The 72089-nt window shown below is 40.0% G+C and overlaps 1 protein-coding gene across 1 annotated transcript; it reads left to right on the plus strand.

Moving 5' to 3' along the window:
- Nucleotides 1–6926: 6926 nt before the first annotated feature.
- On the plus strand, nt 6927–10495 carry LOC120536264 (dauer larva development regulatory growth factor daf-7-like). The gene is made up of 2 exons (XM_039764588.1): nt 6927–7228; nt 8937–10495. The coding sequence occupies exons 1-2, from the start codon at nt 6973–6975 to the stop codon at nt 9716–9718; spliced, it is 1038 nt and encodes a 345-aa protein (XP_039620522.1). The 5' UTR covers nt 6927–6972; the 3' UTR covers nt 9719–10495.
- The last annotated feature ends 61594 nt before the right edge of the window (nt 10496–72089 follow it).

Here is a 72089-nt window from a genome sequence, read left to right on the forward strand (position 1 = left end):
TAAGCATTTCTTCTCAGTGCTTTAAGCTGACTACTTGAATAGGCGATTCTCGGAGTGTAAAATCCATGTCAAATAGTAAAATAGTAAAAAGTGTCCAGGGAGCAATTCCACATAAAAGAAAGTGGTAGAAGTGGTAGAAGTGATCAGTGAAATAGAAAAAAATAGAGATAAAAAGGTAAAAAGATAAAGTCATATACGGAGCTGCTGGAAAGGCTGCTACTCGGATGCGGCGCCGGAAATAAAATAATGATAATAATAATACTGATTTTTAGTGAAGCAGTATTTAGTTGTATGAAATTAAATCAAATGTGAAAAACTGGCTGTGCACAAATGTGGGTCCCCTTGTAATTTTGCTGATTTGAATGCATGTCACTGCTCAATACTGATTATTTGCAACACCAAACTGGTTGGATGAGCTCGTTAAGGCTTGAACTTCATAAACAGGTGTGTCGAATGATGAGAAAATGTATTTAAGGTGGTCAATTGCAAGTTGTGCTTCCCTTAAACTCTCCTCTGAAGAGAGACAGCATGGGGTCCTCAAAGCAACTCTCAAAAGATCTGAAAACAAAGATTGTTCAGTATCATTGGTTTAGGGGAAGGCTACAAAAATCTATCTCAGAGGTTTAAACTGTCAGTTTCAACTGTAAGGAATATAATCGGGAAATGGAAGGCCACAGGCACAGTTGCTGTTAAACCCAGCAGGTCTGGCAGGCCCTGAAAAATACAGGAGCGGCATATGAGCAGGATTGTGAGAATGGTTACAGACAAACCACCAATCGCCTCCAAAGACCTGCAAGAACATCTCGCTGCAGATGGTGTATCTGTACATTGTTCTACAATTCAGTGGAATTTGCACAAAGAACATCTGTATAGCAGGGTGATGAGAAAGAAGCCCTTTCTGCACTCATGCCACAAACAGAGTCGCTTGTTGTATGCAAATGCTCATTTAGACAAGCCAGATTCATTTTGGAACAAAGTGGAATTATTTGGTCATAACAAAAATCTCTTTGCATGGGGGAGGAACAACACTGCATTCCAAGAAAAACACCTGCTACCTACTGTCAAATTTGGTGGAGGTTCCATCATGCTGTGGGGCTGTGTGGCTAGTTCAGGGACTGGGGCCCTTGTTAAAGTCGAGAGTCAAATGAATTCAACCCAATATCAACAAATTCTTCAGGATAATGTTCAACCATCACTCACAAAGTTGAAGTTACGCAGGGTTTGGATATTCCAACAAGACAATGACCCAAAACACAGTTCCAAATCTACAAAGGCATTCATGAAGAGGGAAAGTACAATTTTCTGGAATGGCCATCACAGTCCCCTGACTTGAATATCATCGAAAATCTGTGGGATGATTTGAAGCAGGCTGTCAAGCTTGGCACCCATCAAATTGAACTGAACCTGGAGAGATTGTGTATGGAAGAATTATCAAAAATACCTCCATCTAGAATCCAGACACTCATCAAAAGCTATAGGAGGCGTATATAGGCTGTTATATTTGCAAAAGGAGGCTCAACTAAGTATTGATGTAATATCTCTGTTGGGGTGCCTAAATGTATTCACCTGTCTAATTTTGTTATGATGCATATTGCATATTTTCTGTTAATCCAATAAATGTAATGTCACTGCTGAAATACTACTGTTTCCATAAGGCATGTTGTATATTAAAAGGAAGTTTCTACTTTGAAAGCTCAGCCAATGATAAGCAAAAATCCAAACAATTAAGAGGGGTTCCCATACTTTTTCATATGGCTTTATACGCAGGTCAGATCTCTATAAGCTTCACTTTTATACTGTGCTGTCACAGGTATGCTTGTCTGGGTACTCACAATGTTGATGTAGCATAGGATCGTAAATACATCACTGTGATTATTTGTACACAACTATCTTATGTCACCTACTTTTGTTATTGCAGGTTATCTGCGACAGAGGGTTATCGGTTTCTGCTTGATTTGAATGAGCCCGTACGTATCTAGTAACTCTACCAGAGAGGTGTGGAGGTTCGTTATCAGCCATTTAATGACTTTCACGAATGTTCATACTTCCTAAACGAATGAGGGAGCGTTGACGAAGTGTAAAGTGCAGCACTTTATCAGTCTCGAGCACGGGTAGCGCCGTTTCGTTCGAGGGTCTGCACCGTATGTGGGGTCCGTTCCTATAGGTGCCCGATGATGCCAGCTTTGGGCTCCGACCCCTCAGAACTACAAGATAGTTAGATAATGAAAAGATGAAATCTAGGGACACAGTATGTAAAGAAACAATAAAGTACTAGCAAAAGCGCAGTATTAGTCATAAACACTTTTACAATACAGCAAATTTAATGGAATAAAATGAAAGCTTTGGGTTTTAGTTACTTGATTTATATAAACAAAGCAATTACCTACACTTATGTGTTCGCTAAACAGCCGGAACTTCAGCTTCTCCACAACGACATCAAGAGTAACCTATGTTGAATCACATGCGCAATTATTTATACATTAATTTCATTTCTCTATTTATTGGCTCGTTGATGATTACCTCCTTAATTTTCCAAGGCTCAGAACACATGTTTTGACAACTCAAATGAGTATCAAGTGATTTTTTATTTAGATATTTTTATTACCAATAAATACGTCAGTGCAATGTCCTGTAAGAATATTTTTATTTACATTGTAAATAAAGAGAAGCTTTGCTATGTTATATTTAGCGCTGAAACGGAAGCTATTTTAATTCCGGTTATTTAAAAAAAGTTCCTAAACAACAGTATTGGGTGTTCCAGAATTGTAGGAAAGAAATAAAAATCGGGAGAGGTCTCCCATAGACTTTCTCGTAAGACAATTATTATATTTTTATGTTAAGTACATTAAAGGACCATCAACAACAAATAAAATCAAATTAATAATATATTGAACAATTATTATAAACGTAAAGTTAAATACATCGGACTCTACAGTTGCAGGTTGACGGAAATAGCCCAAAAGTTTATTGAAATCTATGTATTGTACCTAATACTTGGATACAAAATGTGGTTGATTTAAGTGAAAGCGTACTCAAGTTATCGTGTTTTTACACACACACACCCATACACACGCGCACACACATACAGACAGACACACAAAAAGACTGACACACACACAGACAGACACACAGGCAGACAGACACACAGACATAATTCCAGAAATTTTATTTTTGGACTCAGGTAGGTCTAAAACATCGAGATTAATCAAAATCTCGACATCGAATCTTTGTACGATTACGATATTTTCCCTGTACTTCGTATACGAGAAAGAAAAATAGACGTTTAGGTAGAAGACACGTTAAAGTAATGCATTTTGATTCTGTCCAGAATTGAACTGCCTGTACAGTTTAATAGTGCAAGAGGCATGCTGGCAACAATCTCAGGTGAACTCCTCTGCTGAAGCGATTTCGAAAAATCGTAACAAAAACTAATAGGACACACGGCATTCTTAAACCGGTCTAATCCAGTTCAGCAGGACTGGCTCTAACATGGGCACCACTTGGGTGAGTGCGCCTTAGCACATGCGAGGCAAAAATGCCTAATAACAAGAAACGTCAAAGCTTTCATCGACATTACAGCTGCTCGCCGCAATCCGCTATCCTGCAGTGCACACCCCTAACACACTGCAATCCTCACAATGATAAACGTGTAAAACCAACACCTTAAAAAGAAAAATGTGAGAGGGTAGGGTGCAAACAGAGCAGGCAGCTAATAGGCAAGTTTTAGGAGATCGTACATTTACACTTCCAATTTAACTGATACAAAAATGGCATTAATTGATGTGTGTTAGTGGTGGAGGGTCTGCGACTAATTAAGTTTCTTAAACACAGCATTTTTTTAAATCAAATATAGCAGATAGAGTAGTATCCAATAATTAGCAATTGAAAAAAATGTAATACAAATTGACCAATTACTGGAATAAAATCAGTATCGATATTACTCTTAAGGAGAAAAGGAACTAAAATATTTTCCCTGTCTATTAACATTAAAATACATTCGTTATTATACAAACAAGTAAGAACTTGGAAAGGGTCTGATTTTTTTGAATAACAGTAATAGGAAAGGTGACGGTAATCTTTAAAGATTTGAATCCCAGTGTGAAGATACACGGAAGCAAACGCGGCTTTTCGAATATCATGCGCTCTGTCCATTGTGTGTTGCACCTACAAGTCGGCGCCGTGAAAACTGCAGTCCTTGTCAGTCGCTGCTTTAATAGCGGCGAGCATTGGCCGTTCCATTTCGAGGGGTTCTTGTAGGATTTGAGGGGGTTATGATCTTAGCCCCCAATGTGACTGTCGCGCAGTGTTACACACTGTTACTGTTACAAATCTAAGTTCTGCGTTGGGGTTTCGCGCGAGTAGTAAGAGTACGTTAAATTAAACGTTTAACACTGACCAGGGGTGATTTGGGACACGAAGGGCAAGAAGATCGATGTATAGCTGAAACTGAAATATCAGAATCTGAACGCCAGAGATCAGGGGCTTAAGCCACTGTAGCCTCCCACTTCCCGACGCTACTGTCCATTTCAGAACACGCATGCGTACATCAGGTAGAACAGCTGCACCGTGTGGATCAGTTCTAACACAATTTAAGCGACAAGACGGTTCTTTACTCTAACAATATGTAGATACGTTCACTTCCGTCTTAAGTATGCTTACATAATTGCTTTCTCTTTCAATTAAATTCCAGAGAGGTGACTTTTATAGTCTAATGGTTAACTGGCCTAAAGCAGCAGGAGTGAACTGTTTGCACGCGCTGTACGGCGTCAGATTGACTTGTATTGGGCATCCGAGCGGCTGCCAGACGAGTAAACGTACAAAATACACAGAATATAAAAGTTCAAGCAATCAATCTGAAGGTGAAATTGAAGCAGTAAACTAATTCGTAGTCGACGCCGCACGGAACTTTTCTCAGTTTTAAGATGGACGAGTTCGCAAATTCTCCAATGCTTTTCTAACGGGGATTTTGACATTTCACAACTTCTTACAGCGCGATATGTTCGATGTATGCGAACAAAAGTTGAATACTGTAGTGTCGACAAATGTCTTTGTAGAATAAGTGTGCCACATCTCAACAAAATTGGTACTCGGGGCTCCGAGTTGTTTCAGGCGGACAGAGAGATAGCTGCTTCATACATTATGTGCGACCGCACCAAAAAATCATGAAAGAGAAGCAAAAGACAATGTTTTGCTTAAAATTGCTGATATTTGCAGCTTCAAAATAGCCAGGAAACAGCTGTCCCCACATCTGTCAGCTTAAGGATCAATGTACAGCTCACCCAACCATGAAGGAGACGAGACGCACTAATCAACACCAAAACAAACGAAGGAGTCCCCTGTTTGGTCTTTAATTTTATTTAGTGGAAATATGCGAACCAAAAACGCCTAATTAAATACTGTATTACCTGTTTGCTACGAAATGGCATAATCTTTTGGAAAATGAAGTGTTGTTACCAAATCGCGATATCGGTTAAAATTGACTTCCGGTAGATGCGAAGGTACACTCATTAGTAATTTGAACAAAAGGGAAACTGACTATAAATAAAATACATATATTGTTTTCTATGTCTGTGCCTGTACTTAATTTATTATTGACATATGGGATGTTCATATGCGTATGTCTGGTGGAGGGGGCCTTTTGCGTTTCGTTGGGGGTCTTTGTAATCATTTGCGAGGTACTGAAAAAATAAATAATGAAGTTCGGCTGTTTTATCTGACATCTGAGTAAACAGAGCAAGTACGTTCCGGTGCGTTTTTCCGTAATTGGGCCGATGGCTCTCGGTATAAGCCACAGTAGATTTACCATTCATTCTGGCTCATTTACTGTTTTTTTCGCAACAATTACGAACTCTTTGAAAGCACCTGGAGCCTCCTGACTAGCGGGTAGAAGAAACCCCGACATATTATATTCTGCTCGACTTCTCTTGATGTTTTGCAAGACCGTCGAAATTTTTGGGGTTCCCCATATTTCTAATCTTCTAAATCAGAAAACCCCATCTTGTATGCCGTTTTTGGGCCATATTTCTTGCCGGAGATTACACCCTTATGGCAAGCAGTAAACTAATAGGTGTGTACAGTAAAAATTATCAGAAGGATTTTAAGTTTTACATGCAGTGAGAAGTCAAGCAAAATGACGCCTTTTATTGGCTAACTAAAAAGACTACAATATGCAAGCTTTCGAGGCAACTCAGGCCCCTTCTTCAGGCAAGTTTTATCTTTGCTTTTTTCCCCCGCAACCCCGTGTTTATTACCAGGTAGATTACATTTATGAAATTGTAATTTTTTCATTGCATATAGCATGGTAAAGGGAAAAGGAAGTAAAGTGCCTCCGTGCGCTCTGTTATTGCCTCTGACTTGCATCACGTATTCCGCACACAGTTGACTCTATCGTATCTGATGGCGCTATCTGATTAGATTGAAGGCGCTCACAATTTGGATTGTAGAGGAAGCTGGAATCCTAGTTGTACCCACGCTTAAATGAATAAATTCTGCCAACACAAATCAGTGTACACAACCAGTTAATGGTGCTTGTATACATTACAAACCTGTCAATGTGTATACCGTATAGGGTAATGTTAAGTGTATAGCGCTATGTTGCCTTCGCACATTGTGAGGTGAAAACACGGCAAAGGTCCGGCACTTTCGGTAGACTGAAAATCTAGCATTTACAATCAGAGATAAGCATCAGGTAATTCTAGCTTTTAATCTCAATGTCAGGCTGATCTGTGTTTATGTACACGTGTCGAGTGACGTGTTAGTGGCTCAGGAGTTGCGCCATACCTCTGTCTCTTATCACTTTTCTTGCCGCTCCAGATAACGTTTATAGAGGCTTTAGAGAAAGCGGATGCTCGTTTTTTGCCCACTGGGTGTGGCCCCTCAACCCTATAAAGCAGCGGGCGTCCTTTCATCCATGAGATTCAGCTGATCCTCCCATCGGGTCCCATCCCACCTGTCCCAACCAAATCTCTCAACATGTGTCCTCAAATCAGGGCTCTGGCCATCTACACCTTGTGCTTTTGGGCGGTGGAAGCAAGGCCTCCGTCGGAGTGGACCCAGGACACAGTCGCAGTGCAGACTCTGAAGAGAAGCATCCTTGGGACCCTGGGACTAGAGAGACCACCTACACCCAGCAGGCCACTTGACGAGCTTCAGCGGCACCATCTTAACCGGCTTTACGAGCGCCAAGTGCGGGATGTGGGAATTCCGGCAGACACCAGGGTGCAAAAAGGTAAAGCGCGTCCGATTCTATCCTACCTCACCATAAACTACTAATTAGCATTCGATTTGAGATGGAGAAAGATTAAAATGATGAAAAATACAAAGGCACAAACATTTACTAAACATTTTATGCAATGTTTAATATTATTCTATGCTAAAATAACATGTTAAGGATTAATTAAATAGAAAGTTGTCCAGTGCTCACCATATGTATATGCCTTTTCTCTACACTCTTAAAAATAAAGGTGTCAAAGTGGTTCTTCACTGCAGTGCCATAGGGAAACCATGTTTGTTTCCCAAATTAACCTTTATTTATTTAGATCCATAACAGTTTCAATAAATAACCATGAATAGATCGTTAACAGGTTTCAGAAATATACCATTGGGTTCATGACTTTAAAAGGACTCTTGCTGTAGTAACAGAGGCTAAGTTCAGGTCTTCTTGATCTGCTAATATCCTATTTGACATTAAAGACTTTGTGTTTTGTCCACAAACTATGAACCTTTTCAAAGCTCATACACAGAGACCCCTTAACAATGTATGAAATGGTTCTTTGTCAAGCAAGAGTTCAATGACGAACCACACAACCCAGTAAATGCCACTGTATATCCTTTAGTTTTAAGATGCAGATATAATATGGTGTTTGGGTTATTAGATGGATAAAATATAAAAGTGTATCATTATTTATTACAAAAATGTTAATATGAATAACCATAAGAATACTTTGAGGTTTGATATGCATTATAGGACATGCCCCACACTCATTTTCAGTAATTAAAAGTTTTAAGTGTCTTGCCCAGGGATTGTTCCAGCCTTGTGCCCGATGTTTGCTGGGTAGGCCCCAGCTGCCCTGTGACTGAGCCCTGGATATGTGGGTTAGGAAAATGGATGGAATGGATTTGAATTACTATTGTTCCAAAGTACAATAAGGGTCTTAAATAAGAGATTCTGCGGTGGGTTGGCACCCTGCCCAGGATTGGTTCCTGCCTTGTGCCCTGTGTTGGCTGGGATTGGCTCCAGCAGACCCCCGTGACCCTATTCGGATTCAGCGGGTTCGAAAATGGATGGATGGATGGAATAAGAGATTTATTTATGACAGTGTATTATGTATAGTTTATTAACTAATAACAGTTCTGTGATCATTACATTTTATATTGTAATTGTCCATGTGAGTCTTAATTAAAACGATGACCATTTTCTAACATGTGTACATTGGGGGGGTCTCTGTGGCCAGTGAGGGCCCCCAAACTGCACAGAGAATGAAAGGGTCCCTGGAAAGGTTTACTGTCAAGGGTCTAAGAAAGGCTACTTAAGACTCTAGGTGAGGATGACTCTTCATTGTCATTGCTAATCATCTGTTGGAATGAAACAAAAATATAGAAAGCAGGAGTGATTTAAAAATGTTGGCATTTTATCAGTCTGTGTATGATAATAGTTTAAGTTCTTTAAAGTGTGGGAAGTTAAATCTAACCCAGTGTGGATTTGATTGTATTTTGATGGCAGCAAACCCCTCTTGGGAGTGTAATTGAAAGTGTGGAGGCCTGTCTTATCTGCCAGTCACGAGGCCAACAGGACAAAGGCGAGCCGTTCTTGACCTTGTTGGAGTTTAACTGACTAGGCTTATTGTCATGAGTTAGTATATTCATCTGTGTTTTAAGAATCCTATATTCTAGGTTTATAGCCACAGACTAATTTGAAATATTTTTACTATCTTTAGTTGCTCCAGTTAGAGTGGAAAACATCACCCGAAGCCCAAGTGACCAGAAGCCTTCTTGGAAATTTTTAACCATCTTCAAGAAGACTGAGCTCATGAAGAAGGCGTTGATCATCAAGGGGGCACAGCTGTCACTCGATGCACACTTGGGGTCTGGTCTGTCTTCTGCTGTCCTCACTAACATTTATTACGTAAATCAGTCCATTATGGAGAATGGGCAGCCTCTGGCACTCATCATCTCTACAGTCTTAGACTCAGGCACTTTGAAAGTGGATCTGCTGGACACTGTAAAAGAGTGGCTCGCTGGTTCAGAAGAGGAATTACGGTTGACGGTCGAATTTGTTTCAACTGTATTTCCTGAAATGCCTGTAGTTTCACTGATGGACGATCAGGTTACTCTTGAAATTGAAATGCTACACGGAAAGAGGCAGCGCACTAAGAGGTCTTCCTCATCCAAGGAAGAATGCTGGAAAAGTGAGAGAAACTGCTGCCGCAAATCTCTAACGGTATCATTCAAGGAAATCGGTTGGTCAGACTGGGTGGTGGCCCCCGAGACATACACCATGTACTACTGTGATGGATCCTGCCCTCAGAATTACAAACTGGCTGCCATGCACACTCAAATCAAGTCCAGGCTGAGCTTGATTTCCAACGGTGCCACACCATCCCCATGCTGTGTGCCAGCTGAGTATGAACCCATGGTGCTCATGCACTACAATAGCGATGGCAAGCTCACGCTCACACCTTTCAATGACCTCATTGTCACCAAGTGCCACTGCGCATAACCATCCGAGTAGACGTCTCTTTGTTTTATGGTGGATGACGTTCACGCAGTGCTTTGTGTCCCTAGTTAAAGGGCACTTCCAAGTATTTGATAAAGGGAATTTACAGAAGCCTGCCATTAATTCAGAGTTACAGGGAACTGTATTAGTCATTACCAGTTAAATTAGAGCAGCAGCAGGGTGCAAAATGAATTGATATTGAATTGGAAGTTAAACTTTAACATAGGTGAATTCTGAGAAGGTAGTTCATTAGGAGGTATTAGTTACACAGTAAGTGCTTTTTATTCATGTAATTCCTTTATGTATATCATGTGCATTATATTTATGTGTATAGGGGACAATGAAAGAGTTTGATCATGTTGGAAACCCAGAAGAACCTCTTCGTACAAAGATTATGAGAATCTGAAACAAAATGGTGTTGTTTAAGCACAGCCCAGGATGGCATTTAAGAGCTGTCTGGAAGGGATACATTTATTTATTTATTTGGCTGATGCCTTTAACCAAAGCACCTTACAACATCTATGGCACAAATGGTTACATTTCTTTTGGTTTTCCAGTTGGAGCGCAGACCTCTGGTCACACAGTGTCAGTAGTGAGATCTGAACCCACAACCTCAGGGTTTGAGGTTTAAAGCCTTAACAAGTCCCATACCCTACTGGCATGGCTTAGCCTGACAGATTTAGTTTTAAAAATCCAACAAAAGTTTCTCATTCTCCACAGACCTTTAGTTGAGATTCAAACCCAATGCTTTAGAAGTCTAACCAAAAAAGTGCCTCAGGAATGATTTCATCTTGAGAAATATATTTACTGTAGTGATAACATTTGTTCTGTTAACTCATTTATTCAAATGTATTTATTTATATAAAATATTTGTAATCTTACCCAAATGACAGTGTCTAGCATAATGTGGTGATGGACTGTATTTAATTTTTGGGTGTTTGTAATTTAAGATGTTGTTTTCTGTGGTGTGCGTATGAACTTCACTTTGTATATTGAGCTTTATTTGTGTGATTAAAAGCATTTTAAAGCAGACTTGTCATGTGAGTGTCATTTATGAAGAACCCAAACTAGTTTAAGTTGCATGTGCAAGAGAGCATAATGCCCTTCTGTGTGGTGCTGGAATGTGTCTCATACGGATAATTCTTTATTAGCCCCCCAAAGGGAAATCCACTTGGTAAAACAGCAACACAGAACATCACACAAAACAGTAAAGAAAATCCAATGTATGTCATTACAACACGCAATACTGTATAAGGAAATATTCCTGTGCCAAGAGATGATTGATGGCATCAGTGGAGATAGCATCTAAATTTGTCATCATCCTCTTTTCCACCTCTGTCTCCAGTTAGTCCATGGTCAGTCCTTTAATAGAGCTGGCCTTCCTGACCAGCTTATTGGTATCCCCTTAGCAGGCATTACCCCCTGCTCCCAGTAAGCCACAGTGTAGAACTGTGTCACAATGGTCTGGTAGAACATACCCAGTTGCTTTAACATTAGGCAAATTATGAAGAGACTAGGCCATGCAGCTCAACAGGTTCATCTGTCCTAAATGACCTGAGCATCTTTCAAACAATTGCCTGCTCTGGTGCTTTTTGTATTGTGTGATATAACCTGACATCATGTTAGCCTTCATAATGAATTCTGAACACTGTCGGGAAGTTACGAGTCCAGTCCTGCCTGTCATTGATTAGCACCACAGGCACTTAGCACTGGTGCATCACCTCCAGATCAGCTTCATTAATAAAAACTTAATTTTCCCTTGGAACACGTACATTACTCTCTATCTTCTAGGAGTATTATAGTTAATAAAGTGATTTTATAAGAAGTGAAAGTTGAAGATTACTTCCAATCTGCATGCTTTGAAAACTGCTCTTGAACCAAGTAGGTATGACCTCGAAACCCACGCATCTGGCATTCTGCTGAACACTGGCTCACTTTACACGCCTAGTGAATTTTTATTGTCTTAACTCTCAAGGACAAGCAGCTTTTTTTTTTCTTCAAATGGATATTATAAAGTGCTGAATAACACAGTCTTTATTACTGATGTCTCAGAGGTCCAGGGACCTTGGCTCAGCTGTGGCATGTGTAGAGGGTGCATATTCCCTTATGCAGGTTAGGTTATTTGAGGACCCAGTGTGGGCATGTTCCCAGGGCCGTCTTAACAGCATCATATGCCCCTGAGTGAAGTAGTTCACTGGTAGCAAAACAGAAACATACTGTACATAGGCATCAGAAACATCATGGGCTCCAGTGCTTCTGGGGCTCCCGGCCAGTGCCCATTGTGCTCATATGTTAAGACGGCCCTGCTGCCAAGACAAGCTTTTTTTTCTCTATGATCTTGTAATGTACATTCTGTGATCAGAATATGGAAGGACTGAACATCAATTCAACAACTAATGAGTAAGTTTTGCACCATTGGAGGCCTTCTGCATTGGCACTGAGATTGTATCCTTCTCCTCATAAAATCTCTTTAAGATATGGCTATTATTTAAAAGCTCAACAACCTTTATTTCTTATGCAACTTTTCAAAGTAAAGACACCCTTCAGGATTTCACATGTACTGTAAAGTACATCTGCTGATTTGTGTAATTCTAAATATGCCACCCAGACATCATATGTCCCTAACTTAAGTCCCAGTGGAGGCTAACGCCAAGTATAAACCTGATGACATTTGCTTTTTTTAATTTCTAATTTATACTTCTAGTGAGCAATCCTCCTGCTACAGGTAATCCACATAAAGGTAGAATCATTTGGATAATATTTATTGGAAGTGGAAAAAGTTACAGTACTTCTGCTGTACATCTGCATTGGCATTTAGTTAATCATTTAAATTCCTGTTGTACTCAGGGTTACTCATGGAAATGCTGGATAGATCAGTGATGATTGTTAGTCTGGCAAGATGATGAGACTTCAGAGGACTTATTTCAAGCCCATTTGCTAACAACATATTGTGTTTACATTTTTTTTATGAGGAACGGTGCCTAAGGGGGCACACCATGTGAATCTTGGACAGAAAAAGTCATCCTCATGTCTCTGTGCAAAACTAACATGAATTAACTATTATTTTTATGTTTAGAGTGTTTCAAGAAGAACTGTACATCCATTTCCCAACAGAGAAGGACACCATACTGTATGAAGTGATTTTGGAGTACAGTGGCACAAACGGCACAATCAGTGAACCCTGGAACAGAATGTGATTTGTCAGATGAATTGTCCTTCATTGAGTTCTCCACAAGTAGATAAGTGCACATGATACACATTTTCCTTTGTCATAGTGTGGTCATGGATTTTGAAGGTAAGATTAATGCTAATAACTGCTAAAATGTGCATCATAGGTGTCTGGATTGAAACATAATTATGGACAAGCTTTCTAATCATTGACTACAGTACACCAAATAATGAATTTTATCATTATAAAATGTATAATATTACCCAAAGCTGTGGAACAAGCTAGAATATGTACATAAGAGATGTCCTTTTAGTGTTGGCTTTTAAATCAGTCTGAAGACTCACAGCTTTAGTATGGCATACCCTGATTAGAGCTGCTGATTAACAGTACATATTGTATCTCTGTTTTAAAGTCAGTTGTACAAAATATAATAAAGACAATAATTATGTACTATTACTAACCCTCGTCTATTTTATTTCTTCTTAGTGGCTCACTATGAAACAGACACTGCTTTACTGCCACGCTGTTTTCCTGTCCATTTGAATGATGTCTGAGAGATGAAAGTATTCTGCTGTTAAATTACACTTATTGTATTACTTTACTGTAGAGTGCCCAGGAGGAGTTAGATGTCTAAGAGACTGAAAGCTTTGGGATCAAATGATGAAACTATTCTGCTGTTATGTTACACTTATTGTATTACTTTACTGTACACAATTATAATGCAAGTGAGTATTTTGACCATATCATCATTTTTAATGCGTATTTTCAAACTCCAAGCTGTATTAACTTGAATGCTTATTGGATTTAAGCACGTCAGGTGATGTGTATTTGTGTAATGAGGGAGGGTGTGGCCTAAGGAGATCAACACCCTATATCAAGGTGTGCAGAATTATTAGGCAGCTAGTTTTCCTCAGGCAAAATGGGCCAAAAAAGAGATTTAACTGACTCTGAAAAGTCAAAAATTGTAAAAAGTCTTTCAGAGGGATGCAGCACCTTTGGAATTGCTAAGATATTGGTGTGTGATCACAGAACCATCAAACATTTTGTTGCAAATAGTCAACAGGGTCGCAAGAAACGTGTTGAGAACAAAAGACGCAAAATTAGCTGCCAAAGATTTGAGAAGAATCAAACGTGAAGCTACCAGGAACCCATTATCCTCCAGTACTTTCATATTCCAGAGCTGCAACCTACCTGGAGTGCCCAGAAGTACAAGGTGTTCAGTGCTCAAAGACATGGCCAAGGTAAGGAGGGCTGAAACCCAACCACCACTGAACAAGAAACATAAGTTGAAACGTCAAAACTGGGCCAAGAAATATCTGAAGACAGATTTTTTTAAAGGTTTTATGGACCGATGAGATGAGAGTGACTCTTGATGGACCAGATGGATGGACCTGTGGATCAGTAATGGGCACAGAGCTCCACTCCAACGTGGAGGTGGGGTACTGGTATGAGCTGGTATTTTTAAAGATGAGCTAGTTGGACCTTTTGCATTGAAGATGAACTCAAAATCAACTCCCAAACCTACTGCCAGTTTTTCGAAGACACTTTCTTCAAACAGTGATACAGGAAAAAGACCATGATTTTTATGCAGGCCAATGCTCCATCACTTGCATCGAAGTTCTCCACTGCGTGGCCAGCCAGTAAAGGCCTTAAAGATGAAGGAATAATGACATGGCCCCCCTTTCTCATCTGATCTAAACCCTATCGAGAACTTGTGGGCACTTCTTAAATGCTAGATTTACGGGGGAGAAAAACAATACACCTCTCTGAAGAGTGTCTGGGAGGCTGAAGTCACTGCTCCACAAAAAGCTGATCGTCAACAGATCAAGAAACTGACAGACTCCGTGAATGGAAAGGCTTATGACTGTTATTGGAAAGAAGGGTGGCTATATTGGTCATTGATTGATTGATTTATTTTTTTTTGAAATGTCAGAGATGTTTATTTGTAAATTTTGAGGTGTTTGTTTATTATTCTCACTATAACAGATGAAAATAAACAAGTGAGGTGGGAAAATTTTCATTTTTCCTTTAGTTGCATAATAAATCTGCACACTAATAGTTGCCTAATAATTGTGCACACATATGTATTCCCCTGATGATGTTCACACTCACATTTCCGTTGTGAAACATTCAGGTTTCAGGTTTATTAACATTTTGGATTGACTGATAGCACTGTGTTTGTTCCATATTAAAATTAATCCTCAAAAATACAACTTGCCTAATAATTCTGCACTCCCTGTAGAGTGCCCAGGAGGAGGTGGGAAGCCAGCTGGCCAAGGTCTCCACAACTGTGTCTGACTTTCTTTGCTGTAACTGACCAAGGACCCCCTAGAAAATTTTTTCCCCTGAAATACTGCTGTTAACCCATGAGATTGTCTTTTGAGGAGAGTGCTGTATAGGAACAAACTGGATTGATTGGATCTGATGGAAATCCTGAAGAGCTATCTAGTATAGAATTCTGCCTCTAGCATTAAAGCCTGAGTTGATTGACATTTTCTAGGAAAAACAGAGCCACATCCCTTCTGCCAAATGCCGTATACTAGTAAATTATTTGTTCCTGTGTACATAAAGTAATCGGCCTGCATCAGTTGGCTCAGCATACATATTAAACGACATCATCTTGGCATCTGAACTTTATAATGTAAATATGTGCTTGACGTTAGGGTTCTTGGTGAGTAAGAGATGGTGAATAGGTGAGCTGGAAGATTAGGCCTGGCACTGGCATTTTATTGAGCTCCTGGTGACTTTGAGCCCAAATGTTTGTGGACATATCAGTTTCCCATACCCAATATGCCCACAACTGTGACTGGGCCCTCCATCCCTCCAAAACTCGTGAGCCTCTCATTAATCTCAGTGGCAGTCAATGATCTTATACCTCGACGGATTTACTTTTTCCCAGGAATACTGCAGCGTTATCGGATCTATTGATAAATGTTATGTTTCCTTGGTATCCTTTTTGTTGACCCCACAAGAAGCTGTAAAAAGTGAAATGATCCACACAGACATATGACTGTATTTTCCATTGAAGATGAAGCTCTGTGACTCAGTTATTTGTGTATAAAGTGCACAGTAAGCACAAGGCCTTTTTACCAAGTTCAAGGTCACGCAGAGTTATGAAGCCTTAATTCACCAAGAGCTGGTAAATCCATAAAAAGCAGAAGGTGATGCAACAGGAGGAACTTGGCAGACACATTTTGTATGTGCATTGATGGTTTGGAAAGTGACTTCCTGGAAGCAAGGTAGCATCCCACTGGCCTCAGGGGGCAATACAACAGTGATACTAGAGTGACGCCATGGAAATGCGATGCTTCAGTTCAGGGGTGGGAAAATAATATTCCCAGTCACTAGAAAGGAACAAATGAGGTCTTAAAGTGAGCCATCACAAAGAGGAGCACATTAAACTTTATGGAAAAGATTGGTTAACTAAGGTACTTTAGGATTTATTTTTGGGGAGGGATAGATGAGAAGATACTTTATGAAGTGTACAAGTTCAAAGCTCTTATGATGTTACATGTCATCCCCCATGGCTGTTCATTCCTTGAAATGTATATTAGATTGTCCTACGCTCCAAGCCCATGCATGCCCTCAACATCAGCACGCTCGAAAATACACAGGGGAACCTCACCTGACAACCTCCTTTCTTCCAAAACATTTTCGAAAAAAATGGTGTTTCACTTCAGACTAAATCCTTGCCCTTGACAAAAGAAGAAAGGAGTTTTGTTCCTGTGTTCATGCATTACTTCTGCATACATCTGCAGGTCATTTTGTTGAGCCATCAGCTGTGCATTGTGGTTGTTCTGGTCGTACATACTATGATGCTTACTTTGCTAATTATGATGACAAACCTAAATATTCACTGGAAACACAAAAGAAACTCGGAGCTGAATGACACATGTAGTCACAACCAGAATAAGGTAGCTGGTAGATAACAATGCGACTTTCCGTGTTCCAGTGGAAAAATCCTGCAATGTGAACAATAATGTATTTTGGTGTGCTTCTGTGTGTAAAATATAAAGTAAGCTAAATTTGAACTTTACAGCAAATAAAGTACTAACTATCGGTCTATCTATTTATTGAATAGTTCCTAATCTATCTATCTATCTATCTATCTATCTATCTATCTATCTATCTATCTATCTATCTATCTATCTATCTATCTATTACATAGTGTCTATCTATCTATCTATCTATCTATCTATCTATCTATCTATCTATCTATCTATCTATCTATCTATCTATCTATCTATCTATGTCTAATATCTGTGTCATATTTTTAAAAAACACATTGCACTTTTCTGTGGCAATGTGAAGTAGAATTGATTTTGCTAGTGTTTGACAGATACATAGCTGCAGAAAACAACACAGGTAAATAGAGAAGTGTGAATGACATTTTATGGAACAAGATCGCTTGTTTTCCACCCCCAAATTTTTTTAAAGGCCAAAAATACTATTTTTAGTGAATGTTGTGTTGTGCAATTTTGAATTTTTAGCATCAGTTTTGGAAAACCACATGTGAATCAAAACTTAGACCTCAAAATCAAAAACCATTTTGCTTATCACTAGGTACTTTATATTACTGGATATTATTGTCAAATCATCACAATTAGATAGGAGACCAGCTGCAATTATACAATAAATTAAAGAACAGCAAAGTCAATTAATAAAAGGTAAAATCTTATACTGGTGTAGCACCCTAGAAGATTATTTGAACGTTTGTTACCTCTTAGGATTAAATACATTGTTTGGTTCATGTATATATTTTTACATATAGACTAGCCACTGTACCTTTCAATGACAGCTAATAGAATAATTAAAATAAATATTTGCAATCTCTTGCCCTCTGTGTATGTTCAGCACCTTTCCTCTGTAGTTGGGTGTGTGAACGTTTCATAACTGGAGTGCATTCCTGTAAAGCCTACTTCTCAGATTCCTGACATTATTTCTGAGGTACTCTTCTTGCCCCTTGTTCAGTTTTATACTTGCCACCTTTGAAGGTGTCTCTCTCAGCAGGCCTCATACGCCTTTACTCCTCCTCATGAGTCTCACACACACTTCGTTTAACATTGTGTCACCAAAGTCAAACAGACCAATCACACTGAAGCCAGCATGACCAGTCAGACTGTTCTGATGGACTGGACATGCAGACCTCAGTGGTTTATTATATAGTAGATAAATTATTTTTATGATTTGTATTTGTATCAGCTCCAAACAAACTGATTTATTGTTAAAAATAGTAAAAATGTTTACTATACTGAAGGTAATTATGCTTAGGATTGGTTGGTTGATAAGCAGAATGGGGAAATGCGAAAGTTGGACAGAAAAAAGAGACAGAAGCAGAGATGAAGAAGGACACCAAGCATGCTGCATGGAGAGGTGCTGTTTTTTTGTGATTTCATGATAAATGTAAATGAATGCTAAAAGTGATAATAGGTAGTAATTAAGGAAGAAAGAGGACAGACACAGACACTTTTTTTTTCAGTGTTCAGGTGAACAGATTTGAAACCGAATTTAGTATCAGGTGTCATGGATGGCCGGATGTTCAGTCTGTCCGGGAGGTCCCTGAAAGAAAAAAGGAGGAAGAGCAGGCTTTCAGGGTACTGCATCCCCCAGGACACTAGGTGGCAGCTCCCCTGGACGGCAATGGTTTCCCAGATTCCCTCAAAGCGTCCTGGGACATGGAGTCCATTTCCTCAGCCCTGTTGGGTGCCGTGGGTGCCGCCAGTAGGAACTCACAAAGGACCTGGGGACTCCTACTATTACGATAACCTGGAAGTACTTTGGAGTCACAAGGACGGAAGCCCGCAGTACTTCCGGACTGCATAAGGAAGGATGATGTGGCATTAACCCAGAAGAAAAGATGGAGTACTTCCAGGTTATAGACTATTTAAAGGACTTTGGAAAACCCAGCAAGGAAAGCCGGAGTTGGGAGGTTGGCTGACGAAGCTGCTGGGAATGAAGGATTGTTTATTGGTATTATTGATTATTCTATTATTATGGAGTATTGGAGAATTGTGGAGGATGTGGTGCTTTGTGCACTGTACAAGAAGAAAAATATTAAAGAAATCTTATTCGTGCTATTACACGTGGTCCTGGACATCTGTTTGCTGGGTTTAACGGGGCAACAGCGACCCCTAGCGTCCACACAGGCTAACAGGAACATCAGTGAAGAAGTGTCTGTTGGCAGGCAGGCTCCGCGGTGGGGTCAGAAAGAAGAACTTCTTAAACAGTCCAGGGCTATAGTCTTTATGGAATTTAAAGAGCTGTCCTAAGAAGTCCAAATATTGCATCTTTATTTTTGGCATAGATGCAGCTTGTTGGAAACAATAAGATGAAACGTTTTTTAACAATACTGTAAACATGTCAGGTAATTGTTGATGACTTTGTGATATTGTGCAATATTTTCAAATGTCCAGGAAACAATAAAACCATAAAATCTTCAAGAAGGATCTGTTAATACTGTTTTTCTTTTCCTAATGTCTCTCTTAAGCCATTGAATTTTTGGGAATGCTACCCGTTCACCAATGCCCAACATAAACAGGACCTAATTACATAAATATAATTTATAACTCTTAAAGCTGTTATATGTTTACAAATGTGCTTAAGAAGGGGTGACCACATTAAAGGTGCAAAGCATTCCAATATCATACATTAATAAGAATGATAATATTTTGTTTCATTTGTTTAGCACTTTTTTCTCTACTCAGAGCACTCTCCTTGCAGACAAGACAAGGGAAACAAACCCGTAAAATCCTTACAGCAAAGCAGCAGCACTACCACTGAGCAACAGTCTCAGACAATTCAAGACTCTAATGAGCATTAAACTTTTTAAAACTGAACTTACAGATTATTTAGATAACATTAATTTTTAATGGATGTTTCTCTTAAGGCTAAATTGTTGAGGCTATCATGACTTTATTCTTTCATTGGAATATATAAAATCATCAACAGTTAATTTATCTATCTATCTATCTATTTATTTATCTATTGTTGTCCATTTCCGGCCATTCATCCCGGCTAATACCCCCAGGCCGCCAGATGGAGCCTCCTTGCAGCACGGAGGTGCCCCGAAGTCCAGCAGGGAATCCTTGACAATTGAGTTTTTATCCACAGCCCTGCTGGATACCATGGGGGCCGCTAGAGGACGCTGCAGGGAGGAGAGAAGATTATTTGCCCTACGCCCCGGAAGTACATCTGAGTCACATGGACAAGAGGAATGACGTGCTTCCGGGGTGAAGAAAAGAACTTTTTTATCTGACCCGGGTCAGGGAATATAAAAGGACTATGGGAACTCCCAGACAGCGAGCTGAGCTGGGTGGAAGGGTGGCAACACGTCTGGGAGTGGAGGATTGTATTATTATTGATTATTGTAGTGTTTAATGAGTATTGTGGAGAGGAGGGTGCTTTGTGCACTGTGCAGTTCAAATAAAGTCAATTATTGGACTTTTACCTGGTGTTTGGAGTCTTGGTCAAGGGTTCAAGGGAGCGATAGCACCCCCTATCTGTCACACTTTTTATGTATGTGTGTGAGTGATGCACTAAACACAAACCCACAATTTTAGGTAAGGTGTAACTCTTAATATAAAATTTTAAATTTTATAAAATGAGCTGTGGTTGTTTGATTTTTGATTTATTTTATATGGCATACTCATCAATTACACTTCCACTTTAATCTAAGGGTCCAAAATAACCTTAAAAAGGCTGTAGTATTAACCATGAAAAGTCTTGCATATTGGTTTGAATTTGATCAGTTCCCTTAAATCATCTCATAACAATTTGCATACACACTAATCTAAGATTTGAAGAATTATTCCCAATATAATTTGGGCAAACGGAGGGACTGTATCAAACAAGCTGCAATCTACTGTTTAGGTCCCCATTTCACATTACCAAGGAGAGGATCACCGTTAACACGAATATCCTACTAAAGTTTCTACATCTTTTTCAGGGCATACCTGTTGTATATCATATTAACAATTGTGCATGAAACAATTGATCACAGTTGATGTGTTGTTCATTTGGAAGACAAAGAGGCCATTGAGTAAATAATGAATTCTGAAAAGATCTAAAGGATCCTGGTGCTGCCTAACTTCCAACTCTACTAGGCTGCAAGAAGAAATCCGAAAGAATGAAAGCATAGGGGCTTGGCTAGCCATGGAGAGGAAGTTCTGCTCTGACTCTTTCTTCCCTGTGTGCCCTGCTATGCACACGACTGACTTTTAATAACTCTCACCAAAGCAGAAATCTGATGGTTCAACACACATTCAGAATGCAGTAAAAGTACAGTTAACATTTTAATGCTCTTGTAAGGCCCTTACATCAGAGTCAGATATTACAACGGTTAGGATTTCTGAAATTCTTATTAAGCTTCAGTTGCCACAAACTCCAGAGGATAGGAAGAAGGACAGCTGAGCTGTAGCACAGAGCATAGAGGACACTGCTAAGTAACACAAGGCTGTGCTGGAGTAATAAGTATGGAGTTTTGTGGCAGGGGTTGTGCTTCAATGCGTGCTATGGAACCGTAAAGACTTTTGAACAAGTCCACGTACTGACGGTTAATAAATTTTTAGCTATTCATTTATCTTATAGTTCAGGCTATGAAAATCTTCTGTATCAACTGCCAGCTCTCTTGTAATATGTGTTCTTTCTACTCTGTTACTGTACAACGCCGGTAAGAAGTAACACCCAATGGGACATAAGTGCTTAATTAATAGTCTTATTCTCTGCTAGCACACCACCTTCTCTCACTCAATAAGCAGATTCCTAACCAAGCTACCATAAAACAGCAAAAAATAACAAGGACATTCTTTGCTACTTAAAATGAGAAAAATCACATTGGCTTTACTGTGTTGGGTTGGTACCCTGACTGGGATTGGTTCCTGACTTTCGCCCTGTGTTGGCTGGGATTGGCTCCAGAAGACCCCTGTGACCCTGTGTTCGGAAAATGGATGGATGGATGGACATTGGCTTTATGAGGAACTGTTTTGAACAGCTTTTTAGAATTTGGTATACATAAATTAATATTGTTCTTAATTAATTAATCATGCAGAACCACTGACATCTTTTAGGATATATCAATATGTTTGAGTGATTACTTCATATTAAATCTTCTGATTTCTTTGCTGTTTGCAGGTGGATGACAGACTTCATCCGGAATAAATGTCACAATGTATGTCTGACTGAGTAGTGATTCATTCATTATAATGTAATTTATAAAACGAATGAAAATGACATAAAAAAAAAAACACAAGGCCATCTGTTACTATTCTCTATGTTTCAGTTACGGTATAATAGACTGGCCATATCAGGCTTTCCAGGTGAAGTCGATACACAAATTCCCAATCTTTTTTCATTTATTTCTTCTATTTACATTTCCTAATTTCCTGCAATTTGCCAATTAGTCAGCTTTCTTTTTATCAAGGGGAAATTATCTCTTCCCTCAAAAAAGCACATCGCCCACACAAATGATTAACCCCCTAGAGTCAATAAAGTATGAGTCAGTGCCAAGTTCAAGGAGCCAGCCGCATGAGGCGGCATTACTAGACAAACACGTATCGCCATTTCCTTGACCCGTAGTCCTTCACCTTGACTTAGATTTGCAACTCCTGATAAGTGAAAGAAAGTAATAAATTCCAAGCCGGCATAGTGAGATCAAAATCAACTCTAATTACACTCGTATTCATGGTGCATGTTTCTGGGATTATAGATGCCAGACAAACAAAAGAACACTCCGATGAGTGTGACACAAGGAATGCAATTGTTTAACAGGATTGACACAAGAGCTTGTTACTCTCAGCAAAATAGATGTTATATAATAAAAATGTTACTGGCTATGAATGCTCTTTCCGTGCATTTTCTTATATGACCAAATTGTACTGTCAGTGCTTTGAACTGCGTAAAGGAGATTTAGTAATGGATGACTGAATAGATTTTTGTGCTTACTCCCTATAGTACTGAGAAGGAATATTAGGAGCAGGGATGTCCCCATGCAAACATGATCATCGATACTAAAGTGGAGAAAAGTACAGGAAAGAAGAAGTATGGAAATACAAATGGCCCGCTCCGGCAAAGCTGTGAACTCACACTGGAGTTTCATTTGAATCTGTGTGGTGACTTCTCCCTATCCCTTCAAGCCCACAACGCACTCACCATTCTCTTCACCCTTCTGGGAAAATTTCCCTCTTTATAATTGGTTCCATACTTGACTTTTAATGCCTGATGTAACTCATGTATACCTTTGAGCGCCATCTTGTAGTCAAGTGGCATTAACCACACCTCTGTGGACAAAGTATTGGCGGGTTCAAACAGAAGTCAGAGCTCTGCCTCCCAGGAGTCTGCACACTCTGCCTGCGCCTGTCTGGTGTTTCCTCCAAGCAGCATCTTGCGCCCTACTCTGGTGGAATATGCAACAACAACAACAACAACAAGAAATTAGATTGAGAGATTAATTCATGGAAGTTTACTATAAGATGAATAAGTTCAGCCTTACTTAACTGATAGAAAATTATTTTTTAGTTGGGGTGCGTGAAGAAAGAATTAGAGACAGCACACTCTTAAAGATTTGGGGTGGAAGCCCCGTATAGTAGAAGGTCCAGAGAAGAATTTCCAGACTGATACATGTGATAATTGAATTGAACAGAGGACCACATTTCGATAGGTGAATGGATTTTTATAGTGAAATGGCAGGAAATTAGATACAGAGGGAATGCTGGGAAGACAGAAGGGTGGAAATGATGTAGAAACTTGAAGCCACGTGTGCAGTCATCAGGTGAGGTTAGAAGTAATGCATTTGTTATTGTGCGTGTGAGATTGTCTGTCAGTCTTCAAAACGGTGCGTTTATTTTCCTGTTTTCTGTTGAATAAAAGAGAGAGATATCGCCTTGTACAAAACTTACTTCCTTCGTGTTATTATGCTTCGTTGAGCCCATCAGCTGCTCCCTAAGTGCGCATGTGTGTCAGGTGATTGTACCTCGGAGATACATAATACTGTATATGGTGTACCACAAAGATTAGTCTGCGTCTGCTGCTCTTTTAAATCTACATATTTCAGTTAGGCCAGATTATCTCAAAACACACAGTGAGCTACCACAGCTATGTAGATAACACGATGCTGTTTTTATCTATAGTGCCCGATGACCCTAATGCTCTTGGCTCTCTGGTCCAATGTCTTAGTGTTATTTCTAAATGGGTGAGTGGTAACTTTCTCACACTAAATAAGGAAGAAACAGAAATCTTAATGATTGGCAAACTTGGATATAGCGAGGGCATTAGAAATAAACTTGATCCCTTAGGTTTAAAAATCAAGGTGGAGGTAAAGAGTTTAGGGGTAATCATCGATTCTGACCTAAACTTTAAGCACACATTAACCAGATGGCTAGGGCTGCATTCTTTCACTTAAAGAATATAGCATACGTCAGACCTCTTATAACTTTACAAAACGCTGAAAAATGACTTCATGCTTTTGTTTTTAGTCCACTAGATTACTGTAATGCACTCCTACCAGTCATTTGACTGCAGTTAATGAAAAATGCAGCAGCCAGAATCTTAACTAGAAAAAGAAAACAGATAGATAGTGTGGTATTTGACCGGCTTGTCATCCCGGCCAATACCCCCAGGCCGCCAGATGGAGCCCTCCCTGCAGTATGGAGGTGCCCCGAAGACCAGCAGGGAGTCATGAACTTTGTAGTTTTTATCCTCAGCCCTGCTGGGTACCACAGGGGTCTCAAGAGGGAGATGCAGGGAGGACCGAAGACTTCTTTTTTGCGCTATAACTTGGAAGTGCATCAGAGGAAGAGCGACGTGCTTCCGGGGTGAAGAAAAAGGACTTGTGCCTGACCCAGAAGTGATGGTGAATCACGTGGACTGGGGATTAGGAACACTTCCGGGTCAGGGAGAATAAAAGGACTGTGAGAGCTCCCAGACGGCGAGCTGAGCTGGGTGGTAGGAGGGCAACACGTCTGGTAGTTGGAGGATTGTATTATTGTTATTATGATTTATTTATGAGTATAGTGGAGGGGAGGGTGTTTGTGTACTGTGGCGAATAAATAAAGTCATCATTTGGACTTTTATCTGGTGTCTGGAGTCTTGGACAGGGGTTCAAGGGAGCGATACAACCCTAATCTGTCACAATAGATAGATAGATAGATAGATAGATAGATAGATAGATAGATAGATAGATAGATAGATAGATAAGAAAGGGCACTATATAATAGATAGATAGATAGATAGATAGATAGATAGATAGATAGATAGATAGATAGATAGATAGATAGATAGATAGATAGATCCTGAGGGATATTTAAGTTCCAGTATCCAAGAATTATACCATGTTAGACACAAACATTTATGTATACTTGCATCCAGGGCCTCTAAATTGAACTTTATGAAGTGGGACAAAATTGTTTTCAGGGCCCAATCCATCACCAGTACCCATCATGTTAGTACCCACTATAGTTTTAAGCAAAAGGTCAAAAAGATATAGAAGAAGGAGCGAGGAATGGAATGGATTGCTTTATTGATTTTCTGCGTTTGAGGCCTTTTGCCTCTATACTCCCTCCTAAGTGATAAAAAGTGAAAAGAGAGGTCAGAGGTTAAAACCACACTTGAACATCTTTTTATTTATAATGTAGTACTAGGGTGTTGTACTGCGTTAACCATTATAGATGCAATGAGAAGTCAAGCAAACTGACACCTTTCATTGGCTAACTACAAAGATTACAATACAGAATCTTTTGAGGCAACTCAGGCATATGTAATCTACATCTTGCCTGAAGAAGTGGCCTGAGTTTCCTCAAAGGACTTTGTATTGTAATGTTTTTATTGATACTGCAAATTCCTCAATGAACACAAGATGAAAGATTTATAAACCAATATGAAAAACGTAGGGTTAATATTTACTTAAAATGAGTCTTTCTTGGCTTTATTGGAAAAAAAATTACAGCATCAAAATGAAGTGTTCTGACTATTTTTGATTTAATATTCAGCCTGGCCAAATCCACAAGATGCCCTTGAGACTTTTTAACAAGAACAACAACAACATTATTTATTTCTATAGCACATTTTCATACAAAGAATGTAGCTCTGAGTACTTTACAAGATGGCAAAGAGAAAGGTACAAGAAAAGAAAAACAACTAAGATTAGGCAGTAATAGTAAACAATAAGAAAAAGACACTTTAGTTGACTCTTAATCAGCCTGAGTTTGCTCAATGAGCTCTCTGTAGTAGCTGTTGTTGCTGTAATTGTTCAAAGTTTTTGTAAGCAGACATACATTTGGAAACTGGTCACCAAATCTGTATTCTGTTAAAGTTGTCCACAGATCTAATGGTTTTAGTCACACATTTCCAAAATTTGCCTTATGTGCTGAAGATAAAGGTTGCCTTTCTGTTTCAAAATTGTCACGATTAAGGTCATCAGGATATTGCTATTTTAAAGATAAAGCTTTCCTTTCAAATCCCAACATAGTCAGACTTGCTTACAGTTACTCCTGCTGTAACGCTGACTACCAAAACAGAAAACACAGACATTGGGAAGTAGGCTTCTTCTGGAAAATCATCTGTCTCATTCATTTCTGGCAAGTTAACATCAGTTAGCACCCTGTAAATACAAGCAATTATTTTATTTGATTTTTAATTATGGGCAGCATGGTGGTGCAGCAGTAGCGCTGCTGCCTCACAGCTAGGAGACCCGGGTTCGCTTCCCGTGTAGTTTGCATGTTCTCCCCTTGTCTGCGTGGGTTTACTCCCACAGTCCAAAGACATGCAGGTTAGGTGGATTAGCGATCCTAAATTGTCCCTAGTGTGTGTGTGTGCCCTGCCCAGGGTTTGTTTCCTGCCTTGTGCCCTGTGTTGGCTGGGATTGGCTCCAGCAGACACCTGTGACCCTGTAGTTAGGATATAGCGGGATGGATGGATTTTAATTATGTATTATTATTTATTTAATTTTAATTTATACTGTACTTAAACTTATACTTAAACTTATACTTATACTGTACTCATAGAGAACTGAGATCCCAATCAGTGTGGTTTCTTAAATTTCTGTATGTTGTTCCTGACCTTGTACCATAAATCTATCTTAATATTTGGGGGAAACCATGGCTAGTTGATATATTTTCAGTTTAGACATTAAATTATAATACTTAGGAAACTGAAATATTTTGTACACCTTAAGCATATTTCATGTCACTTTATATCCATCCAGCTTCACATCCTGCCACTGGCACTGTGCGACCCTGAACAAGTCACTTCACCTGCATGTGCTCCAGTTGGAAAAAGAAAAAAAAAAGAAATGTAACAAATTCTATCTCAAATCTTGTAAGTCACTTTGGAGAAAGGTGTTGGCCAAATAAATAAAGGTAAATGTAAAACTTATCCTAATAAAAAAGGCTTATTCATTAAGAGCAAGGGAAATGTCTATCATAATGTAGAAAAAGTGTGTAATCTCTAGGTGCTGTGACTGAAATGTATGCAAATCCCCTTAAATGAAAGCATTTAATATCGTCTGAATTGTTTGATTTTGATTTTAAACTGTGGCACAGAAGGGAAAATCAAGGAAAACTGTCTTTGTCCCAAACATTTTGAAGGGTGCTGTAGATCCTTGATGTTCACTGTGCCCACTGTTGCATACGATACGAGAGTGTACATGTGCAGTTTTTCTCAGAAAGGCGTTTATTTCCGAACCACCAATCCCGCCAGACACTCAACCTCTAACCCCAAACACTTTACGGCCAACAAGAACACACTGTCGTAAAATGTACATATTACAGACATAACATTTCTCCCCTACCCCACTAAATACAGTGACTCCCAGAAAAACATAACATAAGGCTCGAACTTTCAGAAGTAATTGAAATTGTACAGAAGTATTTTTTTTTTTTTTGTGCGCTTCTTCCAAAACCCAAAGGTCATTCTAAAGTCTGCCTAACTGTAAAAATCAGTAAGGAAATCTTTGAATCTGGCTGGCCGAGTTCTGACGCGTTCAGGTCTGGAGATGGTTTCAGTCAGAGGTTGCAATACCTCAGGATCCACATTCTGCATAGGGACCAATGATCCTGCAGTTGAATCGAGCCACTCTGGTGTAAAACCTGAAGAGTCACGGCACTGGTGGTGCAGGTACCGTGCGGAGGAGGCTTGCATGCCATCGGGAACCATCAGCCAGACAAAATGTGGCAGGTCCTAGTTGGCTTATTACTTTTAAAGGAGAAGACCAAAAAGATTTCAACTTATGATCTCGATGTGGCCTCCACACCCTGACCCAATCTGATATAATTATGTCTGGCATTTTCACCCTGCGTGACCTGTCAAAATGTTGCTTCATTTTATTCTGGCTTTTGTACACCCTATTGTGTGTATGCATTGCAGTGGGCAAAGCTGGTTGGGTACGCAGAAGATCCAGTGGAAGCTGAAGTTCACGACCAATCATAAGAGCTGCAGGTGAACTGCCTGTAGTTGAGTGTTGTGTAGCTCTGTAGTGAAGAAGTATCTGGAGAAGTGCAGAGAGAAATGTGCACCCATCTGCCAAATGTGCTCTAATGCCATTTTTTAAAGTTTTAGTTAGACGCTCTACCCCCCCATTGGCCTGAGGGTGGTAGAATGCTGTGTGGTGGTGGTGAATTCCTTTACTCATCAAAAAGCTTGTAAATGCAACAGAAGTGAATTGTGGACCATTATCTGTTGAAGCAGCCACTGGCAACCCCCAGCGAGCAAAAATGGACTCCAAAAACTCGATCACAGCTCTGGCTGTAACTGATCCAACTGAGGCTACTTCTGGCCACTTACAGTGTAGGTCATATGCCACAATAAGAAAACGCTGATGATGTGGAACACCATGTAACTCACCGCAGATGTCTAGCTGTATGTGTTCCCAAGGCTTAACAGGCCACTGAACTGGCTGCAATGGGGGTGTGGGTGGAGGACCCATTTTACCGCTAACAAGGCAAGCAGGGCATTCCTTGACCAAAGCTTCAATATCAGCATCAATCCCTGGCCACCACACAAGGTTGCGACATCGTTGCTTAACACGGACAATACCCAAATGGCCCACATGTGCCATAGCCAGGATTCGTGCCTGGAGAGACCTTGGAACTACTGTGCAGAGACCACGAGCAACACAGCTTTCATTCCAGCAAGTGAGTTCATCCTTGACACGATGGAATGGCGTCACCTCAGCCGGTACTTGAGTAGGCCACCCCTGCCTGATAAAAGTACGAAGCTGAGTGAGCACAGGGTCTTGCTCTGAGGCCTGCTGCAGCTCCTGGAGTGACACCGTGGCCTCTAGAGGTGTGTGAAGAAGCTGAACAAGTTCAGGCTCAGCAGAATCAGGGCAGGGAGTCATGACTGGAGGAGCTGAGAACTGAGACAGTAGGTCAGTCACCACATTGTGGCGCCCAGGAGTATACTGGAGTTTAAAATTGTACTGCTGGAGACGCTCTGACCAGCGGTGCAGTCTTAGTGGCCTATGACCAGAACCAGATATGAAAAGCAGTGCAGTGGGAGCTTGGTGGTCAGTTCTGAGTGTAAATGCACGGCCATACAGATACATGTGCCACCGTTCAAAAGCCCAGATACATGCCAGTGCTTCTCGCTCACTAACTGAGTATTTCTGTTCACCTGGGCTAAGAGCTCTAGAAGCAAATGCCACAGGTTTCTCAGTCCCCTCCTGAATCTGAGACAGTACAGCCCCAAGAGCAGCTCCAGATGCATCACATATGACTAAGGTGGGACTATTGAGGTCAAAGTGTGCCAGCACAGGCGGTGAAACAAGCTGAGTCTTTAGTAACTGAAAAGCCTCTGTGCAGGCTGGAGTCCATGCCCAGGGAGCATCTTTCTTCAAATGTTGATGTAAGGGTGCAGGAGAAGTATTGCGGCAGAAAACGTAGATAGTATGCAGTCATACCCAAAAATGAAGCAACCTGTGCTACTGAAGTGGGCTCTGGAATTCTCTGAATTGCCTCTGTGTTAGACTGCAGTGGGGTTAAACCATCTGCAGATAGTCTGAAACTCACAAATTCAATTTAAGGTTCAGAAAACACACATTTATCACCATTAAGAGTGAGATTATGCCTGGCCAGCGCTTAAAACACTCTTTTGAGACGCTCATCATGGGTAGAGGTTGTGGGACCATGCACAACTATATCATCAAGATAAATGACAACCCCTGGAATCCCTGCCAAGATGGCTGACATTATTGTCTGAAAGCAACTCGGGCCTGAACTGAGTCCAAATGGCATTCTAGTATATCGGAAAACCCCAATGTGAGTGACAAATGTAGTCAGGTCTCGACTGCTGGGGTGGAGTGGCACCTGCAGATATCCTTGATGAAGATCTAACTTTGTAAAGAAACGAGATCCATAAAATTGTGTAGTTAGCTCCTCTGAAGTTGGCAGAGGGTATTGGTCAGGAATGACTGCCTTGTTTACTGCTCTTAGATCGACACAGATTCGTAGTTCCCCTGACTTTTTTTTTGCAACAACCAAATTGGAAATCCATGGGGCAGCATTAATAGGTTCTATAATTCCAGCCTCTAGGAGGCGTTGTAGTTCAGCAGATACCCATGTCACGAAAAGCCAGTGGGATGCGGCGTGGTGGCTGGATGACAGGAGGCACAGTGAGATCTAGCAAATGCTGGTGATTAAAGGCAGAGAGACAGCCAAGTCCATCAAAAAGTGATGGCCACTTCTGTTGCCAAGGGGAGCAGACACTAAAATTACAGATCCACTAGTGTCAATAAGGGTAAAACCACGGCTGTTAAAAAGATCCAGACCTAAGAGGTTGGCACCATGGCGGGAGACATGAAATGTGAATTGCGGAAGAAACTTAGAACCATAGCGTACTGACAGCTCAACTGAACCCACAATGTCAATCTTAGAGCTGGCATAGCCACAAAGAGTGGTGACTGGAGCAAATAGCTGGAGATCTGGGAAAAACTTCTTCTTAGTCTTTAGATTTAACAGAGACACTGTTGCCCCAGTATCTAGCAAAAGCGGAAGACATATGTTGTCTAGTTCTACTGTGCAGGTTTTAGAAGATGTATGCCTAGATGTCACATTATGAATTGTCACAGGCTTTGACGATGCCGGAGCGGAACGGCAAACTTTCGCGAAGTGATTGGCCTTATTGCAGCGCTGGCATATCTGACCCCTGGCAGGGCAGCTGTGCGCTCTCGTGGAGTGTGATTTAGAGCCACAATTTCCGCAAAAACGCTGGGGTCTTGGAGGAAGCTGTCGCGTATGCTGCACACTGGGATCCTCGTTGCAGTTGTCCGAGTCTTCTGTGCATTGCAGTGCATGAGCCGCGTCTCCTGTCACTACTGAGGAAGCAGGAGATGTGTCGAGTTTGGCGGCGGCAGACTCGATCTGAAATGCAATGTGGATTGCCTGTGATAGACTTAAATCATCTGATTCTAGCAAGAGTTTTTCGCGAACTTTTGGATTGTTCGTGTGCTCAGCCAATTGATCCCTAATAAATTCATCTTAGATAGATAGATAGATAGATAGATAGATAGATAGATAGATAGATAGATAGATAGATAGATAGATAGATAGATAGATAGATAGATAGATAGATAGATACTTTATTAATCTCAAGGGGAAATTCACATAATCCAGCAGCAGTATACTGATACAAAGAAACAATATTAAATTAAATAGTAATAAAAATGAAAAAAATTAAAATAAAATTAATGTTAGCATTTACTCCCCCGGGTGGAATTGAAGAGTCGCATAGTGTGGGGGAGAAACGATCTCCTCAGTCTGTCAGTGGAGCAGGACAGTGACAAAAGTCTGTCACTGAAGCTGCTCCTCTGCCTGGAGATGACACTGTTAAGTGGATGCAGTGGATTATTCATGATTGACAGGAGTTTGCTTAATGCCCGTTGCTCTGCCACAGATGTTAAACTGTCCAACTTTAATCCTACAATAGAGCCTGCCTTCTTAACAAGTTTGTCCAGGCGTGAGGCGTCTTTCATCTTTATGCTGCCTCCCCAGCACACCACTGCGTAGAAGAGGGCACTTGCAACAACCGTCTGGTAGAACATCTGCAGCATCTTATTGCAGATGTTGAAGGATGCCAACCTTCTCAGAAAGTATAGTCTGCTCTGACCTTTCTTACATAGAGCATCAGTATTGGCAGTCCAGTCCAATTTGTCATCCAGCTGCACTCCCAGATATTTATAGGTCTGCACTCTATGCACACAGTCTCCTCTGATGATCACAGGCTCCATGAGGGGCCTGGGCCTCCTAAAATCCACCACCAGCTCCTTGGTCTTGCTGGTGTTAAGGTGTAAGTGGTTTGAGTCGCACCATTTAACAAAGTCTTTGATTAACTTTCTGTACTCCTCCTCCTGCCCACTCCTGATGCAGCCCACAATAGCAATGTCATCAGCGAACTTTTGCACGTGGCAGGACTCCGAGTCATATTGGAAGTCTGATGTATATAGATTGAACAGGACCGGAGAAAGTACATCTTGCATGTCTCCGAACTTGCATAAAGTGGCTAAACCCCTTAAGTTGGCCACGCATTGGTGAACCGATTCGCCTGCCTGCTGTCGTCGTTTACGAAAAAGGATTCGGCGGAGAATAACACTTTGCGAGCAGGAGAAGTGCATCTCCAGGAGAATCACAGCAGCTAAGTATGTGGCTGCGTTCCCCAAAGTCTTAAACACGCGCTGTCCCTCCGTTCCCAGACAGTGTAGGAGCAAAGCTCTTTTGCGCGCATCACTTACATTTTGCAAATCAAGAGCCAGGAGGTAAGTTTGAAAAGACTCCAGCCAGCGGCACCAAGGCACTGGAGGCTCTCCGGGTAGGGAAAGAAAGGGAGATGATGGTGGAAGTGAAAATTCAGCCATCCTTGTCGCCAAAATGTTGCATACGATACGAGAGAGTACTGGTGCAGTTTTTCTCAGAAAGGCATTTATTTCCGAACCACCAATCCCGCCAGACACTCAAACTCTAACCCCAAACACTTTACGGCCAACAAGAACACACTGTCGTAAAATGTACATATTGCAGACATAACACCCACACCCAGTGGTTCCACTCCAAGGTCTTTACTGGGAAGGAGCTACAACACACATTTGGATGAGACCAGAGCACATTTATTCCCTCATACTTGCCTGACATATTGTTTTAAACGTCTATTTCAGTTTCATTCTTTACCCCAGACTTTTATACCAGGGCTGAAAAGGCATTTTTTATTATAATTCCTAAATAAACACAACACAAAATTGGAATTTGGACAGTTTGAAATTGGTCACATACAGTGGTGCAGTCATCAGTGCTGCTAGCCCAACAGATTCACCCTCCTAGTTTTGAATTCCTTGCCCAAGTGCCATCTCTGTGGAGTCTGCATGCACCTCCTGTGGATTTCCTCAGAGAACTCCAGTTTGCCCCCATTTTCCTAAAGATGTGTAGGATATGTGAACTGACCACTCGCAAGTTTACCTGTGTCAGTTGGCCATGTGAAGGACTGGCGCTCTGTTCAGATTTGGTTCTTGCTTTGTATCCAGTGCTGCCAGGATGGGCTCTGGCTTCCATAACCATGTTAGAATGATATGTTATTGACAATCTAGTTTCTTAACTTGGTTATTTCATCACAGGGAAGTCAAATCTTAATGTGATTTTGGTTTTATGATTTATGCATTATGTGATTTTGTGATAAGAGGTCCATGGCGTAGAACCAGTTTTAAATAAGTAATCACGGTCTGAGAACATGCAGGCTCAGAATCGGGTGCTGGTGTGCTCCGGAGTTGGGCAGGGTGCCTAGCTGATCGCACGCACACACATGCGAATGCAGAAGTTGGTCAGATGCCTCATATACCCCTTGGAGGTAGTGGTGTGTCACACCTGCGCCAAGTTAGCCAAGCTAGTATAAGAAGAGCCTGCTTGGCTGAGAAGAGCAGTTGGCAAGGAAGAAAAAAGAAACAAGAAAAGATGGAGGTTAATATGGGCACAAACAAAATTAAATAAAAGAAATGGCTGGGTCACGGAGGAGCTGTAGGAGGGAGGCAGGCATTCAGGAGGTGAGCCCCCCAGAGCAGGATAGGGCTGACGATCAAGGGGACTGAAGATGGCCACTCCAACTGAACATTTTTGGAGTAGCCGGAGCGGCCCGATGCTTACTCCAGCATAAGCTCAGGGAGTGGCAGCAGGAGACAGAAGGAGCGAAGTGAAGCTCAGCACGGTGCCCTGCTGGGAGCCATAAACATCTGGGACCTGAGCCTGTGGGAGAAAAGGGCTGGCCATGACTGTCGGCAGGACGTATCCACTGTCTACAGGATCCAGTGTGGGGTAAGCAGAGGAGACATCAGTTTTAGAAGAAAGCACCAAAGGTTGTGAGTCTTTAAGAGACTGTGTCCTGCCTAATGACTTAGCCTCATTTTATCGGATTATTTACTTGGAATGGTTTTTAACCTCCATGATCACCATTTTAATGGATTATTTATTTTACAAGAAGAAGAACTGCACTGCACTGTTTACTTAGACCTCTGTTTTGGTTTTTGGTCATTTTTAATAGAAGTACTGTCACTTTTTTGCACCAACCCCTTTGCTTTTCATGTGTGTCCTCATATGCACGGCTCATCATGACTATCGACAGTTTGGGATCAAGAGGCTCCCAGAAATAAGATGGGAGCATGGAGCCAACCTGGATTGTCACAGAGTTGTTTTACTTCATTTCTATGGAATTTTTAATAATTAAATCACTTTGGTGGTGACGTCACCACTGCACCATCTTGGATGATTTCTATTTTGGTTAACACTGTTTTGTGCTTTTTTCTTGCATGGCTACAAGGCTATGTTGTTTTAAGTGATAATGTTTATCACTAATCATAGGTCTAGACAGCGTCTCATTTGTGTTTTAGATGGTACAGCATCTAAGTACTGTATCAAAGAACTCTTTATAAGAAAACTTTGTTTCTAGCATTAAAGAAGGACATACTGTGCTCATGACTTTGATTCTTGGCTCCAGTTCCAGTTGTGGCATTTAACTAATTTCTGATATTCTGGTCTTCCTTCTGCACTGCTTCCATATTCACTGCTCCATATCACAACGTTTAAAGTTCCTATAGAACAGCATTAAGTCATAACACTTTGGTTTTTCATTACTGCATGTTATCAGCAATAGCGCAAGCATTATCTCTTCTTATCAATCCAACCTAACCTGAATAAGCCAGAAGGCATCTACGGAGTCCATTAGCTCATTATCAACAATACACTTTCGTTTCTTATGACTAAGGGAGTGTTTGTAGAAGTGTAAATTTGAAAATCTCTATTTGTTCAAGTGTGCATGACTGTGACTTTTGATAGACTGGTGCCCCAGCCACAGCTAAATCCTGCTTTGTGCCTGATGCTGCTAGGATAGGTTTTGATTCTTCCACCCAAACCATGACTTTCATCTTGGCCCAAAGAATTTAAGAATGGCTGGATGGACAGTTTCTGATTTTGGAGGTTACAAATCTGATATTATTTTGCCTAATATTGTGGTGTTCTGCCTACATTGTAAAGATCATGTAGACCTTGACAATTTTGAAGACTTACTTGGATGAGCTATTGGGACAAATGAGCTTGATGGTCTCCCCTCGTTGCTCTGTCTTCAAAACTGTAAGCCATATTGCAGCTGAGTCTCATCATTGTGTTATAAAGTGTAAGCATGAGCTCCATTGACTTGTACTCCACACATCGTGCTGTATAACATAACATCTTGTTAATCTTCTTAATGGTTTCTCTGTATACTGTGTTGAGGTAGATAGTGAGGAGTTAGTTCACTGTGACTCCCAGGTCTTTCTCATAAGTAGTATTTTCAAGTTACTCCCATTGCGTATTCAAACCTAACATTCCTCCAGGCAAATATATATTTCTTAATATATAAAGTCAAACTATGTTAAGTCAAAGTCCTAATATGTAAAGTAATTCTGTGTGATTCATGTCTTTGTAACTTAAATTTACTATATATTGTCTGGGCCCTAATGAGTTTACTAGAAATATAATCCATATAATCAGACTTTGACTATGCATACAGTATTCATGAATGACTTTATATATTCAGACTTTCACTTTATGTATGACGTTGACTGCATGTAGTCAGATTTTGAAGTATACATTCAGATGCTGACTTTAGTCAAAGTGTCAAAGTCAAAAATCATACAAGTATACAGATAGACGAAATTGCGAAGCTCAGGGCCCACAGTGTAACAACATGACGTGCAAATAATAAATTAAAAATAGAGTTAAAATTTAAATTTAAAATTAAAACACAAACAAGACATTGTGCAAAGACAAGACAAAGAAGTAGCTCAATATTGACATGTAGTTAGCAATACGAACATTGATGCAATGTATAGTATTTGCAGTCTATCCGCTATATCCTAACTACAGGGTCACGGGGGCTGCTGGAGCCAATCCCAGCCAATACAGGGCGCAAGGCAGGAAACAAACCCTGGGCAGGGCACGCACACCCACTAAGCACAATTTAGAATCGCCAATGCACCTAACCTGAATGTCTTTGGACTGTGGGAGGAAACCCATGCAGACACTGGGAGAACATGCAACCTCCATGCAGGGAGGACCCGGGAACCGAACCCAGGTCTCCTAACTGCGAGGCAGCAGTGCTACCCACTGTGCCACCGTGTCTCCCCTATTTACAATCTAGATACATAAATATAGTCAATAGATATGTAATATAATAAATAAATAACAGATATCGATAATACAGAAATGATCAGTGTATGATAATAGTTGTTTTAGACGTGTAAACAATGACAGGTCAGTTTGTTTCACAGCAGAGAATATCAAGAGTGTCAAAATACTTAAAGGCCAGTATGAGATATTCAGGTTTTTTCTACATGCCCACTCGTCTTTGCAGGAAAGTGGCTTGCATGTATAAAAGTTTTTTAGAGGTTGTTGAGGCCGTGTGGAAGGTCCCAGGGGGCAGCCTGGTGTTAAGGAGTCTGACAGCTTGGGGGTAAAAACTCTCCTGCAGCCTGGCAGATCTTGCTTTGATGCTGAGTATCTTCTTTTGGATGGTAGAAGTGTGAAAAGTCCATGTGAGGGGTGTAAGGGGTCTTGCACAATGCTGCAGGCCTTGTGGACTCTGCGTTTGTAAAATATGTCCTGTAGTGAAGGGAGAGGCACCCCAATAATGTTCTCCGCTGTCTTCACTATCCTATGCAGGCGCTTGCAGTCAGATATGTTGCAGTTGCCATACCAGACAGTGATGCAGCTGGCCAGAACACTGTCAATGGTGCCTCTGTAGGACATGGTGAGGATGGAAGGGGGAAGAGTTACTCGCTTCAGTCGCCTCATTAAGTGTAGTCTCTGTTGGGCTTTCCTGATTAGTGATGAGGTGTTATGCGTCCACGTAAGTTCCTCAGTTTTGTGCACACAGAGGAACTTGGTACTCCTAACAGTCTCCACATCTAAACCGTTGGTGCTGAGTGGGATGTGGGCAGGATGTGATTTTCTGAAGTCCACGATTATCTCTTTTATCTTGTTGACATTGAGAGATAGACTGTTGTCTTCACACCATGCAGACAGCCGTTCCACCCCATCTCTGTATGCTGTTTCATCATCCCTGCTTATCTGTCCCAGCACCGTCATATCATCTGCAAACTTGATGATGTGGTTGGTGCTGTGCCTGGCTGTGCAGTCGTGAGTCGTGAGATTTTATATTAAATATTTGGCACCCCACAATATATCTAATATAGATACTGCTCAAAATATTAAAGGAACACTTTTTAATCAGAGTATAGCATCAAATCAATGAAACTTCCGGGCTATTGATTTGGTCAGTTAAGTATCAGAGGGGGCTGTTAATCAGTTTCAGCTGCTTTGGTGTTAATGAAATTAATAATAGGTGCACTAGAGGGACAACAATGAGACAACCCCCAAAACAGGAATGGTGAGGCCACTGACATTTTTCCCTCCGCATCTTTTGGGACTGTTTTTTCACCAGTTTTGCATTTGGCTATGTTCATTGTCACTACTGGCAGCATGAGGCGATACCTAGACCCTACAGAGGTTGCACAGGTAGTCTAAATTGTCCAGGATGGTACATCAATACTTGCCACTGCCAGAAGGTTTGCTGTGTCTCCCAGTACAGTCTCAAGGGCATGGAGAAGTTTCCAGGAGACAAGCAGTTACTCTAGGAGAGCTGGACAGGGCCATAGAAGGTCCGTAACCCAACAGTAGGATTGGTATCTGCTCCTTTGGGCAAGGAGGAACAGGATGAGCGCTGCCAGAGCCCTACAAAATGACCTCCAGCAGGCCACTGGTGTGAATGTCTCTGACCAAATAATCAGAAACAGACTTCATAAGGGTGGCCCAACAACCTGTAGTGGGCCCTGTGCTCACTGCCTGACACTGTGGAGCTCGATTGACATAGAATACCAGAATTGGCAGGTGCACCACTGGCATCCTGTGCTTTTCACAGATGAGATAAGGTTCACCCTGAGTACATGTGACAGACGTGAAAGGGTCTGGAGAAGCCATGGAGAACGTTATGCTGTCTGTAACATCGTTCAGCATAACCAGTTCGGTGGTGGGTCAGTGATGGTCTAGAGAAGCATATCCATGGAGAGACGCACAGACCTTTACAAGATAGACAACGGCACCTTGACTGCCATTAGGTATTGGAATGAAATCTTTAGACCCATTGTCAGACCCATTGTCAGACCCTATGCTGGTGCAGTGGGTCTTGGGTTCCTCCAGGTGCATGACAATGCCCGGCCTCATGTAATGAGAGTATGCAGGCAGTCCCTGGAGGATGAAGGAATTGATACCATTGACTGGCCCCCACACTCGCCTGACCTAAATCCAATAGAACACCTCTGGGACATTATGTTTCAGTTCATCCAACGCCACTAGGTTGCACCTCAGACTATCCAGGAGCTCAGTGATGCCCCGGTCTAGATCTGGGAGGAGATCCCCCAGGACACCATCTGTCATCTCATTAGGAGCATGCCCCAGTGTTGTAAGGCATGCATACAAGCATGTGGGGGCCACACAAACTACTGAGTATGATTTGGAGTTACTGCAATGAAATTTCGGCCAAATGGACAAGCCTGCTGCATCATTTTTTTTACTCTGATTTTCAGTTAAGTTGTTCAATCATCTAAATTTTGCTTTAAATAACAAATTCAGTGCTGTGGGTTCCAAACCCGTACTTTGCGTTCTCTGTTTTAAGTTTGCACGTTTTCTGTGTCTGTGTGGGTTTTGCTCCCAGAGTCACACATTAATTGGCCAATGAAGGTTTATGTGGGTGGGTCCTGAGATGGACTGGCCAAGCCCACCATTATCTCCCCCACAGGGATAGGCTACAGTATTGGGGGACCCTAAACTGAACTAAACTGGTTTGAAAATGCATGTAAAGGAAAAAACTGAAGGAGATCCCCCAGGACACCATCCATCGTTTCATTAGGAGCATGCCCTGATGTTGTCGGGCATGCATACAAGCATTGGGGCATACAAACTACTGAATACAATTTGGAGTTGCTGCAATGAAATTTCAGCAAAATGGACTAGCTTACCGCAAAATGTTTTTATTTTGATTTTCGGGGTGTCTTTAAATTCAGCCCTCTGTAGGTTGACAATTTTCAGTTCCATCAAATGATGTGGCATCCTTTTATTCCTAATACATTACCCAGTCCATACCAGTACAGATATCCAGCAGGATTTTTTTTTTTTTTGAGCAGTTTACTTAACAAGTAGTGGCCCCAGCACTGACCCCTGAGGGACATTATTTCTAACATTCCCTATAGTTCTGATAAGATTCCTCGGAATGTAACTCTTTTTTTTATAGTGTTTGAGTCCATTTTCCCCTTTATTCACAAACAACAGCATGAAATCCCTATTCTTTTAGTTCAATGCCCGACCTCTAACGTGAGACCTTATTATGTGCCTTCTGAAAACCCAGATAAATATCGTATACGTACACCAGTGTTTCTTAACTTTGCTGGTGTATTAATGACCAGAATTTGGGGTCCATGTTGTGAATTGCGTGTAATCGTCAGACGGCCTGGTTTTGAGTGATCGTCAGCCAATCTCTATTATCAACAACAGCAAGTTGCTACCCACCGATGGTTGCACGCGTTGCAAAAGTGGGTCATGACCCAGTGGTTCGGAAACACTGACTTCAACACTCTTACTTTATGTTTGTGCCGCTTTCTCAAAGAATTCTAGGATATTATTGAAACATGACCTCCTGTCTAAACCTATGGTAACTGTTCACAAAAATTCCATGTCATGCTCATTCTTTTCCTTACTAATTCCTTCTATTAATTTCGAAGATGCACATTATACATCTGTGAGCAGCTTATATTGACAGCATCTATTCCAAAATTGCTGAGTTAGTAATAACAATCGGCAGATTTATACTATTGTATTGCACCAAACAAATTCAGGTAATATCTACACCCAGGGCTTCATTTTAAATAGAGTATTTATTTTCATTTTTGTATTCATTCCTTGATTTTCACATTCATGGCTGGGTGACAAGTGAAATCTTACAGCCCCGGCACCATTGTGTAAATGAGAGATAGAGTGTGCCCCAACATATTGAAACTCTGAATCTGTTACGTGAAGGAGGCACCGTAACCTAGGCAACGGACTGCCAGACATAGTGATGGATGACGTCATAAGGACGGTAACGTTGATTTTCTTCATTACCAGTGAGTGTCTTCAGAAGAGCACTAGCAGAGGTTTCATTAACATGTTAAGTATTGTCATGTATAGTCCAGCATGTTTTGATTTCTAAAATGGTAAGTTGAGGATCGCGTTTATTTCGTAAGGGTTTTATTTTTTAATAGCGTATATATATTATTTTCTAATAAATTTCCAATCGTGCAGTGGCGATGTGTTGACCAGACACACAAGTTATGAAATCCCCATCCATGTAACAATACTACTGCTGTTGTTCTTCACGTGTTTAACTCCGCAGGTTTTTTTTTTCCTTCGTAATCATCCGCTGACAGTCATCAAAAATCGACCATCTTGTCACATTTTTTCGGACCTTAACGCTCAAATCGCCACGGTTAACCGTGCTGCCTCATAACTCTTGAGCCGTGCGTTCGGGTCCCGTCGTTTGGGTGGTGCTGGACCATCATTTCCATCTCCTCTGGCTATCTTCTCAAAAAAAGTGAATCTAAACTGGTATTGCGCCTTGCTACAGTCGAGATAAGTGGTCTACAAAGTCGGCCCTGGAGGATCGTAGCGGCTGCAGGTTTTGTTCGAACCCGATTGCTTAATAAGAAGTCTTTTATTGCTGTTGAAACTTTTCACTGCTCAAACAGCATTTTTTGGCTTTGTCTCAGCTGTGTAGCTTATTAAGATCCCACCACCCTTTATTGCTTATTTTAATCCGAAACTGCCGAATTCTCCGTTTGTAATTGTTCTTTATTTAGCAATAAGATATAAATGTCAACAGAACCAGTTGTTCTCCATCTAACTCGTGAACATTTCCTCATGCGTGTATTCATCATGAACTATCTGGATTAAGGGAATCCATCCATTATCCAGTATTTGCTGTCTATCCGCTATATCCTAACTGCAGGGTCACGGGGGTCTGCTGGAGCCAATCCCAGCCATCACAGGGCGCAAGGCAGGAAACAAACCCCGGGCAGGGTGCCAGCCCACCACAGGGCACACACTAGGGACAATTTAGGATCGCCAATGCAACTAACCTGCATGTCTTTGGACTGTGGGAGGAAACCGGAGTACTCGGAGGAAACCCACACAGACACAGGGAGAACATGCAAACTCCACACAGGGAGGACCCGGGAAGTGAACCTGGGCCTCCTTAATGCGCGGCAGCAGCGCTACCCACTGCGCCACCGTACCGCGAGTGCATACTTTGATCTTAAAAAAAAAAAACTTTTAGTGCAGCAGGTCTGTCAGTCTGGAAATTTTAAAGGAATCCCAAAAAGTAATTATAAAAGCCAAGTAACAAAACTGAGGAAGCGTTCTTATTAAGAAAGAGATAAGGATGGACATACCAGCTGATGGCTTAGCCACCATATTATCATTATTTTCACACATTGATTTTGCTCCCAAGGTTTCGATATTTTTAAGTTGCGCTTCCCACGTTTGTTGGAGGTTCTAGTCGGGCCGGGTTAGTGGCAGCTTAGAATGAGACTTGCCAGTCCATCACTGGTTAAACCCAAGCATATCTACAAACACACACACACACAGTACCAGTTGAGGAGTCTGTCAGCATGCGGTCATTTATGTCAGTTAAGTTGTTCATCTAAATTTTGTCTTAAATAACAAATTCAGTGCTGTGGGTTTCAAACCCGTGCCTTTCGTTCTCTATTTAAAGTTTGCAAGTTTTCTGTATCTGTGTGGGTTTTGCTCCCAGAGTCACACATTAATTGGCCAATGAAGGTTTATGTGGGTGGGTCCTGAGATGGACTGGCCCAGCCCACCATTAGCTCCCTCACAGGGATAGGCTGCAGTATTGGGGGGCCCTAAACTGAACTAAACCGGTTTGAAAATGCATGTAAAGGAAAACACCAAAGTCAAAAGGGAGCGTTGGGTGAGCTGTTAACCTTTCTGTTCATTTTCTAAATGTAGCCAGTGTGACATTTAGCAGACAAGGAGGTGACTTTTACAACAAGTGGCAGGTTTAGTTGCTGCCTCTGATCCTCCACTCTTAAAAATAACGGTGCTTGTGTGGTTTCTTCAGAGTGATGCCATTTGGGAAAACATTTTTTGTTTCCTAAGAAAACCATCCACTTGACGGTTCCAGAAAGAAACTTTTATTTGTTTACTTATGTAACAGGTAACAAAAGTGCCCAGTAATAAATGATAAGAAATGTGTGTCCCACCACTGTATTTGTGGCTTTAAAATGACTGTTACTGCATACAAGAACACAGACTAAGTTCAGATTTTCTTCATCTGTTGGATTCTGTAGCCATATATATATATATATATATATATATATATATATATATATATATATATATATATATATATATATATATATATATAATATATTTTATATATTAAAGATTTTTGCTTTGTCACAGATTAACTACCTTTTAAAAACCCCATGAGCCATTTTCATATGCAATGAACCCTTCCTAGGATTAAATTGGTCTTTGTCAAGCAAAGAGTACTGCAAGGAGCAACACAACCCAGTAAAATGCCATTAAAGAACTGTCATTTTGAAGAGTTTTTGTCGATGGTTTTTGACCCCCGTGACTTGAAGATGTTTCTTTCCAACCAATTTCACTATCAGTGTGTCAGTTTACCTCTAATTGAGCTGATTGTTTAATTATCTGCACTTTGTCTTTGTTATTTTGCATTCGAAAAAATGCAGTAGTATGATAATTTAAATTATAAGACTTTATGTCTTGTATTTCAAATGCTTAATTCTGATTGGTACATTATTTTGAAGTTGCTTTTTTTCTGTGACTTTTGTGCTCTTAGTTGTACTGCACTGATGACAATTAATGACTAACGGAGCACGCATCTGTGCAACTGTTACCCTCTTTGGTGCTTAATAATAGCTGAAATAACCAGAACATCCAAAAAAGACAATATTGAAAAGCAAAAATGAATTGATTTTTTACCCAACACAAATTTTGCTTCATTCGGTTAAATAAATAAATAAAAAGGCTTGTGTAATTTAACTATCAGTCAAACTGAAAGAAGAAATTGGGGCAGAAACCTGCACTCCACAGGGGTTTCCCATACCGAACGTGAGGAGAACTGCTCGATGTGACACTCAATCACTTAAACGTGTCTGCGCACCAAATATAAAAAATACGTGTAAGCAGCTGAAGCGAGCAAACGTACGTGTAAAGTGCCTCGGATTTCGCTTCCTGTAGAAAGGCTGGCTGTTTGTTTAAGTCTGTCGCTCTGTCACCTGGCAGGAGCCAGCCCCGGAGGAGTCCAGTCCCTCGCCGGGTATACTCATTTACAACCTAACGTCCTGAACAGCCATGTTAAAATAAATGCTGGGACGAAACGAATTACTTGTAAAGCGAATATTTTATCACCGATGGCACAATGCGCCATTCTTGGTAGTGGCAAAAGCTTACGTATAGCACAGACATCATTGCACTTAAGGCTCAGTTTTGATTTTAATCTCCGTGTGGCACATATTTTGAAATTCTGCCAGTTCTCTGACAATACCGATTGCTCTTGGACTTAAAAGCACGTTGACTGATAAGATCAGCACACAAACATGTTTACTTTTAAACCCCGTACGACAAAAAGACTGATTTGCTTTTCCGTTTCTGTGTCTGCGTCTACTTGTTTAACGCCGTGCAATGTCGGAGTAGCGCCATCTAGCGACACTGTCTGTCCAAGCGGTTAAACAACACATCGTAATTTTAAATGTGCGTCCAAACCAGCCCCAGGTTTCTAAGCTGGAAATCTGATTTAAGACGATGTTCCAGTTGAAAATTCCAACCAGGAATATCAAGCAGCCTAGAAAATCAACACAGCTGAATGCTGAAATTCCTCCATTAATTAGGTCCACCTGTCTACCACTGAGTAGGACTCCCCCCGCCCCTTTGGCCTCCGTAATAATCTAAGCAAGATGCTGTCGTCATTCTAAAGCAGGGGTATTCAATTAAAAGTCACTGAGGTCCAGTTATTAAATTTCGTCCAAGTAGAAGGTCCGAACCAAACTCCATCTTGTCTTGTAGCCTTCCCCTTATAGCAAATAAATTCAAGGCCTTTATTTTAGATTAAAGAACAGAAACATAATAAAATAAATTTTAAAAAGTGCAAACAGAGTGGAATAACTCCTTTTCTCTTAAATTAAAGAGGTCCCAACCTGAAGAATTGAAGGCCTACACTTCAAGTAAAAAAGTCAACTCAGAAAACAATAACTAAAAAGTGCAAACATAGCATTGACTTAACATTTTCTCTTCTTTGTTCTTAAAATAAGGAGATCCCAGCCTAAAAACAACTGAGGGCTTACTTTTCAAGAAAAATAAAAATATTTCTGACTTTCTGGTTGCTGTTGTAGCTGACATCGGGATTTGTTTGATTTTTTTCGCACATCTCGTCTTTTTGTTTTCCCTCAAATAATGTCTCAGCAACGGCGTTTAAACACTCCTTTACAACTGTCCCATCACTAAAAGTTTTTTTATGTTGCCCCAAAATCCACGCTACTTTTAAGGAACATTCGTTTGCACTTTGCTGGGTTGTAAATGTATGTGTGATGAGTCGGGTAGATCTGTCATACTGGGCTTGCAGTTCGGTTATTTTGCGTGCCCTCAGCTCGGACTTCAGGGGATAACTTTGCTCAAAAGACAGGACTGTGCAGGCCATTACTGTCATGTATGCACGACCAGAATAACATTATGGATTCTTTGTTATATGATGCAGTAGCCTGCCATATAGGGATGCACATAGTCAGCAGCAACCCTTAGACATGCTGAGGCATTCAGATGGTGCTCATTTTACAGGCCCAATTCATGCCAAAAAAACATTTCGTATAACTGGCCTCTTCAATTACAAATTCAGTTGGACCAGATTTTCAAACCAAGAAATTTAGTTGGGCCGGCCATTTTCAGCAGCCGGTAAGCAGAAGGTAATGACAGATTTTTAAATCAACAGAAATGAATGTATTTAAAAACAAGTAATGTTTAGTCATTATTTCCCTTTTAAAGTTGGTCTCATATAACAAATACACATCAAAAATGTATTTAAAAAAAACAACAAAAAAGGTAATAACAGAATCTGAGGTAGTAGCAATACTTTTTTTCCACTTTTGGAATAAAAAAATAAAGATTTTGCTCATAAGTGACCCAGGCACATCTCAAAGTACATACAAATAAAAATTGAAATAAATACAAATTTTAAAACTGTGATAATGTACAATAGTTTTAGAGCCTTTTTTTAAATAATTATTGCTTTAATAACACAGTTAATAAATTCCTTCTGGGTGCATTTGAGAACCAAAGACCAGAGTCACATAGTTTAGGTTATAAAGCAGCTATTAACATTCTATAGAAATATATTGACTATTCTATTAACAATAATACATGATCACTAAATATAAGACTGTCATTTTTTACTAGTTTATGTTATGCTACAAAGACTTATGCTATGTTTTATAACATGCAGACTGTTAAAGGCTGCTAATAGATGTTTTAAGTTATTATGATTATATTGTACAGCTCTTCAGATCACATTGCGCCTATCTGACTGAATGTCACACCTTTAGTCACAGAACCTTCACCATTTCTGCCCTGCTGTTTGAAAGGCACAATACAAGGACAGGTGTGTCTTTGTGTCGATCACATTTGAACAGGGAAAGGTGACAAATTCATATATTGTGACTTTCAGGTGATGAAGGAGACCACTAGAGGATGTGGAGAGCAGTACTGCATACTCAGTAAGGAAGAGGAGGTATGACTAGATGTATTTGATGAGTGTATAGATTATGCATACCAGATATTATTTTGCATGTGTGCAAGGGCCCAGAAGGAAGGATCAGATTTCTTTCATTCATTTTTTCTTTCCAAAACTAGGGGGTTCCGCAACCTGCTCGCTTCGTTCGCCCACCCCCAGGTTTGGTTAATCGGATATACAATTTAGAGAGATTGTTATTTTCATTTCATTCATTTATATTAATTTTTTATTTATTGGCCATACTTGCCACTTCATATCTCTGCTGCTCGTATTTTGAAGAGGGGTCTGAACGCATTCGCTCCTCCGAAACCCCCTCTTAAACGGTGATCAATGGGAAAGAAATAATTTTTTTTTATACCTCCTATTTGCTCAATCAGCTGCTTGTTTGCTTCCTGCTGCTGCTGCTGCCACCATGCTGTGTGATTTGTTTGTCACACTGTGCTTAGAACATTTAAAAGCCTGTACAGCAGCTGTCCTTTTGTCTCACTGCCTTGTCTCGCAGGACGTTAAAGTGTCTCCGAGAAAATCACGTCTCGTCTCCTTCTAAGCCTTCCTAGATTTTTTTTATAATAGAGAGATATTAAATTAATGGCTTGCCTCAGTTGATTATGTAGTCGTTTAATGTTTCATTTTTTGTGTTTGTTCTGTGATTAGGAATATAAGATGTTGATATCTGAAATTGAGGAGATGCTTAGCACGGGTTTGAGGGAAGGATATATGAATGAGACCAAGACAAGTCAGAAAGCAGAAATGGATTCAATAGAGGAAGCAGAGGTGAGAAAGAAATGGCAGCTACCATAATGACTAATCTCAGGCTAGCAAAGGGTTGCAGATGAACAAGACACAAGTAAAAGATAAAAATAAAATGTTTTATCTGCAAATGAAGAAATTCAAACTCTGAGAGAGCGGGTTTTTCAGAAACGGTCAATGCTCTGGCGGTCCAAACTTACATGGGTCTCTGGGTTTCTAAAATAAAAGTCCAAATACAAATAATTTTTGAATATCAATAAAGTTCAACAATATTTCAAGATTGTGTTTTATGCAGGATATTCCTAAATGCTTATGTTTTTAAGCAAATATACTCCTACACACATTACTCAGGGACAGCTTTATTAGGTCCACACAGATAGCCTGCTCCTCCAAACTGCCAGCCACATGGCACACCTGGTGAAGAGGTTTAAGTATTCAACCAAACATCTGAATATGCAGGACGTGTGCCCAAGACACCCTGACTATCGTGTGGTCACTGGTGTCAGGCATGGTGGTTCAAGCATCTTGCAAACAGCTGCCCTCCTAAGTTTGTCAATCACTTCCTTCTCTAGAGTTTACATACAATAGTGTGAGAAACAAAAAAATAATAAAATTCAGTAAGAGAAGCTAAATAATGTTCAAAAGTAGTTGAATTTGATACAAACAGCATTCATCCATCCATCCAGCATACTACTTAACGTTTTTCTTAAAACCACTCATAATTGAAACGTGTTGTCATCCTGGCCCTTACCAAGATATCAAGACCTCTTCAACAATATATATTACCCTAGGGGGCTATGCCCCCTGCTCGCTTTGGTCACCCACCCCTGGGTTTGGTTAACTGGATATGCAATTTAAAGAGATTGTTATTTTCATTTCATTCATTTTTTATTTCTTGATATTTTCAAGTAATAAAGCTGTAGTGAATGAGTTATTCCTCCCCCGCCGGTGCGCACTACGTGCCAACCACTTCACATCTATGCTGCTCGTGTTGTGAAGAGGGGGGCTGAACACACGCTAAGGAGATGCGGTCGCTCCTCAAAAACCCCCTCTTAAATGGTGATACAATGGGAAACAAATACATTTTTTTACTTCTTCTGCACTTGATCAGCTGGCTTGCTGCTGTTGCTTGTGCCATGTTGCGTGATCTGCATGTCGCGCCGGACGTCGATCATTTAAAAGCCTGTACAGCAGCTGTCCTTTTGTCTCAGTTCCTTGTCTTGTGGGACGTTAAAATGTCTCAGAGAAAATCACATCTTGGCCCAAGAGATATACAGTGGATTCATAAAGAATTCAGACTCTTTTACTTTCTGCACAGTTGACAGTATTTTAGATTTAATCTTACAGGTGCCGGTCATAAAATTAGAATATCATGACAAAGTTGATTTATTTCAGTAATTTCATTCAAAAGTGAAACTTGTATATTAGATTCATTCATTACACATAGACTGATGTATTTCAGATGTTTATTTCTTTTAATTTTGATGATTATAACTGACAACTAATGAAGTTCCCAAATTCAGTATCACGGAAAATGAGAATATTGTGAAAAGGTTCAATATTGAAGACACCTGGTGCCACACTCTAATCAGCTAATTAACTCCAAACACCTGCAAAAGCCTTTAAATGGTCTCTCAGTCGAGTTCTGTAGGCTACACAATCATGGGGAAGACTGCTGACTTGACAGTTGTCCAAAAGACGACCATTGACACCTTTCACAAGGAGGGCAAGACACAAAAGGTCACTGCTAAAGAGGCTGGCTGTTCACAGAGCTCTGTGTCCAAGCACATTAATAGAGAGGCGAAGGGAAGGACAAGATGTGGTAGACAAAATTGTACAAGCAATAGAGATAACCACACCCTGGAGAGGATTGTGAAACTAAACTGTGGGGGAGATTCACAAAGAGTGGACTGCAGTTGGAGTCAGTGCTTCAAGAACCACCACGCACAGACATATGCAAGACATGGGTTTCAGCTGTCGCACTCCTTGTGTCAAGCCACTCTTGAAAAAGAGACAGCGTCAGAAGCGTCTCGCCTGGGCTAAAGACAAAAAGGACTGGACTGCTGCTGAGTGGTCCAAAACTATGTTCTCTGATGACAGTAGATTTTGCATTTCCTTTGGAACTCAAGGTCCCAGAGTCTGGCGGAAGAGAGGAGAGGCACAGAATCCACGTTGCTTGAGGTCCAGTGTAAAGTTTCCACAGTCAGTGATGGTTTAGGATGCCATGTCATCTGCTGGTGTTGGTCCATTGTGTTTTCTGAGGTCCAAGGTCAACGCAGCCATCTACCAGGAAGTTTTAGAGCACTTCATGCTTCCTGCTGCTGACGAACTTTATGGAGATGCAGATTTCATTTTCCAACAGGACCTGGAACCTGCACACAGTGCCAAAGCTACCAGTACCTGGTTTAAGGACCATGGTATCCCTGTTCTTGATTGGCCAGCGAACTCGCCTGACCTTAACCCCATAGAAAATCTATGGGGTATTGTGAAGAGGAAGATGCAATACGCCAGACCCAACAATTCAGAAGAGCTGAAGGCCACCATCAGAGCAACCTGGGCTCTCATAACTCCTGAGCAGTGCCACAGACTGATCGACTTCATGCCACGCCGCATTGGTGCAGTAATCCAGGCCAAAGGAGCTCCAAATAAATATTGAGTGCTGTACATGCTCATACCTTTCAGTTGGCCAACATTTCTAAAAATCCTTTTTTTGCATTGGTCTTAATTGATATTCTAATTTTCCGAGATACTGAATTTGGGACTTTCATTAGTTGTCAGTTATAATCATCAAAATTAAAAGAAAGAAACATCTGAAATACATCAGTCTGTGTGTAATGAATGAATCTAATATACAAGTTTCACTTTTTGAATGGAATTACTGAAATAAATCAACTTTGTCATGATATTCTAATTTTATGACCAGCACCTGTAAATAAATAAAATTTGCCATTTTTTCCCATCAGTTTATACCCAATGTCCCATAACGACAACGTGAAAACATGTTTTCAGAAATGTTTGCAAACTCATTAAAAATCAAAAAACTGTAATCTACTTTTCATGTACATATTCAGACACTAAATTCAGCGTTTTGTAGAAGCACCTTTGGCAGCAGTTACAGCTAATGTATTTTTGGGGTAAGTCTCTACAAGCTTTGCACATCTGTGAGCAGTTTATCCCATTCTTCCCAGCAGATCTTTTCTAGCTCTGTTATATTGGATAAGAAAGATCTGTAAACTGCCATCTTCAGATCTCTCCACAAATGTTGTATGGATTTTAAGTCAAGGCTTTGGCTGGGCCACTCAAGGGCAGTCAGGGACTTGTCTTGAAGTCACTCCAGCGTCGTCTTTCCTGTATGCTTCAAGTCTTTGTCATGTTGAAAAGTGATCTGTTGCCTAACTCTGAGGTGATGTGCACTCTGGAGCAGGTTTTCCTCTGTATATTTGGCTGAATTCATCACTCCCTCAATTCTGTTTCCCTCTCCTAGCCGATGAGGAACATCCCTACAAGATGGTGTTATTCTACCATGCTTCACCATAGGTGTGGTTTTAGGAAGGCCATGAGTACTGCCTGGTCTTCACAGAACATAGTGTTTGGAGTTCTCCCCAAAGAATTCAATTTTTGTCTCATCTGACCAGAGAATGTTTTTCCTCATATTCTCACAGTCCTTTGAACTATCATCTGCCTTTTGCTCAGAAGTGGCTTCTGTCTAGCCACTCTACCATAAACACTTGATTGATGGAGTGCTACTGAGATGGTTGTCCTTCTGACAGACATGTTCTCCCATCTCAACAGAGGATTTCTGAAACTTTGTTAAAATGGCCATTGGGTTTTTGGACACAAAGGCCCTTCTCACACAGTTATTCAGTTTGGCAAGTCAGACAACTCTTGGAACGTTAGTACCAGAGGTTCCAAACTTCTTCCATTTCACATTTTCTGAGACTTCTATGCTGCTGGGAATGGTAAAATCTTTAGAAGTAGTTTTATACTTTTACCTTCTCCACATACTGATCTACAGAGGGCTCCTTGGACTTCACAGCTTGGTGTTTGTCCTGACATGCAGTGTGACTTGTGGGACTTTATATACACAGGTGTGTACATTACTAAACAATGTCCAATCAATTCAGTTTGCCAAATGAGGACTCCAATCACATTCTGGGCTCATCTCAAGGAGAATTAAAGCAAACAGGACACATCTGAGCACACACCAAAGGGTCTGAACACATAAAGAAATGAGAGATTTTAGATTTTATTTTTTAATATATTTGCAAACCTTTCTAAAAGCATGTTTTCATTTTGTTGTAATGGATTTTTGAGTGTACAGTAGATTGATGGGCAAACGTTGCAAATGTATCAATTTAAAATTAAATCTGCAACTCAATTATATATAATGTAACTGCCTCTAACATAACAGGGCTTCCAATAAAACTGTTTACTTTGACAGGGTAAAATGGGTAAAAATATTTCTTTTTATGTGGATAGTTTAATTTGAAACCTGCTATTCTGCAGCTGCTTCCTTAAAGTAAGATGAGGATAGTGCATCAGTTAAGCCACCAGGGTGTTCTACTAATATATGTTATGGTTCAGTATCATGCTGTGTATGCAATGTGCTTTGGGTGAGGTTACAGTAAAAGGTGCTATATAAAATGTAATTGAGAAAAGGCTGGAATGTACAAACTTTGAGAAAACTTAAAGTTTGTAAGAAAAGAGAGACAAGCTGAAAAAGGATTGGGGATTCACCCCATATATTGTGACAACAATTACTCAAATGAAAATAGCACCAGAGCAGTTTCTGGGATGGAGTCCAAAACAGGACTGACTAACAGGAGAGGTGGTTGAACTTTATAGGCAGAGGGCAGGAAGAGGCGGGTCGATGAGGGAGTTGGCACAATGGTCAGGAAGGGAATGCAGTGGTCAGGAAGGGAATGCAGGAGCCGGTTGTGCTTTAGCTGGGCTTTCCTTCTGGTGATCTGTAGAAGAGGGAGAAGAGACATTAGTGCACTTCATCAGCCCCTGACTCCACGTCTTACCCTCAGTTAAGCACTTAGACTGCCCCCCAAACACAAGTGTGTGACAAAATATAATAATTTAGTAGGACTGAAGCTACAGTCACTTATTGCTCTGACTACATGTGAGTGATTTCATGTCTGTCAACATGGTGGCTGTTGTATTTTACAAAGAAGCACAATTGCCAAAAGTACTCCGTCTTAGCACAGAAAGATGGAACATTTCTAGCAACATTGTCTAAATCTGCAACGGGGCTTACCAAAAAACGGCAAGCACTTCATATTAGCTGGTCATATTTTTAAAAACTAAGGAGCTCTGCCCCCTGCTCATTTTTCGTGCCAACCCTCAGGAGGGCGCTATGCGCTAGCTTATGGGGAAGTGGATGTACAATTTAAACAGATTGTTATTTTCATGGGAATTATTACATATGCATAATAGAACTAACTATTTTAAATTACAGCAAGTAAAAAATATTAAAATGTAATAAACTGAAAGAAAATTATGTTTCATGTTGCGTTAAAGGTATTTGTTGCGTTAAAAGTTTTCATTCTGTTTGGCTTTGAAATTAACACGCAAATACTTTTTAAACTTACACTTTTACTGTAAAACTTCACTTAAAACAATATTTGGAATGAACTTTTCTTCAATATTGTATTGAATTTTGATTCCATGTTTGGAATCGTATAACTGCCAGTGAGTGGATATCGTTTCTTTCTCTCTAGTAAATAAACCGACTTTTTTGAATGTTTGTCCCTGTGATTTGTTAATTGTCATAGCAAAATTTATTCCAGCGGGAAAATGTAAACGTTTTAATACGAATGGCATATCAAGATCTCCTTTGGTGTCTAATGTTATCCGCATAAGATGTACTACATTACCTTTCTTGTTGCCTGTTAAAATTTTACAGAATTGTTCAACCAATTTTGAATACAACTAATCTTGTCCTATTGCATAGCCCATCACTCATAGATAAATTACACAATAACATAACGATACATCCTGCTTTCAGCAGTAATTCGTGTGGTTGAAGACCGGACGGTGTTAACAGTTGTAGATATTCTACAATATATTGTAAGCTGATGTATTCATCTTACGCACCATCACCACCAACTGTTTCAGCATAGTCTATTGATACGCACTTAACTAATTTGCCATGTAACCGATCGCCGATTTTCACGTTAATTTGTCTGACTTCATTGTTTCTCCGTGCTAGGATTGCCCTGTACTCATTTCTTCTGTTGATAACCCTTTGGGATGAAATTCTTCAATAAGATTGGGAACTTAAAGTGAGGAAAACGTAAAAATGTATAAGAGCTAAGAGCGCAGGAACTGTATCTGACAAAAACATTCACACGAATGAGAGATGAGAGGACTGTGGGTGTGGCTGAAAATGGTTGAGAGGAGGGCGGGACTTGAAAAAATCTCTTGGCAATAGTCTCGTCTCACGATTTTCTTTTATAATAGAGAGCCATGTTACTTAAATCCCAATGATACTTTGGCATGAGCAAATATGTAAGCCTCATATTATTCAAGTTTTAAAACCTGAACAATTCAATATAGCGGCCATCTTCAAAGCCATGATGATCATTGGAGTCAAGTAAGTGGATCATTTTCTAACCTGTAAAATACAGCATGCCTAATGTTTTTGAAGAATTCAGAATCCTACATTGTACTGTATATACACATGTTGACCCAACTGGCAGTGCATACATTTCAATAAATTACAGATTATTTAGAAATGCATAAGTTACATTAATTCATTCTTCATGAGTTACAGATCTTAAAATTAGTACAAAGGCAAGATGAGTAAATGATGAAAAAATTTCTGATTACAATAATGAACTCTTTGGAAAAACAAATCTACTTACACATAAAGTGACCCAGATGCCATGAGGGAAGGAAGATAACATCTTTCGATGCTATGTCATTCTAAGAAGATATATACTATTCTGCTTAACTTTAGAATCACTCTAGAAGACAACAAGAAGTCTCCAAAAGAACTGTAACAAATCTATAAACAACATTAACAGTAACAAACAGGAATTAGATTTTATGGAACATTATTCAACGTACTTACTGGAAAAGTCACAAAAGGGTCTTGAGAAAGAGGAGGGGGCCATGTGGGCACCACATAAGCATTTGCAACATAAGCATCTTTTCCCTAAGCAACAAACAATTAAGAGCAGCTCACCTGAGAAACACACCTAATGAGTACAATATGGAACTGAATGATACCAAAATTGCATGTACAGTACATACACATTGCCATACAATCTGGCCAATGATCTTCATACAACAGTTTCCAATCTATGTTTAACACAAAAAATAAACAGTATAGTTAAAGACACTGATGATTTTAACAACCAAAATCTACTAACAGAATTAACTGTAACTGATTTTACATTCACATCACAAGATGCTTAGTGCAGTTTATGCTGTACTCACAGTTGCTTCCAATTCTGTGGACAGGCCAAGGGAAAGGAAGTCAGCTCTGTTTAAGACAGTGTTACCAATTCAGGCCAATTCTTCAGTAGGAATTCCTTTGGGATCGAGAACATATGCAAGCTGAAGATATACACAGACAAAGATTCTAGTAAATAAAGGAGGCTCTGTCATGAGCCCTATAATGTACATGTAAATGTTGTAAATACCAATTGCTTTTGCACAAGATTAAGCTCCCAATTCCAAAACAATGCTTTTGCCATTATATCCTCTGACTCACTGTTGTCCATTTCACTAGATTGTTCATGACTGATTAAGACTTATATATACACTGTGTGGCGTTATATTGCGCCCGACCCGACACAGACTGACACCGAGGCACATATAATATAAAGCAAATGCTTATTTTTTCTTCACCTGCGTGGCACGTCTTCCCCATGAACTCCACAGGCACAACACAGTCCCAAAAACACAACTCTCCAATGCAAAACTTCCTTCAGGCACCACCACCACTTCTCCCATCTAGCTTCGTCCTCCTCCTCCCGACTCTGGCCCCTGAGTGGTTGTTGCTGGCTCCAGGTGCTTGATCATCTGTTTCTGGTTGCACTCCCGGGTGGGGTTGAAGATTAGTCCACCTGGGTCACCCCAGATCCCAACAGGGCAGTTGAGAACTCCATCTCCCATGGAGCCCTGCGGGAAGCTGAGGCACCACCGTCAGCCAGGCAGGCTGCCACCAAGTGTCCTGGGGGAGGAATTGAGCAGCCCATGGTTGCTCCCCCGGAACATACATCGAAGGGGCGTCCCGGCCGAGCATGGCATGGGACCCCACCATCCGCCACAATATATATATATATGTTAACATGGCAAATTAAAAATCCAATGTCATGCTGACACTAACAAACAGAAATAGTACAATGCCCATTCCACAGTTGTCCCTGTCTTGTCTTGTAATGCTTGCCTAGCAGTTCTAAATCTGGCCTTGTGTTAGCTGTACATGTGAGTTGATTTATAAAATATTTTTTGTACAGAGCACAGTGACATATTAAACTTTTATACTTATTACACCTACCTGTAGCCTCATGCTTGAATTCAAAAGGATGACCTCTTTTCAAGAGCTTTGGTGTGCTTGTCATATCTAAGGCTAAGAAAAACAATTTGCAAACTTAATGCCACATCTATATGAGGCAGGCAGTGAAAACAGACATGAAATAACCACTGTTCTTACCTAATTTTGCTCTTCCATGACAATCAAGTTCAGTTTTGGGGTCATGACCAAAGACTTTTTGATATTCTTTAATTTTTTTTTGTTTTTGTTCTCATACCTAGTGTATAATTGACCTCATCAAAAAATGTGAGTAGAAGGTGAAAGCAAGTTCTTGAAGTAATTTTTTTTTAAAAGATGCAAATAGTTGCTGTGCAGATTGACTGTTAAGCCATCCAGCCAACTCAGGCACAAGCTCAATTCTGCATATACTGTAGATCCTTCTCATTCTTGGAATTATGCTTATGAAATGTATCATAAAGAGCATAATGCTCAGATGAGCCACTGACAGGTTGCATATCAGGACCAGAATCAGAATCCTCTCTCTTCTTTAAAAGCCATAGCAGGTTATTCCTCAATCCTCGCTTTTTGGCGAGCACAATATTTTCGGACATTGATACAGCAAGTCTTCCCTCATTTGGACCGAAAGGCTGAACCTGTGGCTCGCTCAGTTTGGTATGAGTGGTTAATCCTACTGCAAAATCATAAATGCAGATATTTGGATAGTGCTTCCAAGACAGTAAAATGTCTGCATAGTCCCTTGGAATCTCTACGTGAATGTTAAATTTGGTTGAGTATACAACAGCACAGGGACACGTCACAACAACCCTGTTTATGCCAATAAAAAGCAGTATAAATAATAATGATCATTCAAGAACATAAGATTATCAGAGTGATCCAAAGACTAACTGTTAAATGAGGTTTCTGCCGTGTGTTGTCTAGTTGGTCAGTTTTGAGTGAAAGTTCATATGATTGTGGTGACATCTTGTGTCTGACAAACCATGGTGTATTTATCCAGAAGAGGTCACATATTTTTGATAAGAATTGAATAGATTGAACACATTTGTAAAATCCATTGAACTCTTAAATGTGAATTATGTGTATGTTTGGACATTATGATTTTTAAACATGTATGTGGAAAACACATGTATAGTCCAAATTGTCAGATGTATTCTCAAAAAATCATAAGGAAGTACACTGTTGTCTTCTTCATTAAAACAACTGAAAATGACAAAGTTGTACCTACATTACCTATATTTATATTAGTCCAGTAATTATTAGTGATAAAAGTCTACCATACTGTATATACTCACGTATAAGTCGTGTTTTGAAACCTGAAAAATCGATCATAAAATCAGACCCGACTTATACGCCTGTTCAAAAATACAACACTTATTTATTTTTATATATGTCTTCTTTCCTCCGCATCAGTTTCTCAGACACAGTTTCTCTTTTGCTACTTTAACGACTTTTAGTTTAAAACTAGCTTCATATTTTATTCTGATCGAACGCTCCATTGTAGATAAGGGATGCTCTTACAATAATCGTGTATGAGGGTTTGAGATACAAAAAACACAAATCAGTGCAAACGTTGCTTCAGAAAAGTTCCGGGTATTACCGTGCGGTCACGTAGGCACAATACATAAGGCAGTGTGCTCCTTTACTCTCTCACGTGGGTGTTAGCATGTCATAATCTCTTGCATCAATTGTGTAAGTTTTCTGCATTCTACTTATACAAAATTATACGATAAAACCAAGCCCGACTTATCAGCGAGTATACAGTATACAGTAAATAATTTGCATGTTTGTTCAAAATATTTGAATGTATATGTACTTGACACAAATGTTTATAACTTAGTATTGAAATATAAAATGCAATTTTTAGTATGCTGATTTGGGCTTAAATTTAAAGAAACCCAAGAATACTTTTAAGCCTATCTTGAAAGTATAAATATACCTTTACATATATGTTAACAATAAAATATTTTTTTAAGACTCAGAGGAACAATCGTTATAAATGTTTTTTTTTCTCTCTCTTTGAATATCAGCTCTTGATTGCAGACATTGAAAACCTGCTAAAAGAAAGTCCTCTGAAGATTCAGAAGAGCAGTGTGACCCCATTGAACATGGAATGTGTGAGAAGAGAGCTGGATGAAGATTGTGAGGCAAAAGAGACTGAGAGCAGAGACAGCGATGACACCACAAAGGACTCGGAGAACGAAGAAAAAATGTGGCTAATAAAGCGTGATGTTTCTGATGTCGATCGGCTACAGAAAAAGATATTCTATCAGAAGAAACGGCGTAAGAGGGGCCAGGCTGCCCGAGCGTAAGTTGGCTTTCTATTTGGTCACAGCAGGCACTTGAAAACCAAGCCTGCCTCCAGAGTGAATATGGAAAATGTTTGTCACCAACTGTAGTTATGATGAGAACCACGTTCATATATCTATACTAATAAAAGGCAAAGCCCTCACTCACTCACTCATTCACTCACTCACTCACTCACTGACTCACTCACTGACTCATCACTAATTCTCCAACTTCCCGTGTGGGTGGAAGGCTGAAATTTGGCAGGTTCATTCCTTACAGCTTCCTTACAAAAGTTGGGCAGGTTTTATATCGAAATTCTACGCGTAATGGTCATAACTGGAAGCAGTTTTTCTCCATTTACTGTAATGGAGATGAGCTTCAACGCCGTGGGGGTGGAGTTTCGTGTGACATCATCACGCCTCCCACGTAATCACGCAGTACATAGAAAACCAGGAAGACCTCAAAAAGCGCTGAAGAAAACATGCATTATATAATTGAGAAGGCAGCGAAACAATAAGAAGCGAAGCGAGTGACATATACAACCATATTCATGAGTTCTGCTACTGAAACAAAGCACGATGTAAACCTACACTTTAAATTAAGTTCAGAGACAGCCTGCCGCTGGCGTTTGTAATTTAGTGCCTGCCCATATAAGGCCGTCCGTCAGCGGCAATCCAATAGCAAACTGCCACGGGTAAATATTCACGGGTGAAGGACTGTGCTTATGGAGAGGAAGATGAGATGGTCAGGGTGGTGTTTGACACAAACTCAGCGAAACTGCGAGAGAAAGTTTTAAGTGCCAGGACTAAGGTAACATTAAATACAGCCATGGACATAGCACGAGATGGCACCAGCACAGCTGGGAACCTTCGATGCATGTACACCGAGTGGCTCACGTGAACTGACGCAGTGCACAGATAAAAGGCAACAGTTCCAAAGAGCGCTGAACAAAAACCGAATTACACAATTGAAAAGGCAGCAAAAAATATGAAGCGTCTCATACATACAAGCATATTCATAAATCCAACTACTGCGGAAACAAAGCACACGTTGGAAAAAGTCAATGTCCCGCTAAAGGAAGACAGTGTAAAAACCCGTGCATGCAGTGTGTCAGGTCTCAGATAAAGAAGAAGACGAGCTGTTTATTGATGCAGTAAGAAACGAATCGATGAATGAAACCTGTCATCTTTACAACGATTGACAAACACGGAATGTAACTTGAACACAACACATCCTACAAATACGAACCTGATTGAAAGAAATAATGATAATCAAATCCTTGATGACAGCAACACTCAGTAACACTCACAAAACAAATACTGTATATTGACAGTCATGTTACGTTATTTTTAAAATGTTCCCTTTTCTTTTCTAGCTTTTTAACACACTACTTCTCGCTGCGATACGCGGGTATATATATATATATATATACCCGATCTACATACTCGAATAATGGATACTTTATTCGCCATCAGTGATTGTTTTGGTAAAGCCATACTCAGTGTATTCATTAGATGAACGGTAAAAAGTAAGGGCAAGGTGAGGATGACTTATTGAGGCATGCAGGCTGTAGTGCGTCAACTCTATCTGAATTGCGCGATCACATTTGAAAAATATATCTTTTCAAGTTCTATTTAGTCCATATGTGTCAAACTCAAGGGCGGGCCACATCCGCCCGGCGTGTAATTATATCCGCCCGAGATCATTTTATATACTGTATTATTGTTATTAAAGCCCGGTATATGAAGCGCTGGTAACACAATAAACTACAGATCCCATAATGCAGCGCTTCAGCTGCCTTGCCGAACAGTTACGCGTTAATCAAGTCTACCTTAAGATGCTGCAAGTTATTGCGAAGCTAGCTCACACGATGCTGAAGAGAAAAGTTGATTCTGAAAATAGAGCCTTTAAAACCGATGGGAGGCTGAGTATATGTTTACTGAACCCGTGTGTCTCATTTGTGGAGCTAATGTGGCTGTAATTACAGAATTTAATCTAAGACGGCACTATGAGACAAAACATCAGGGTAACCTGAAAGACCTGAATGCAATGCAGAAGATACAGAAAGCAGAAGAATTAAATAAGAATCTGACACTTCAGCGGACGTTTTACCGTGCACAATCACAAAGTGATTTCAATTGAGCTGCTTTTATGGGAGACACAACCACTTGCCCCACTTTCCCTATTACCAAGTAATGTTAAACCAAGTCGTCACTACGGTGTTCCCAAATACGCACTTTGCTGATAAACTGAGCGCACTGAGTTTGCACGGCGCTTTGGTGACTTTGAAGAACAAAAAAAGTCCGTCTACATGCTGCTCGAACCTTGTGCATGTTTGGTAGCACATATCTGTGTGAGAAGCTCTTCTCAGTGATAAAGACTAACAAAACAGCACACAGGAGTCGCCTCACTGATGAGCACCTGCAATCCATCCTGAGAATCTCCACAACACAGAACCTCACACCAAACAGAAACGAACTTGTGGCCAAAAAGATGCCAGGCGTCCAGCTCTAAAATGACATATGAGCAAAGACAACTGAATGATTTGATTTGTTATTGCTGAAAGGAACACATTTTATTTATATTTCCAGGTTTTGTTATGCAGCATGTTCATATTTGAATTTGTATAATTTTGACAGGATATATTTTTATGGAGAGCAAAATCTTTTGGGATATTTAAAATCTAAGTTTATTTTTTATAAAATATAAAATTACATAAGAGTAAAGAAATTTGAATGTTTGTTCTTTTAACGTTTACTTTATTTCTAACTTGTATAATTTAGACAGGATATATTTTTATGGAGAGCAAAATATTATAAGTTGTTTAAGGTTTGAGTTGATTTATTCAGGAATAATATTCCTGTCTGTTTTTACCATTCCTACCAAAGATATTTCTGTCGACTAAATAAAAATTCCTTCTATTTAAAATTTAAATAGAACTTGAACAAATCGATAGTTCATAATATCCACGCAGACTTGCACATAAGAGCGGTGTCATCCGTTTTAACAAACAGCGTATTGCACTGATCTGAAATAGCTGTGTGTGTATATATGTAGATATGTATGTATATGTATATATATGTTTATATATGTGTGTGTATGTATGTATATATATGTATTTGTGTGTATATAAGTATGTGTGTGTATGTATGTGTGTATGTATATGTATGTGTATATGTATAGATATGTATATATATATGTTTGTGTGTGTGTGTAAATATATATATATATATATATATATATATATATATATATATATATATATATATATATATGACAACAACACTCATCACTCACAACAGTGACAAAACAATAACATTGACAATCATGTTACGTTATTTTCAAAATGTTTCCTTTTCTTTTTCATTGCTTCTTTAACACACTACTTCTCCGCTGCGAAGCGCGGGTATTTTGCTAGTTTGTGTATATAAGTCAGATGTATTGATCCTTCTCGTCTTTCCAGTTTCACCATGAGGAAAAGTAGCAGCTACAGCAGGTTGTAGACATAACCACCTGGAATTCACCCTACTCTGCGTTGTGTCGAAAAGAAGTCAACTAAGAAGCATGTTAAGGCGAAACAGAAGTTTATCTCTTCTCTTTCCAGACACAAAAAAGGGGGCGTCATACAAACAACTTTTCACCAATGCCCTTATAGCATCCACCATGTGTCCGTCCTACTTTCAGAACATAACACACATATTACATACAGAACTATTTACAAATTATTATGCACATTTCACCAAATACTGTTTGCAATATACATAGCCTTGCACAATGAAAAATATATCGACTTTATAATCTTATATATTCTTAACAAACACCTTTCCAGAGTCAAAAAAGAAGTGGGCGTCATACAGATAGCTTCTTGCCAATGCCTATTAAATAATAAATCAAACTGATTACTAATTATTAATTAACACAAACTATTAATACATAATAAAATTCAAACTTAAAATTAAAAACCAAAATATACACTAATTACACTGAAACGCTAAGGCACCGGGATACAAGTGCCGTTTTATTTTTTTAAATAAACATACAAAGAACTACATAGGAGCTCGGAAAAAAAACACACTTGAGCGTTGCCAAATAATATACATGTCAAATAAATTAATATAAAATTAGAAAAGGCTTGGGGAGAGCTGAAAATATGACTTACCTTACAGCATCCATCATGCTGCGCGTCTGGCGGCTTAACAGTGAAGCCCGGTGCCTTCGGTCTGTGGGCTGTAAAACTAACTAACTCCCGTGCTCTAACACACGATCGGTATGCTACTAATACAGGAACAATTGATTTTAGGGAAGTTAATAACTAAAATTACAAAAGAAAGATCACGCTTTGCTCACAGACATAATATTAACCAGCTGCCCACCACCAATCTGGTTAACGGTCACCGGGGTAAGTTATGGCTCCGTCTCATGCGACACTGGTTAGGAAATATCCAGCGTTCGCTATAGTCACCCTGAATATCTGATGCGCTGTAGAACCACCAGGTCCTTGCCCTGACTACTACTAGCTGCAGCCCGAGTTCAACAGGAACTCAATTAAGGTCAAAACTGAAATCCATTTTTGTACACTGCTCTATATATTCATTTGTGTTGAATGAGTTTGAATTGTGGAATTGTAACTATCAATGTAACGTTCTTGACAAATATATACTTTACCTATGTGTGTTTAAAGTATGTTGATGATATATAAAACATAACCAGTAGTCAATGTGCATGCTGCCAATTGAATAGTGAATAAGCTACTCTTTGGGGTTTATATATTTGTAAATCTGACTCTGAAGGAGTCAGAGCCTCACCAGCCATGAACCTCACTGCACGTCACTGTCTCAAATGCTGTAAGTTGCCTTGTATAAAGGTGACAGGTAAATAATAATAAATATGTCCCCAGGAATGTAGGATGATTGAATTGAAAACAAAGCTCTAGTTATATGTTCATATTGTTTTTCAATAGTGATTGTGGGGGTGCAATTTTTGATTTGACAAAGGATAGGGTGGATTTTTAATTTAACAAATTTGGCTCGACTATCAGTTACATTTTACCTTCAGATCCTTGCAAAAATAAATTATTGCCTTTTCAAAGCATAAACAGGAGATACTAAAAGAAATTGGAGCCTTGGCCATGATCTCATTGAAGCCATTGTCATCAGCAGAGGTTCCTTATAATATCAGTGATTCCCAACCACTGTGCCGGCACATTAGTGTGCCGTGAGAGATCGTCAAGTGTACCGTGGAAAATTATTCAATTTCACTTAATTGGTATGAAAATGATTATTTATTTACTGCAAATAATTTGTCTTTGTTCGTCTATGGGACAGTGATAGGCAGAACAATTAAATACTCTTAATCTGTGTATCTACCTGTTGCCATTCAAACAGTAGAATTAGTGATGCTTCGGCTGTGACATTTTTGTTTGGTGGTGTGCCGTGGGATTTTTCTAATGTAAAATATGTGCCATGGCTCAAAAAAGGTTGGGAAACACTGCCTTATATGGTAAATAACTCACACAGGAGCATCATTGGAAATTAATTCAACGTACATTTAGGACTGAATGTAGGAAGCACTTCTTTACACAGCTAGTTGCAGAAATCTAAATCAAACTACAGAGAAAACTTGAAACAAGTGCTAAATGAGGCATTGGGCAGATGTGTATTACTTTAAAGATATTAGCTCGATGGACTGGAGGATCTTCTCTTGTGTGTAAGAAAAGCAGTTATTGCAGCTGAGGATTCTGAATGGAGCAGGGAACAGAATTGGCAGTAAAAATTCAACAAGGCAGTACAAACTGGAAGGAGGGCTACATGTGAAGGAGTGTGCTGTAAGACTCCCACTTTCTGCTCCACGCATTTACAGTTTCAGTAAAAGCTCAGAAGGGTTTCACAGACTTACAGTAACAGTAGGGATTTGAAATATTTTTAGCATCGTAGAGAACTTTTGTTTCATGTATCATAAAATATAAAATGATAGAATTTGCTGGTGTGGCTAATCTAAGATTTTTTAAGTCTTCTTATTTTTTCAGATAAGGGACACCTGAGAACATTCAAGTGTGGCACACTCCTTCTTACAAATGTGCCTTTGTCTTTATTCCTTTTTTAGTCTGCGTAGAACAGGATGCTTCCCTTTTTGCTTCGCCCTGTGCTTCGCTTTGTTTGGAAGATGACAAGGGTCTCCACACACATCAACGCCCAGAGCAGTGGTAAGGCTCGGCGAGGGAATGGGATGGGCAACTGGGCAAAACTTAAAGCCATGGAGTTCAGTTAGAGAAGTATCATTTGATGGATACACCTGTCTGTGTTCAATATCATCCCATGGTGCGTGATTTGAGCATCTGTTCACATCCTGTCCTACTTCATACTGGCAGCTAATAGGACTTGTTCATTTTTTTGATCTTGTTGAGTTCTGACTGCTGATGGCATCACAGACTTCTCTTGTGTGTTCAGCCATTGCTATGATGCATTATCATCTTGAGGTGCATGTTAAACAGCATATAACATCATACAATCTTTCTTAAGGACCATCTGGATTTTTGTCTAAATACATTTTTAGAATTCCCTTAATGAAAAATGAACCCTTTGCTTTATCATTTAAGTAAAATTTTAGCTCTGAATTTCTGCTTGGTTTAATGTAAAGAGTGAGGAGGATCTGTTATTTTGGTTAAGAGGCTCACTCCTTCTGTTGCTGTGCCCCTTCTAACTTCTCTACCATCTTTATCTTCCTAAACATAATCTGTGGCAGCTTTCATTGTGCGGGAACTCCTAAACCAGTGGTTCTCAATCTGTGGGGTGGGCACCCCTAGGGGGGCACGAAGTAATAAAAAGGGGGGCATGAAGACGTGAAAATAAGAAAACAAGAATCGAAAATATGAAAAATACATCTATTGAAACCAGAACAAATTAACTTAAACTACATTCTGATACTAGAAAAATAAATATAGAGTTAGATAAATGTCGATAAAAGTTAAGTAGGTATAATAAAATATGCTATAGTAAAATATGCATCTATGATATATCATTAATTAAAAAAGAACAAATTGGTATTAGTGGGCTCCTTTCAAAAAAACATTAGGGGGCACGATTAAAGCTGTTATGAAAACTCAGGTCACAAATACTTAAAGGTTGAGAAATGCTGGTCTAAACAGTCATGGCAACCTCATTCTAGGCTTATTTGCAATCTTTGTCTCTGACTTATTAAGCAACTTCAGAGCCAGCTTTGTAATTTATCTTTGATGGTTTCTAGTTTCGAAATCCGTTTTGAGTGTCAGGTTTGTGAAGGTCCTAGTAAATGGTTTTGCATGCTTCATTTTTGTCTACTGCTGTAGTTTCTTCTTCAAAAAAGTTGAACAAATTAGTTTGCCAATCAAAAAAATCAAACATTTAACTTCAGATAAACTGAATAGAATTCTCATTTTCAAACATCAAGGTCATCATTGCTCTTCATACATCACCCGCACCATTATGAAGCTGTGTTGTGTCCAGAGAGACCAGCCAGTTACTGCTTCCTTCATGTGCTCTGGGTATTTTCAGAGTTACCTCTTGTGACATCTCATTTTCCCACTCAAAGATGGTCAATCCATTAGGTGACATAGGTGGCCACATAAGGCGCCGTCATCTGAGGGGCACCATTTATGAAGCTTAACGGGCACATGCTTAGGACACCAAAGGAGAACAGACTAACCCCTATGTGCCCACCCCACCCCCGGTTGTAGAAGTCTGATGATACTAAGTCGGTGCTGTTACCCGCTGGGTGCCATTTATGAAAGTGCTCCACACACCAAGGGGCGCACACTTCTTAAAGTCCACAGTATATATACAAAGGGTCACCGTATGTGCTACTGAAGGAGCTCGTGGTCCAGCCACCGAGGGGAATGGTCATTGAAGTCTAATAATAATGACTACCCACTGTGGACTACGAGGGGAGATATCTGTCCACCCCACCTGGCTGAGGGCTCCAAATGGGCATCGACCAGCACTTATTATCACTTATTCATATGAATTTCTGGTGGGCTTTTTAAGAGAAATGCAAGGTTGCTGTTGATTTGGACCACACAGGTTACAATTAAAGACATGTTCTGTTGTTTCATAAACATAAAATGCAGTCTGAAGGCATCTTGTGTATCTCATTGGTCCAAATACAATTCAACCCCAATAACACCATCCCTGGCCAACCTGGTTATTAATTTTCTATTTTTTATTGTCAGATGAGCTCATACTATAGTTCAACGCTACATCACAAATTTGCTGTTTCACAGAGTATTTTGTCAATGAATTTTTCCACTTCAAAGGTCATTCACATGAAGTTTGCTTTTCCAGTCTAAACAACAACAGGCAAATGCAGCATTTCTTAGCAAAGCTACTTTTCAAGACAAAAAGTCATAGATGACTCATAATTTTCTCCAATTAAATAGCCACAAAACTGAGATGCTCTTCATTGGTTCTAAATCTACATTCGCTAAGGTTAGCAGTTCTTCCATTTTAATTCACAACACAATCAGAAACATCTCTTCCCAGGTTAAGAGTCTGGACGTCATTATTAACAGTCCTCTCTTTCTCATCCCATACAAATAATGTTTCTTGGATGGCCTTCTTCCATCTCCAACACATTTCTAGACTCCATTCTGCTCTTACACAACATAGTCGTGAAGTATTGGTTAATGCCTTAGACCCTTCATGTATAGATTACTGCTATGCCATTTTATCTGACATCCCTAAACAACATATCCATCGCATACAACTGCCGCTAGGATAATTACCTGTTCGAAGTCCACTGCACATATCACACATATTCTCACCCAACTTCACTGGCTCCCTTTCTACTACTGAATAGTAGTAGATTTATTTTATTTTTATTTTTTTCTCCACCCTTTGGAGTTTTTTTATGTTTTTTCTGTCCACCCTGGCCATCGGACCTTACTCTTATTCTATGTTAATTAATGTTGACTTATGTTTATTTTTTATTGTGTCTTCTATTTTTCTATTCATTTTGTAAAGCACTTTGAGCTGCATTTTTTTTGGATGAATATGTGCTATATAAATAAATGTTGATTGACTGATTGATTGAATACAATTCAAAATCCTGCTCTTGACATATCCAGGCTCTCCACAGTCTTGCTCCTTCCTACCTCACTGATCTCCTACAGACTTACACTCCCTCTCACTCCCTCAGATCCTCACCTGCAGTTTTACTTTTCGTACCACAAACCAAACTCTGTTCAATGGGAGCTCGAGCATTCTCTTATCGCGCCCCTCAACTCTGGAATTCGCTTCCCTCTCACATCTGTCAGCTGGACTCAATAACACAATTTAAAGCTGCTCTCAAAACATATCTTTTCAACCTGGCTTACCAACTATGATTTTACCACCATTACAGCCAGCTATCTTTCATGGTTGTTACTACTTCTGCACCCTTATTGCTATTTGATTTTATTGATCTATTTGCTTTTATTTTTATTACTTTGTAAGGTGACCTTAATTGCTAGGTAAGGTGCCTATTAAGTAAAATGTATTATTATTATTATTATTATTATTATTATTAGTAGTAGTAGTAGTAGTAGTAGTAGTAGTAGTAGTAGTAGTAGTAGTAGTAGTAGTACTAGTATTAAGGTGGCGACAGTCACATCAGCAGTTAGTATATGATCATGGGCTCTCCATTTCAATAGGAGAGCATCCATCGAGCCCAGTGTTAGAACATCAGCAAAGCCCAGCTGAAGATTAAAAAACACATAAAAAAAACCCTAAAAAACTAAAAACTGGAAAAAAATCAAGACATTGGAATATTGGAACAATCTAGACGAGAACAGGTCATTCAGCCCAACAAAGCTCGCCAGTCCTATCCACTTATTTCTTCCAAAAAAACATCAAGTTGAGTTTTGAAAACCCCTGTCTTACTGTCTACCACACTACTTGGTAGCTTATTCCAGGTGTCTATCGTTCTTAGTGTAAAGAAAAACTTCCTAAAGTTTGTGCGAAATTTATCCTTTAACAAGTTTCCAACTGTGTCCCCGTGTTCTTGATGAACTCACTTTAAAATAACAGTCTCGATCCACTGTACTAATTCCCTACATAATTTTAAACACTTCAATCATGTCACCTCTAAATCTTCTTTTGCTTAAACTGTATAGGCTCAGCTCTTTTAATCTTTCCTCATAATTCAACCCCTGTAGTCCTGGAATCAGCCTAGTCACTCTTCTCTGGACCTTTTCTAGCACTGCTATGTCCTTTTTGTAGTCTGGAGACCAAACCTGCACACAGTACTCCAGATGAGGACTCACCAGTGTATTATAATTTAGATGTGCTAAAATGAATTGCTGCTAGTAACACGTGCTAAGGTGATGTTTTGAGCTGCAATACCGCCTAAAACCTGTAGAGGGCAGAATAAGCTTTAAAGAGCACTGAGAGTCAACACTTCTGCTTGTAAAGCTTTTCTTCGAATCTAAGTCAGGTTTCTGATTGGTACACATCATTATGTTGTTTTTGGCTTCAGAAAACTTGTCATTAACCTTAAGATTTATTTTCTTATGTGTACAGTACACTGCATTTATATAATTTGGTCCTCTTACCCTTTAAAGATAAAATTACATTTGATTTTTGCTTTTCTCTTTACTCTTCAAATATACAAATTCATCTGATTTGCCTTTAAGGAAAGAATGGAATGCACTAAGAGGCATGAAGAAGATGTTTATTCGGATGCAGGCATCTGGATCAGCATTTCGAGCCGTTCTGAGTAAAGCCTGTAAACCTGAAGGATGGTGGTTCCACAACGAGCAGAGGGCATCAAGTTGCAGTTTGCTATCCTCCATGACCTGGGCTCAGTTTTGAAAAGTGACTCTTGGACTGGACTCTACTATTGAAGACAAATTTGTTAACATGGCTTGCAGTGTGCAATACATTCAAAAGAGACACTGCCAGCCTAAGCTGTGCTGAGTTAGCATTAGGGTGTGCCAGCTGGGATATCTCCAGTTTAATAGCAGATGAAGGAGGACAGCTGTTATGGAAGAGAATATAAGACAGATTGTGATAGGAAATACCATCCAGACTTGACTTTGAAGGTACCTTTAGCTATCAAACATGACAGAAATCCATTTAACATAATAGATGTGCAACCAGGTTCTCTTCTTTTGGTTGGTATTCCTTTCACCAGGCTTTCGGGAACCAAACTTGTATTCATTCTGTGCAGAGTGTACCTCACCAACCATCTCAGCCAGTCAAACTAAAGGAGCACTCTGCTGACTAATTAGGCTGATGATGGTGATGAAGCCAGAGCTTCTCTTTTTCACAGCAGGCTCACTGCATTTGATCTCCGTTACTCACAGTTTCACACTCCATGGCATGGTGCTTCTCACACTGCCTCTTTTTAGTGAATCTGGACCATAGTACCCATGTAACTGGCTTCTCTTTGTTTGGTGCAGCATATCTCCACTGGCCACTCAAAATGCAAACTTAAGTTTACGTCCCACATATACTGGGGAACAATGACCACCTTAGCCAGGCAAGCGAAAGGAGACCTCCTTCAGGTCTAGTGTGTAACTGGGCTTCTGACTGTGAAGGTGTCTTTTCTTCCTATCATGCCACAGATGTGACTATAGTTAAAAAAGAAAGTTATCATAGCATAAGGACAATGGATTATCCCAGGTGAAAATTAACTGGAGTGGTATAGGATGGTAGACTGGAGAGACTGCCACCTTGGAAGGCTGGAAGGACGCTACAATCTTCCTAGACTGTTAGTGACAAATGCAGACAGGTCATCCTCCAAAGAAGGCAAGAAACCCCAAAGTTAGATCATTAAAGGTTGCCTTGTACATACTTTAGTGAGGCCTGACTCTGACCCTGTAAGTGACTGTAGACTTTAGCATTGAGCTGGAACCCATGCTGGATTCAAATGTTGCTCCCAGGAATTTTTCCAGTGGGCTTAAAGTTGGGAGGGAACTTGTGGCCAAGAGAAAGACAAACTAGACATTTCAAGAATGCCAATGAGGCTGAAAAGAGATGGTCTGCGGCCTAAAGTCTCTAAGCCTGTGATTAACACACGCTGTGAGAAGGTGAACTAATGAGGCAAAGTTGAAGCTGCAGGTTTTCTTTAGTTGTACTGATTGGAGTGCTTTTAAAGATGATACAGCAGACTTGGATGAGTTGACAGACAAATTCACATTCCAATTTCTGATTCTTTGCAGAAATGTGTGCCTCCACTAAGACATAAAAGGCTTAAATTTGGTAACAAGATAAAGTACCATGGTTCACAGCAATACTGGGACAGTTGCATCAGGCCAAGCAAGCGGTCTACAGAATTTGGTACATAACAACATTTAGGCAGGCAAGTAACACACTGACAAATGAAATCTGAGCAGTGCCGGATTTAGACTTGATAAGGCCCTAAGCCATTTGAGACATGGGGCCCTTTATAAGTATATATGACAATTGCTCACTCGGACAATTTGTTTTGGGGGCCCTAAGCTATAGCTTGTGTAGCTTATACGTAAATCCTGCACTGAATCTAAGTGTTCTGAAAAGCTAAAAACTACCCTTTCAGCCAATGTCCTTGTCTCCACCTGTCAATGGATTCCCAATTTCCTTACCAATGGGAAACAGCAGTTTGATAAAAACCTTTTTGAGTTGGTTATCAGGCAGGAGAAGGCTTGTCCATTGCATCATTTACAATTTGGTAAGTGCTAGAGTCTGTTACAGAATGATCAAAGACACAAAGGATAGAGGTTAATTTTATAAACTATTACATTTACATACAGTGTCAATCAATGCATACATTTACTTTCACCCCAGTCATTACACCCAAATGACTTATTACAATTCTTGTTCTTCTCCTTGCCTTTGGATTAAGCCATCACCCTTGGAATTTCTGTGTATGTAACAACTGTCCAGTCTTGTTGTTTGCAGGACATCTGCTGATCTCTTAGTCATTTCCTGATACATTTACTGTATTATATCAACTTTCTTCTGGTACATCCCTTGTTTACTTGACCGTCTTGGTAGTTTTTGTGCATGGCATACCAAAATGCTTTACTATTGTTACCTTTAAATTATTCTCACACACAGATAACACAACCATCATTGGACTCATCATGAATGGTTCTGAGTTTGCACTCAGTTGGTGCGGTCAGAACAATCTGGAACTATACACACTCCAAACTGTGGACATGACAGTATACTTTAGGAGCCACGCAATATTATCTCCTCTCACCATCCTTAATGATTACCTTGACATTTCTGGTATCTATCATCCATATTCAGTTGGTTTCGGCAGTTAGAAGTTGTGATAGATGACTGGCAAATCTTCTTTGAATTTAAACTCTGTACATGTGATATTAACAGTCTTTATAATATATGCCTACAAAAATACATTTTCAGAGAGCCAAATAAATAAGAAGTGGTGCAGTAGCACTACCAACTGCACTACACTAGTTCAGCTAATAATAATGTGCCTCACACTGGTTCCACTCCATCTGAGGTGCTGAGGTGTCACCGATTGCATGCATGGCTGCACTCAGGTCCTAATCTGGATCCTGAGTTGCTTTGTCCGGTGGTGGGTGCGGCAATGCGCTGTATCAGAGCATGCTCCTAACCTCTCTCTTTATTTATATAGCGCCTTTCTCGTGTTCAAAGCGCTTCACAAACATTCGAATGGGTACCAAAACGATAAAAGCAAAGCGTTAATAACAATGGATATAAAATAATATCAGGAACAGAACATCAAATAGTAGATCAATACATGAACACACCCAGTTCTGAATTAGCAGGAATACGAAATAGAAAACTGACTAAACGGAAACCGTGAACAAAAGGCATAATTTGTGCAAACTTAAGATATAAGAATTTTAATGTGGCTATTAAACCACCGATAGCAATCACTGTCTGCGAAAGAGACTTTCACTGAGTTACTCCTACAGTCACATCACTTTTACTTTTAACATAATGAGGAAAATTAATTCAGTAAATGTACAGGAGTGTAGCAGAAAAGAAAAGAAGTTATGAACTTCATCTTTCCTTCTCAATTCAAATTCGTTTACCTGAATACCTTGCAAGGAAATGCGGCGACCAGACGCAGCAGTCTGCTGACTCGCTTCATTTCGCGAAAGGAAAAGGTTGCCCTCTGCTGGTTACAATGGTGAAGTGGTCGAGCTAATTGTTAGTCCTGTACTCGTGGTCCTTTCAGTTCCTCAAGGTCCCCCACTGAAGTACGAATATGTAAAGCTACACCCCCTCATAATGTTTACAAGGGGGCTTGTTTTTGTACTTAAATTAATTAACAAAATCATATTTGCTGCTTGTGCTATTACACTGACCGTTTTTTAA

This window comes from Polypterus senegalus, chromosome 10 (assembly GCF_016835505.1).
Source record: "Polypterus senegalus isolate Bchr_013 chromosome 10, ASM1683550v1, whole genome shotgun sequence".
Taxonomy (NCBI): domain Eukaryota; kingdom Metazoa; phylum Chordata; class Cladistia; order Polypteriformes; family Polypteridae; genus Polypterus; species Polypterus senegalus.

Bases quoted from the DNA above. Each gene is read 5' to 3' on its own strand.
- LOC120536264 (XM_039764588.1), top strand. From the start codon at position 6,973: ATGTGTCCTCAAATCAGGGCTCTGGCCATCTACACCTTGTGCTTTTGG. The intron at 7,229-8,936 runs GTAAAGCGCGTC...TACTATCTTTAG, and splicing joins AGACACCAGGGTGCAAAAAG to TTGCTCCAGTTAGAGTGGAA.